General features: G+C 36.5%; 2 protein-coding genes across 4 annotated transcripts; both read left to right on the top strand.

Moving 5' to 3' along the window:
* The first annotated feature begins 1,741 nt into the window (after positions 1 to 1,741).
* Positions 1,742 to 37,229, top strand: LOC121424325 (histamine N-methyltransferase-like). Of its 3 annotated transcripts, none has more exons than XM_041619967.1 (5): positions 1,742 to 1,966; positions 21,032 to 21,249; positions 31,654 to 31,846; positions 33,084 to 33,214; positions 34,521 to 37,229. In XM_041619967.1, the coding sequence occupies exons 2-5, from the start codon at positions 21,045 to 21,047 to the stop codon at positions 34,910 to 34,912; spliced, it is 921 nt and encodes a 306-aa protein (XP_041475901.1). In that variant the 5' UTR covers positions 1,742 to 1,966; positions 21,032 to 21,044; the 3' UTR covers positions 34,913 to 37,229. The 3 variants fall into 3 exon arrangements, with proteins under 3 accessions (XP_041475901.1, XP_041475919.1, XP_041475909.1); XM_041619985.1 differs by lacking the exon at positions 1,742 to 1,966 and adding an exon at positions 7,000 to 7,160; XM_041619975.1 differs by lacking the exon at positions 1,742 to 1,966 and adding an exon at positions 20,563 to 20,625.
* Positions 37,230 to 64,454: 27,225 nt separating this feature from the next.
* LOC121431928 (protein ALP1-like) lies at positions 64,455 to 66,723 on the top strand. The gene is made up of 3 exons (XM_041629708.1): positions 64,455 to 64,782; positions 65,537 to 65,752; positions 66,090 to 66,723. Exons 1-3 carry the CDS (start codon positions 64,455 to 64,457, stop codon positions 66,572 to 66,574), a joined length of 1,029 nt encoding a protein of 342 aa, XP_041485642.1. The 3' UTR covers positions 66,575 to 66,723.
* Positions 66,724 to 70,536: the final 3,813 nt, after the last annotated feature.

Genomic DNA, 70,536 nt, shown 5'->3' on the forward strand with positions numbered 1-70,536 from the left:
GAGTTGAAGAGGCTTGAGTAGTTGGATTATTGGATAAATGAGAAGATGCTATCTTGAGTCGGTGAATGGAGTGCAGAGCAGGAGTACTTATCTATCAAATACTCAATCCTCTTCTACCTTTTCTGGTTGACTGTCTTTTTCAGGACTACGCGCATTTAAACAAAAAATTACTTGACGATCAACTTTTCACTTCCTCCCCTATCAATTTCACTTCTTCTATCCACTTTTTCGAAAACTCCAATTGGTGTTCCGACAACCATATTCGCTATTGGAATGTAATTGTTTTCTTCTAATAATGTTACATAATGTACATTATGAACTGCGGAAGTTTGTTAAAGGAATGGTCCGGGCTGAAAGTATAGTTTAATAAATAGAATTCACTGAGCAAAATGTTGAAAATTTCATCAAAATCGGATAACAAATTTATTGAATTTAAACGTTTAGCAATATTTTGTGAAAACAGTCGTCATGAATATTCATTAGGTGGGCTGATGATGTCACATCTCCACTTGTTCTTTTGTATTTTATTATATGAAAATAGGTTCATTCAATTTTTTTTAAAGAATATTCATGACGACTGTTTTCACAAAATATTGCTAAATTTTAAACGTCAATAACTGTATTATTTGTTATCCGATTTTGATGAAATTTTCGGCATTTTGCTCAGTGAATTCTACTCTATGTATTAAGACATAAATATTTTCAGCCCGGACCATCCCTTTTTCATTATTATTTACAAATTAATATTTCCTGGAATTTAATAATCATCATTTCCTAGTTTATATGTAAAGAAAAAAGAAGATTTTGAAGGGGTCATCTAATAATGCTTCCCAGCCATACAAAACATGCAAAAGGAAACACATAAATCGAGTAATGAATGTTTTAAACTTAAATGATTTTCAGAAAAGTTTTAAATTGTTAGAGAATTAAGCTTGACATATTTCTTTTTCATTCAGTTACAAATTATGAAATGTATTGCCCATGCATGGATAATCAGGGACTATCTCCAATGCTGATGTCAGAAGTGATTTGCATAGAATGGGTATTTAAGTGCTTATCGACGTCTGCCACGTCAGAAGAGTATGACATTTTGAACTTGAAAAGACATTCATTAGAATTTATTTTGTTTCTGTTGTTGCGCTTCTTCTGCTTAATACACTCCTTGTTCTGACATTACTTGAAACTTATGATTGTGCTCTCTCGCGTCGTCCGTGTATGTAAATGTACATATAAATATTACTGAACAGATATTGCATGAAAAATGTAATTTCTGGTATTTTGAGTCAATATAGGAAATTTAATTGATCAGACACAAAAAACACATTCCGAAGCGATTGTTTTGCGCGTAGATTTCATAGGTTCTCATAGATTGTGAGTATAGTCTTTCGAAGTGAGTTCTGGTCTTTTGTAGTGAATTCTATGTTTGAATTTCAAGAAATTTATTTTTGAATGCTCTTATAGAAACGCAACTTTTATACTCCATTCTTACACAAAGTCCTTACCGTGGGGGGGGGGTCCACTCCCACACCCTCTCCCGCTCGATCGCTTCGGTATCTCACGCTGTCAAAAATATTGTGCCCCCTTCGGGATTTTGCCCCCCCCCCAAACTGAAAGTGTTCCGGCGCGCCTGAGGTGGTTTGAATAAAAATGAATGAAACGACCGTTTTCGATTCGCCGTACGGCCGCCGTAGAAAAAATGTGACCAAGGTATTAGGTCCCGTTCGTGTCTTCGTCCATCCGGATACACCAATGAAGTGGGTGCTTATCATCATGTGGCGTATAGTGACCTCGAACCGGCGCAGTCAAGTCTAATATCCGACGGAGCAGTCACGGGCCCCTTCTTCTCTTCGACGGGATTATGAGTCAGAACGTGAGTGAACCTGTTTCTGAGAACATCTATCAATGTTTCGGGCTGTTTATTGTGATTTACTTCTATATTCTTCGTTGTTGGAGATATTCAACAAATGTGAGTATTTTTTTAATGATGGCCCCTTATCCTGGTCTAAGTCACCAGTCCATTCACTGCCGTTTATTTCGTCAGGGCTGGTTAATTCTTTCAACTCTCATTGACTTTGTACACAACGAATGCACATACATAGCCTTGAGGATGATATTTTGAATATATTTTTACATATACTTTTACATCACGGATGTGATTTAATAATCTATGATAAATGACCTTTAATTCTAATATTTGTAGTTTGAGTAAATTAATTGAATATGCCTATATATTTGAAAGAACAATAAAATGGGTGAATTCGACACAAATTAGTAAGCGATTTGCAGCATAGGTATGAAATGAGAAAGACAGAGAAAAACAAGAAGAGTCGATAAAGGGATGTAGAGTAAAATTCACATAACAAAATGCTGGAATTTTCATTAATACGGTGAAAAGGTTCTAGGCATGTGTTCATAAATATTCATTGGTTGATGATGTCATATCTAGCCAGGAGGCTTCTAGAGAGTAAAAATCATTTACTAGATCTTTTGAAGAGAAAGTATAAATCTCGGGGGCGAAAGTTTCAGGTTTTTTGGTGGTACACGCACGTGTATAGAAAAGAAGCACTGGCTTCGTATGAGAGTAAGTTAAGTTAGTAAATGATTTTTACTCTCTAGAAGCCTCCTGGCTAGTCATATCCCCACTTGTTATTTTGTTTTTATTACATGAAACTAGGTTTATTCAACATTTTTCTACCAAGAACTAAGACAATTCGATTGACAACTGATTAAGTACATTAGTTATTTTTTGCCGCAATTTATTTCATCATAATGGAGACGCATCATTTACACATGTATGAAAAATGAAAATTTATGATTTCATGTAATAAGATATTTGATATGTATAAAATGTGACATCGTCAGTCCACCTAATGAATATTCATGACAATGTGCATATAACTAATTTCACAAAATATTGGTAAACTTTTAAATTCAATAACTTCGTTATTGGTTATCCATTTTGATGAAATTTTCAGCATTTTGCTCTGTGAATTTTACTCTTCCTATTCGGATATAAATATTTCCAGCTCTGGACCATCCCTTTAAGTGAGGTGCAGCCGACACTTCCACAAAGGCTCATCCAAGGCTTTGTATATCACAATTGCAGTTTGGAAAATCTCTGTTGAAAATTTTGGGAGAGATCAGCCTTTTGCAACATGACAAGTCTTTGAGTCTAGCAAAGTCATCGTTCGAGACAAAGCCACGCGAACCAATTCTGACTGGGAGGAAAAAATTTTTTTTTACAATTTTCCTATCGATGTCTGCGATCATTAGTGCATATTCGTTACTTTTGTAGTTGTGTGCTTTGTCAAAAACGGGACAGACAAATCTAAAATTGGCATTTTTTTCGTTGCTCACAGACAATACAAAGATCGGAATTCACACAAACCTACCTCGCAAATCAGGTCGGTTTGTGTGAACTCAGTTGATCTGCCCACTAACGTACTTACGTTACCCCCCCCCCTCGACGAGTCACAACCCATGCAAGGGACGTATCCCTGCCCCCCCCCCCCCCCGACGAGCTTGAAGTTGAAAACCTTTTGAGTTGTGTTTTTCATTTACATCCACAATAAACAACAATGCGTCCACGAACAACTGGTATTTCACAGTTTGCCCTGTATTGTGCAACATGCTATGATATGCATTCAAAGTAGGATTGCAACACATACCTTCATAAAGTGTTCAAATTTTGTGTGCTATTCTATTCACCTCATCTTGCTATGTATGGCATGCGTACGTAATATCTTGCTTTAAAATCTGTCTGTCATAATGAAAGAAATCAGGTCTTTTGACCAAATTTGTCCATGGTAACTCCGAACTTGTCTATTGAGCGAACTACGCCAGGTGCAAGTCTAGTGAAATCTGACAACACTGGCGTACCAATGGGGGGGGGGCAGGGGGCAGACTGCCCCCCCCCCCTGACGAGTCACAATCCATGCAAGGGACGTATCCCTGCCCCCCTGATGAGTCACAATCCATGCAAGGGACGTATCCCTGCTCCCCTGATAGTCCAGGATAGGCCCCAGAGAAACCTGACCAAACCTTGTTTTTTTATATATACAATATTTTTTGATGGTTTTCAATTCGAGGGTGCTGATTACGAATCTGGTGGATGCCACTCGTGTAACCTTGAGCATTTTCCGCAAATTGGCAAAATCCAATATGGCCGCCAAAATATGCAAATTACCCATGAAAATCCTAAAATTGTCCGCACATTGGCTATGGAATGCATAAAAGCGTGTGGCAGGAGTAAAATACACTCTAAAAAAATAATTGTTGACAAATATTTATTTTCCTGATATTCAAAATGGCCGCCATAGTCCATTGTATACTCTATTATGTACAATATAGGGAAAACCAATTTTCACAAAAATGAGCACTAAACCGCAAAAAATTGCGATGTATGAACGAAGTAATACTTATATGCAAATCATCATTACTAACGAGATATATCATTTATTATGTCATAAATGGGAACATTTCTGTATTTTTATATTTAAAATGGCAGCCACTGGCCCAAACAGTATTGCGTACAATGGCAATGGGGGCCGAAAAAATTCACAAGAGTGATCACAGAAATGCATATTATTAAGATTAAACGAGTGGAATATTGACTAAAAACATAATTGTTAACGAAATATATTATCAATATGTCATGTATGTGATGAATGTTGTATTTTGACATTCAAAATGGCTGCCAAAGGCCCTAAAAGTATCATCCACAATGAGAAAGTGGGGCAAATAAATCACAAGAGTAATCACTAAAATGCATTATATGTGATAAATTAATGAGATACTGTTTAAAAACATATTTTCTAACGAAATATATCATTCAGGTTTAAAGTGTGTGTTAAATACTGTATTTTTACTTTCAAAATGGCCGCCAGAAACATTAACAGTATTATGCACAATGCAAAGTGGGAAACCAATATTCACAGGAGTGAGCACCATAAATGCAGGTATTGGTGATCTATGAGTAAAATATTGTCTGAAAACATAATTTCTATTAAGCAGTTAAGAGATATCATTTATTCTGCCAGTTAGGAGATAAATACGGTAATTGGAAAGTCAAAATGGCCGCTACAGGCCCTTACGATATTATGCACAATGTGAATGGGAACAAATTATTTCAACAGAATTTGGCTTTGCTTAGCCCAGATGGTGCCAGATAAAAATGGCAGAGGTAAAAATGGCAGAAGTAAAAATGGCAGAGGTAATAATAGCAGAGGTAAAAAATGGCAGAGGTAAAAATGGCAGAGGTAAAAATGGCAGAGGTAATAATGGCAGAGGTAAAAATGGCAGAGGTAAGAACAGCAGATATAAAAAGAGCAGAGGCATAAATGACAAGAGGTAAAAATGGAAGACGTGACAATAGCAGAGGTAAAAGTGGCCGAGGTACACTATTAGAAAAAACAGTAGATTCTACAGAAGAAAAATAAAAAAAAACAGGTTTTACAGAAAAAAAACAATTTTGAAGATTATAATAAAAGGAGGGTTTTCCACAATTTTTCTTCAATTTTACAGAACAGATATGTTTTAAAAAAGGGGGAAACAGTTTTATTACAATAAATTTGTAAGGGTACATGCACAAAATACCAATTTTCTGTAAGTTTATACAAATGCATGCATGTAGGATTACACAGTGCAGTAAGATTACAGGTGTTCTCCAGACTCTGATGCAGGATTTTTTTATTTTTAAGTATAAATTTTCTAACAGTGTAAAAAATGTCGGAGTTGAAAATGGCAAAGGTAAAGATGGCATAAGCAAAAATGAAAGAGATATGGGGTGCTGGTTTGTTAAAAAGCCGAGAAGAAAAAAGTTTTCACTCTAAAATCAAAGGGGATTTGGTTAAGGGGGAAAATGACTTAAAAAATTATTTCAACTAAGTGAAGTTCTTTTGACTCAGAAAAAGAATTACAACAAAAATAATAACAATCAGATAATAAACAATGTTTTTTTAGCATACCAAGCTAATTACCAAGAGGGTGCTGCTTATGGTGTACAAAATACCCAACAGTACTTCCGCTTCCAAGGGTTATGACCATCAAGCCGTCTATATCATATTGGATGCAATGGTAAAGAAGGTTCAGGGTCTTCTTTTATGCAAAGAATCTGAACCAGACGGCCCCCCTCGATCGACCCCAAATTGGTTTACCAGTCAAGATTATTATTGATTTTCATTATCAGTTACATATTCAGTGCCAAGCCTGGGAACGCATGCTTATTGTCATTCAAATATTTAAAAAGAATAGTACAGACGACATTACAAATAAGGACATAATATTCAACAACAATCATTCGTGACAATTATTCCAAGGTCTAAGCTTTTCCACTATGTTCTTTTCCCACCCTAACCCTCTCTGTCTCTCCACCTCTCTTATGTCTACTCTTCCTCCTTTTTGTAACGGTAAACCTGGCAAAACTATAGACATAAAAAACAGCTAGACAAAAAGTAATGTTATAAAATGATGAATGGGAATAGTGCAGTTTCATCTTGCTCCTGATGAATTGAATGAAAAAAATATTTGTCGTGGTTACACGGGCCTAATCACTAGTGGCAGGCCATAGATATTCATTCGAGCCAACTCATTGCTATTTCTTTAATTTTGATATGGCTGATTGACAAAGTGTATGCATATGATTGTCCATCTAACACTGATTCTATTTTTGGTAATTACTGAACTTCCTTTTCTCAAATTGGGAAGAAATATCACCAATCTTGGACTATATTTTGACTGGCGGAAAGATTAGGGCTAGTTTGCTATTTGAGGTGATGAATCTGCTCCCCCGAAGGTGTCTTCAAACACGCCAATTTATTTTTAAAATGAGCCCGTCGAGGGACCCTTTTCTGGTCAGATATGGATTGCCAGATATATATCCTATCCACTGGTAGTAAACATTCGACCCCGAATTTCATCCTTATTTTTTATGAATTTTTTAAAGTGCCAATTTAACACATGAGTCTATGGGGAATGAATTAGGCCTGTGAAACCTGTACCTTGACCATAGCCTATTACATAGGGAATTCCCTAGTGGATGAAATACCTGCCCTAACTCTTCAGTAGCATATTGCTTTCACTAGTATACATGTTCCAATCATCAAGAGGTCCAAAAACTGAACTGCATGGCTATATACAAGGCTACATAGGGGGTATAACAGGTAACAAATTGTGATTAGTAACTCTGTCTTTGTTTGTGTACCTAGGCTAGGCTGTGCGTGTGTTTGTCTCTGGATTGCATGTCATCGTGTGTTTTCGTATACCGACGAGCGCTGCTGTAAATCGTGTATAGCACCCATCACAAGAAATAGTACACATTAGATAGGTCTTGCATCAATTGCACTTGTGAAATTGGTTCATGGGGAAGGGAATGAGAAGAGAAGCTTTAGAATTTGGCTGAAGAGTGGTGGATTCAAGAGGGAGGGGGGGGGGATTATATAGAGGAAAGCATAGTTAGTATGTTGGGGGGGGGGCTGAGAATGAGTGCTACTGCTATCTTGTTCAACTTTTACTGACTTCTAACCAGACTAGCCCCCCATCCATTTAAAATACAAGCCATCTAACCCCCCCCCCTCTCCCTGTCTCTCTCTTACACCCTGGCTTGGGCCCTTGTCATAGGAAGATGTGAATGTATAGTAAGCTTGTATGTTGATTCTCATTTCTTTTTATTGTTATCTAATTTAACTCGTGTGAATCTGGTATTTATATTGTGGGCAGAAGATATGCACACTATTCATATCTACAATTTGCATTATAGGATTTGGGCCCTACATTGCATCCATTGTTGAGTTACATATAGGCATGTAGGATGTGTGTAAATCCATAGGGCACTAGACATTAGGAGTAACATCAAAATTGGTCATTACATAACACATCTGTATATTTCATGCATTTCTTTGTGATAAAGTGAATGTACAGATGTTAAAGAAAAGCCAGGAAGGTAAATTAAAAAGAAACTTTCATGTGCCATACAATACATGTTACACGGGCCTAATCACTAGTGGCAGGCCATAGATATTCATTCGAGCCAACTCATTGCTATTTCTTTAATTTTGATATGGCTGATTGACAAAGTGTATGCATATGATTGTCCATCTAACACTGATTCTATTTTTGGTAATTACTGAACTTCCTTTTCTCAAATTGGGAAGAACTTTCACCAATCTTGGACTATATTTTGACTGGCGGAAGGATTAGGGCTATATTACTATTTGAGGTGATGAATCTGCTCCCCCCAAAGGTGTCTTCAAACACGCCAATTTATTTTTAAAATGAGCCCGTCGAGGGACCCTTTTCTGGTCAGATATGGATTGCCAGATATATATCCTATCCACTGGTAGTAAACATTCGACCCCGAATTTCATCCTTATTTTTTATGAATTTTTTAAAGTGCCAATTTAACACATGAGTCTATGGGGAATGAATTAGGCCTGTGAAACCTCGTTTGATTTCTTTTTAAAAAGCCTTCACGGTACACCTCCAACGAATTTGTAAATAGCATTGTTAGCCGATAAAGACATAATGATATGATGAAATGCCTAACCGTGACATGCACTTCTATTTTAATCTATGTACATGCGGGGGCTTTTTGACAATTCATTGTATAGGGGTTTGAGGCTGGCCATATTTTACCTAGAGCTGTCATTTTTACCTCTCCCATTATGACCTCTGCCATTTTACCTCTGCCATTATTACCTCTGCCATTTTTACTTCTGCCACTTTTACCTCTGCCATTATTACCTCTGCCATTTTTACCTCTGCCATTATTACCTCTGCCAATTTTACCTCTGCCATTTTTATCTCTGCCATTTTTACCTCTGCCATTATTACCTCTGCCATTTTTACACCGAGCCGGCCAGATGGTGATGTATGAGTAAAATATCGTCTGAAAACATGATTGATAACAAATGTAATTTAGGTGATAAATACTGCATTTCAACATTCAAAATGGCGACCAGTGGCATAAAGAGTATTATGTACAAGGGCAATGGCCGGGGAAAAAAGGTGACAAGAGTGAGCACTAAAATGCATATGATTAAGATAAACTAGTGGAATACTGACTAAAAACATCATTGTTAATATGCCATTTATGTGATAAATGCTGTATTTTGACATTCAAAATGGCCGCCATAATCCCTATATTTATTATGTACAATGCGAATGGAGAAACTAATTTTCACAAGAGTGAGAATCATAAAATGCATATGACTGTGATATACGAATAGAAATATTGTCTTAAACAGGATTTCTAACTAAATACATCACATATTGGTTATGGAGGTAATAAATGCTGTACTTTGAAATCCAAAATGGCTGCCATAGGTCCTAAAAGTATTACATTGTAACATTGGACATATAATTTTGACATAATTTGGCTTTGTTTGACTCTAAATATTGCCTATAATTGTGAATCCTGATGCAAGGGTGAAATGTTGTCTAAAACCATGGTTTCTAATAAGATATATCATAATGTCTTGTATTTATGGTGATAAACACTGCATTTTTAAATTGAAAATGGCCACCATAGGCCCTTATCGTATAATATACAACTTGAGTGTAGACAAATAATGTTCATAAAAAGGGCATATGGCAGCCATTTTGAATGTTGAAATGCAGTATTCATCATCTAAATTACATAAGAGATGATATATTTTGTTATAAATCGTGTTTTCAGGCGATATTTCACTCATACATCACCATTTGGCCAAGCAAAGCCAAATTCTGTTGAAATAATTTGTTCCCATTCACATTGTGCATAATATCATAAGGGCCTGTATCGGCCATTTTGACTTTCCAATAACAGCATTCATCACCTAAGTGGCAGAATAAATGATATCTCTTAATATAAATTATGCTTTCGGACAATATTCTACTCATAGATCACTAATACTTGCATTTATGGTGCTCATATTGGTTTCCCACTTTGCATTGTGCATAATACTGTTAATGACTATGGCGGCCATTTTGAAAGTAAAACTACAGTATTTAACACAAACTTTAAACCTGAATGATATATTTCGTTAGAAAATATGTTTTAAACAGTATCCCATTAATTTATCACATATACATGTATATGCATTTTAGTGATCACTCTTGTGATTTCTTTGCCCCTCTTTCTCATTGTGTGCATAATACTTTTAAGGCCTTTGGCAGCCATTTTGAAAATCAAAATACAACATTCATCAAAATACATGGGATATTAATGACATATTTCGTTAACAGTTGTGTTTTTAGTCAGTATTCCACTCGTGTAATCTTAATAATATGCATTTCAGTGATCACTCTTGTGAATTTTTTGGCCCCCATTGCCATTGTACGCAATACTGTTTTGGCCAGTGGCGGCCATTTTAGATATCAAAATACAGAAATCTTCCCATTTATGATATAATGAATGATATATCTCGTTAGTAATAATGATTTGCATATATCACTTTGTTCATACATCGCGATTTTTTGCAGTTTAGTGCTCACTTTTGCGAAAGCTAGTTTTCCCTCTTTATATTGTACATAATAGAGTATACAATGGACTTTGGCGGCCATTTTGAATATGAGGAAAATAAATATTTTGTCAAAAATTAATTTTTCAGAGAGTATCTCACTCCTTCCACACAATTTCATGCATTTCGTAGCAAATGTGCGGACAATTTTAGGATTTTTATGGGTAATTTGCATATTTTGGCGGCCATATTGGATTTTGCCAATTTGCGGATAATGCTCAAGGTTACACGAATGGCATCATTCAGATTCGTAATCAGCACCCTCGAATTGACAAAAAAACATTAAAAAATATTGTATATATAAAAAAACAAGGTTACGCCTCTTCTATCCTGGACTATGACGAGCCAGTGGCCCCTCCTTTGAAGTTGAAGACATTTTTTTTTCGCTTGTCAATTTTTTGGGCGAATGATTTTGCCCCCCCCCCCCCCGTGGAAAATCCCAGGTACGCTACTGTCTGACAATGATAATACATAATGAATAAAGAGTCACAATGACTACATTTAGATCATTTTCATCCCTTTCTTTTCTCCATCTACACAGGTTTACATCTATATTGAGTGTTACAAGATGCACTGAATAGGAATTTTTCAACCCGTTTTGGTAGATTATAAGCAAAACTCTTTAGTTTCCCTCCAAAACAAAGGGATACTCCAGGCCTTTATATCTAAGTAATAGAGTAAGGAGGCGCGATAGCTCAGTCGGTAGAGCGAGGATTCGTATTCCGGTGACCCGGGTTCGATTCCCACTTGGTGCACTAGTGCCCTTTGGTAAGGAATTAATCGTTAGTACCAGATCCTCGGAGAGGACCTTTAGCCGTCGGTCCTCTGGTTGCTTGGTTATACGCATTCATGCTTTCCTTGCAATCAGGTAAAAAAATCACCATCGAATCACTTTGATTGATTCACAAAGCAAAAGGCTTAAAATTTTATCTAAATTGGATAACAAATAACGGAGTTATTTAATTTTAGAAATTTGTATTATTCCGGTAAAATAGTGCTAGGCATGTCTTCATGAATATTCATTAGGTGGGCTGATGATGTCACATTCTAACTTTTCTTGTAAGTTATTCTTATGTTATTACATGAAATCATAATTGTTTCATTTTTTCATGAATTTGTGAATGATGTGTCTCCATTATGATGAAAGAAGTTGCAGCAATAAATAACTAAAGCACTTAACGGTTGTCAATCCTCTTGTTGTAGTTCTTGGAAGAATATTTTCGAATAAACCTTATTTCATATAATAAAATACAAAAGAACAAGTGGGGATATGCCTTCATCAGCTCACCCAATGAATATCCATGAAGACATGCCCTGAACTGCATTTTCACCGGAATAATGCAAATCTTTAAAATTCAGTAACTTCGTTATTTGTCACCCGATTTTGATCAAACTTTCAGCATTTAGCTCTGTGAATTTTATTCTATGTATCAAAATTTACCATTTTCAGCCTTGAGTAATAATAATAATAGTCATTTCTTTTATAGCGCTTAACACAATTATGAATACCGTCTCTATGCGCTTTCAAAGGACTTGGAAATTATAATTATCCCAGATGTAGCTCAAACAGCCTTTCCTGCGCTCGGCATTTCAAGGAATATATTCCTGCCAAGTACCCATTCACCTCACCTGGGTCGAATGCAGCACAATGTTGATAAATTTCTTGCTAAAGGATACTACGCCATGGCTGGGACCTGAACCCATGACCCTCTGTTTCAAAGTTCAGAGACTAATCCACTGGGCCACATCGAGTAGTTCTCCCTGAAATGCTATTTGTTTACGTAAAAATGTCAAAACTCGGAGATCAAGTTTTTGCATTCGTTTTGGGGTTGGCCTGCTTCTTCTGTTTGGCATGAGTCACGTTTGTGCATGTTATTGATAAGCATTTACTTTCACATCCCGAGTGATCGCATCTTCACATGGTTAAGGGTATGGCACTTGAAATTCAGATATATATGCAAGGAATATCAAGCCCCTCTGGCATGTGTATAATAGCTAAGATTGTGGGATGGGCAAGGTTTATTTTCATTTGGTCCAATGTCAATTCGTCCAATTACCAACTCGTCTACTATCATTTGGTCTAACATCAGTTTGTCCACTATCCACATGGTCTAATTGCCATTTCGTCAACTCACCATTTTGTCTAATAACCAGTTAGTCCAATAGCCATGTAGTCCATATACCATTTGGCAGTGGCGTAACTACAGGGGCATGGGGGCACGTGCCCCCCCCCCCATCGGCTGGCCAAAAAAAACAGGGAAAAGGAAGAAAAGAGGAAATGGATGAAGAGTGGGAAAGAGGAAATTATTGTTGATTATGTTATACCATTTTGCATTATGTTATATTACATAAGAAACCTTCTTTCCATATATTTATGAAACATATTTTGCACAGGGCCTATATGTCTTAATTGTTCCTGGTGCTCGTCTGTGGTATCCCGTTGTACTAAAACCTCCCGGTTGTGTATTACCACGCACTTCCTAGTTATTATGGTTTATGTAGTGACATAAATTATGCTTCTTTTTCAGGATTATTTAAAGTGATTGTCCCTTTTAATGTTTTAATATAACAAATTTCCTGTCCGTGCTTACTTTCGCGTTAGTGGATTGGTGAGATACGTCTCCTAAAATCAGTCATTAAAATGTCCCCCTTTTTCTGATCTGATTTTCGAAAATTTGATTGGTCGGTAGGTGCTAATGCTAATCCCGGATTAAGCTTCTATCGTGTAGCAGGTTCCGTAAGACCAATCGCCCCACCAAGGAATATTGGGGGGGGGCAAACATATTATTTTGTCCCCCCCATAATTCCGCACGTGTCACTAAAGATAAAATAAGAGATTGCAATGTTACACGGAAATCAGCAAGCGAGATCGAAATACCAACTAGTTCTTTATCTAAAATTGTGCTCAAAGTGCTTTTCAGATTGGAATGTAAAAATTTTCAGCTTGCGCTTTGCGCTCGCATCATTTCTGTGGCAAAAACCCGTACTTTTCATGATTTGGTAAATAGAATGTCCCGTTTTCAGTTCTAAACCTCAAAAGAAGTCCCGCTTCGATTTGCAATATTTTTTGTTGGATATATATCTTGTTCTTTATTAAAAATTGTCCATTAAATTGTCATTATTTTTCAGATGGAAATATAAAAATTTTCAGCTCGCGCTTCGCGCTCGCATCTATTGTTCTTCTAGATACCCATCTTAATTATTGGTACCAAAATGCTTAGAATATCAAGCTTTCAGGTCACAATATAAAGAAATTTAAGCTCGCTCTCGGCTCTCACATTATCTGTGTAGTGAGATACATGTATCTACCCCCTCATGAGTTACTACAAGCAGTCCTAAACAGGTACCTTTTTCATGTTTTTATGTCAGTATACTAGAAATTTCAGCTCGCACTAAGCGCTCGCATTAATTTGTTGGTGAGGTTGAGATATATTTATGCCTCTTTCTCATGAGTCACATAGGCCTATGTGTGGGGGTGTAGGTGTGTGTGTGGGTGAGTTTGTTAGTTTTGTGTGTGATCGAGCGCCTTTGGAACGTTGATTTTTTTTTTTTGCAGGAGTTTCTGCATTTTATTCATAAATCAATGATAAATTAACATGTTCACACAATTGAATGAATACAATTAAATGTGACAATTAAAAAGATACATTGTAAATAATACAGAAAACACTGTTAATTAAATCATACCTAAGCATGTGATATAGTTCGGTAAAAATACAGGGGCCAGCTATTATAAGCACATAGGTGCTTAAAGCAATAGCAGCCAGGTGAGGGGGCTCAAGAAAACCATCATAAATCATATTTGATAAACTGATCGTCACGAAATATAAGATTGAAAATATATATATATTGGTAGGAAAAAAATGGTAAAAAGAAGTGCAAGTGTGTGCATGTGGGTGAGTGCAGGTGAATCAAATTAGGGATACTTCGAAATAAGAATTTTTTTCAACAAAGCTTTAAACGAATAGAGAGATGTACATTGTTCAATATCATATGGCAATGCATTCCAAATATCTGGGCCATGGTGGCATATCGTCTTATGAGCGAGTAATATTCTTGGGTTGGTTAAGTGAAGATCTGTTGAATGCCGTGTTGGATAATTGTGAATGTCTTTATTGTAAACAAAAAATTTGCGAAATGGAATCGGGATAATTTTGGATGAAAATTTAATCATAAATATGGCCGTTTGATCAATGTTAATATCTTCAATATTCAATGTTTTTAAGTTATGCAATATTGGATCAGTATTATGTGCAATGAAATGTGAATAAGTACAAATGCGGAGTGCTTTCTTTTGGAGACGGAAAATCGTTTCTATTTTTACCTTACTACTAACCCCCAATACTAAGTTGCAGTAAGATAAGTGGGATAAAACGAACGAATTATAAAGCATAAATAATTGTTTTTTGGAGAGATAATATTTTAATCTAAATAAAATTTCTATTCCTCTGGATGCCATCATGCAAATATTGTGAATGTGACTGTTCCAGGTTAAATTTGAGTCAATCCATACACCTAAAAATTTGGTTTATTGTTTTTCAATGATGGGTATTTCATCTGGTTACACTTCGTAATTCCGAAGGTTCTTTATTCCGAAGCTTCGTAATTCCGAAACACGTAAATTGCTTATACCTCGATGTTCGTTAATCCGGAAACGAAAAAGGGTTCGTTAATCCGAACATTTGTGGCGTAATTCCGACGGTTCGTTATTCCGAAGGTTCGATAATCCGAAAACGAAATAAGGTTCGATGTTCCGAAGGTTCGATAATCCGAAAACGAAATAAGGTTCGTTGTTCCAAAGGTTCGTTAATCCGAAAACGAAATAAGGTTCGTTGATCCGAAAACGAAATAAGGTTCGTTTTTCCGAAGGTTCGATAATCCGAAAACGAAATAAGGTTCGTTGTTCCAAAGGTTCGTTAATCCGAAAACGAAATAAGGTTCGTTGTTCCGAAGGTTCGTTGATCCGAAAACGAAATAAGGTTCGTTTTTCCGAAGGTTCGTTAATCCGAAAACGAAATAAGGTTTATTAATCCGAAAACAAAATAAGGTTCGTTAATCCGAAAAATGAAAACCGGGAAAGCAGAGGCAGAGGCAAGGGGGAGGGGCGGGGACACTGTTGCCGTTCAATTGTTATGAGGATGGGAAGGCAAGCGCGGCCGAACGAATTTTCGTTTGGGGGGTAAAGCCGAAAAATGAAACTCAAACGTCAAAATGGACACTTTGGTGATATTTTCACCTTAAGATTATCATCTGCTTGAAGTCACTCTGTGTTTGATAGTGATTAAGTAGAGAAAAACCTTTTTTTTGAAGTGACTTCTTATTATGGCAAAACGTATATTTAGGCTTTATTTTTCGGGAGAGAGTATAATGAGCGAGCGGCTTGGTAAAACAAATTCAAATGTGAAGTTGTAAAACGTTTTTTGGGGTCAATTATTCTTTAAATGGCATTATTGCGAGGTGTTGTGAGCGTGAATCACAAGCTAAAACCTTAGGGTATTTCAATAAAAAATGAAAATAAGTTTTTAAAAATCCGAGCAGATTTCTGCTGTCATTAAAAAGATGTGCATCTAACTAAAAAATTAACACGAGCGCAAAACGCGAGCTTTAAACATACTGACCAGAATGGAACCTGTTAAAGAAAGCATATAGTGACCTCTTTAGGATGCATATTTCACCAATCGAATGAGAGTGCGAAGTGCAAGCTGAAAATTTGCAATATTCCAGCCTTCATGAAAACTTAACTTAACTTGTATACTTTATAAAGAGTATTTTATTTCGAAAAAACACGAAAAACGGCATATTTATTTTTGAAAAAGGAACTTTCCCATTTTGGAAAATATTAATTTCCCAATTTTTTATTTCATTTTTGGGGTGCAAGTGCCCCCTGCCTCCCTCCCGGCGGATCCAACTTTCGTCAAATAGGGGGGGGGGCAAATTTTTTTCAGCCATATTTTCCTCGATCGGCAGCTTAGAGTTGATTTTTGTTTGTTTCTTTGAAAGGGTAGTTCTAACAATCAATAATTAGGTTTATACTTATAAAATAAAGTAAATATGTAATAACATGATAAACCCCTTTTAAATAATGCGAGCGCGAGCTATATATTTTTTTTAATATGATGGGCAATATGTTTGTGATCTTCAAAACGAGATGCCTATGTAACTAAAGTTAGATAATAACTGCGAGCAAGAAGCGCGAATAGAAATTTTAAATATATTAGCTCTGACCTGATCTAAAGGAGACATTTTAAGAACTTTTTGCAGTTAGCCATGAAGACGATGCGTGTTTCAACCAGTGGCGGCGGAACGTATTTTCCTTTTTTTGGGGGGGAGGGAAAAAAAAGGGGCCAATAGGGGCAAATCAAATCTAAAGATGTAAAATTCGCCTTTTAGGTCAATTACTGTTAAAAGGGCAGCTTGTGAGATATTGCGAGCGAATCACGTTCTCAAACTTTTGGAAATTTCATGTAGGCCTAGAACGATAATAATGATATAGATATTATTTACCCAGGGAAGCCACTTCAGTTCTGAAAATTGTTCTCCCAGCTATATTATTTTTTTTTACAAGAATGCTTAGAATGTCCAGTTTTCAGGTTGGAAAATCGGAAAGATTTGGCTCACGTTTCTCGCTCGCATTAAGTATTGTTTATTGAGGAACTCATTCTATTCCTGGTTACAAAAAAAGTATAAAATGTCCAGTTTTCAGGTGGAATATCACAAATTTTTAGCTTGCGGTTCGCGCTCTCATTATTTAGTTCGTGACATTATATTCTATTCATGAGTCACGAAATGCGGTCCTTAAAAGATTACTTAGAAGCCTGTTGCATAAATTTTTTTACCTGAGAAAACTCTGGTAATAACTGAAAACTAAGGTTAGTCTGATTTCCGCCATTGACTTTAGCACAGGGCAAAGACTCCGGTAAAAACAACCTGAGTTTTCTCAGGTAAAAAGTTTTGTGCAGCGGGCCCCAGGTCAGTATATAAACAAATTACAGCTCTCCCTCGAGTTAATTCTTTAGAAAGATAGATATCTTTCTCACGATTACAAAAAATGCTCAGAATATTTAAGTTCACGTCTTGTTACATGAAATGTCTACTAGTTTGAGCTTGCGATCAAGGGCGCCGGAAGGGGGGGGGGGGGGGGGCAGGGGGGCACTTGCCCCCCCAGATAAAATTTTGGGGGGCAAAACGAGATTTTGCCCCCCCCCCCCAATGTGCCCCCCTAAAGAAAAAAAGATAAATTATTCAAGGATAAATGTAAACGATGAAGGCATTTTTCTGTCTAAAAATTGTCATTTCCATCGTCAAAAATGAAAAAATTTCGGCCCTGACGGGGCAATTACATAATAATAGTAAGCCTCGCGTCTTTTGACGAACATGTCCCTCTGTGAAACATACTTTTGATAAGCCCCTTTTCCATCTTACTACAGTGTGATAACGTTTAACCTTTTAATGAATACATTTCAGACTAAAACCGAATGGCAAATTGAATGTGGTTCACAAATGCAGTGCTGGATGTGTCGGCTAACAAACGCGCGGTCGCCCAGAAACGCTCAGATCGGACCCGATATCACTAACGCGCGTGAACGCTAGCTACTCGAGCAACATATGGAATCTGAAAATGACTGTAAACAGAAAAGGTTAAAGAGTTAAAGAGGCTTGAGTAGTTGGATTATCGGATAAATGAGAAGATGCTAGCCTGAGTCGGTGAATGTAGTGCAGAGCAGGAGTACTCATCTATGAACTACTCAATCCTCTTCTACCTTTTCTGGTTTACTGTCTTTTTCAAGACTACGCGCATTTAAACAAAAAATTACTCGACTATCAACTGTTCACTTCCTCCCCTATCAATTTCATTTCTTCCTCTATCCACTTTTTCGAAAACTCCACATGGTGTACCGACAACCATATCCGCTATTGGAATGTAAATGTTTTCTTCTAATAATGTTACATAATGTACATTATGAACTGCGGTAGTTTGTTAAAGGGATGGTCCGGGCTGAAATTATTTATAGTTTATAGAGTAGAATTCACTGAGCAAAATGTTGAAAATTTCATCAAAATCGGATAACAAATAGCAACGTTATTGAATTTAAAAGTTTACCAATATTTGTAAAAAAAAACAGTCATCATGAATATTCATTAGGTGGGCTGCATGATGTCACATCTCCACTTGTTCTTTTGTATTTCATTAGGTTTATTCAATTCCTCCAAGAACTAGAAAAATTGGACTGACATCCGATTTAGTGCATTAGATATATATTGCTGCAACTTATGTCATTATAAGGGAGACATATTGTTCACACAAGTATGAGATAATGAAAAAATATGATTTTATGTAATAACATAAGAAAACAGAAAGTGGAGATGTGACATCATCAGCCCACCTAATAAATATTCATGACGACTGTTTTCACAAAATATTGCTAAATTTTAAACGTCAATAACTTTATTATTTGTTATCCGATTTTGATGAAATTTTCGGCATTTTTGCTCAATGAATTCTACCCTATGTATTAAGATATATTTTCAGCCCGGACCATCCCTTTAATCAGTTCATGATTATTTACAAATGAATATTTCCTGGAATTCGATAATCATCATTTCGTAGTTATGGTCACATTTTCCCCCAAAAAAGAAGATTTTGAAGGGGTCATCTAAAAGTGCTTCCCAGCCATACAAAACATGCAAAAGGAAACACATTAATCGAGTAATGAATGTTTTAAACTTGATTTTAAAATGATTTTCAGAAAAGTTTTAAATTGTTAGACAATTAAGCTTGACATATTTCTTTTTCCTTCAGTTATAAAATATGAAATGTATTGCCCATGCATGCATGGATAATCAGGGACTATCTCCTATGCTGATTTCAGAAGTGATTTGCATAGAATGGGAATTTCAGTGCTTATCGACGTCTGCCACGTCAGAACAGTATGACATTTTGAACTTGAAAAGACATTCATTAGAATTTATTTTGTTTTTGTTGTCGCGCTTCTTCTGCTTAATACACTCCTTGTTCTGACAGGAATTACTTGAAAACTATGATGATTGTGCTCTCTCGTGTCGTCCGTGTATGTAAATATACATATAATATTACTGAAAGGATATTGCATGAAAAATGTAATTTCTGATATTTTGAGTCAATCAGACACAAAAACACATTCCGAAGCGATCGTTTTGCGCGTAGATTTCATAGGTTCTCATAGATTGTGAGTATAGTCTTTCGTAGTGAATTCTATGTTTGAATTTCAAGAACTTTATTTTTGAATGCTCTTAGAAACGCAACTTTTATACTCCATTTTTACACAAAATCCTTACCGTGGGGGGGGGGGGTCCTACACCCTCTCCCGCTCGATCGCTTCGGTATCTCACGCTGTCAAAAATATTGTGCCCCCTTCGGGATTTTGCCCCCCCCAAAACTGAAAGTGTTCCGGCGCGCCTGCTTGCGATTCGCGCTTTCAACATCTCACAAGGATCATTATTAGTATTATTTTTATTACCAGCAGAAGCTGTTATTAAAAATGACATCCCCTCCAAAACAAATCCTATTATCTAGAGGTTACACGCACACGACCAACACACTTGATCCCCTGCATCTTTAAACCATTTGCGTAGGCAGCAATTGCTCAGATAAAATCGAAATTAGCCTATGCAGGGCGCCTATTCTTAATGAAATACACATGCTTTTGGCCACAACACACGCATGTATCATCGATCGTTATTACTATCATTGCATAATATCGTGTAATCTTGTAATGACAACACCGTTTTTTTTTTGTTACCAAAATGAATAATTTTCATTTTAGGAAAAACGAACCTTATTTAATTTTCGGATTGACGAACCTTCGGAATTACGAACCTTATTTCGTTTTCGGATTGACGAATCTTCGGAATTACGAACCTTCGGAATAACCGATCCTTCGGAATTACGAATGTATGCGCTAAGAAGCCTACATTGGTTACCAATACGGCAGAGAATAACATTCAAAATCTTACTAATTATATACAAAACACTTCTTGGTCAAGCCCCCTTGCTACATTGGATCCTATCTGCTTCTACAGATCCCATCCTTCCAACCAAAAGTAACGCTAGGTCATCGAGCATTTGCTTGTGTAGCTCGGCCAAGCTCTGGTATAGCTTATCCTGGAAGTTAGGGAAAGCACCATCCGTAAACAACTTTAAATAAAAACTTAAAACACCGAGGAGTCCTAAGAAGCGCAGAAGAATATATATTTTACTATATAGTTTCTGCTTACAATAAATTTATATGTTATGTAATTTTGGATGATGCGATGCTAGTTTTTCCAAGCTTATTGAGAAATATATACTTCTATTAAATTGTTTTGTTTTTAGGTTTAGCTCAAAGAATGGCATTTGAGGAGCATGCAATGTAATGACCCTGCCAAAAAAGGGTGCTATTACGTTTACTAAATTACTCTCTCGACAAAACAGAAGCTGTATATGTTCCTGGGAGCGTTTCATGAAAGGGCTCTGATGTGCCACTGACCCTTTGTTTTCATTCTCTCATTTCCCACAGATATTGCCGCAAAATGAAGTTCTTGATGCAAGACGAGGATCGGTACAATGAAGGCTATAAGATATTGTTAGAAAGGTTGGAACGAAGAAGATGGTCCGAGGAGTGGGCCAACAACGTGTTTCCAGGCGCCATAGTACAGAAGTTAGCATCGAAGCCTAACCAATCCCAAGGGGCTGATGATGGCGCTATTTGTTCACTAGGTATAGGCACAGGGAATGGTAAGTAATTAGGAAATTCGTTAATTGTGATATCAATCTTTGTTGTACGTCGCGACGTGACAATTCTCGTTTCATATGTGACTCGCTTAATGGTTTTCATGATCGTATTCAGACAACGTGGCGTTGATTCGACAAACTTTGCAAGGCAGTCTTGTTGCTACGGGAACTCTCAATTGGGTGACATGTTTCCTAGACCAAAAGCTTCAGTCTCTGTATTTTGGTTGTTCCGCTGAACTGCGTTGGCTCACTCACAATACATAGACTGAAAAGCTTGGAGGCCCGTACGTACAGACAATGTATTTTAGCAGTAACGTTAGATCTAACAGCGGAAACCCGATTTTCCGATCGTTTTTTTGTACATAAAATGTCATATTATGAAAAATAAATCACGTCCATATTTACGAAAAAATGTTTAAAATTCAGAAATATCGTACCTTAGACCTCAGTTACCGCTAATTCTCTTGAAATGATGATCGAAACATCGTCATCTTCGATCCTTTCGTTGGTTAACGTAAGTTGCCATCTTGGATGACGTCATCATCATTACAGACGTATTTACCAGTCGCTACCTATCGCGATTTGTGCCGCTGCTTTGCGCTTGGACATATTGATGTGCGTGCGTTCGGAACTTGTCGCTCGCATTGATTGGCCAAGATATCGAAAATTTAATCGGAAAGCCTTGATACAAGCACAACTCGTTGACGGCTGCCATATTTTCCTCTCCGGTAGAAAGTCAAAAATAAGGAATAACCGGGGAATAACTCATCGGTAACGTATATTTTCGAAATAATAAATAATGTATATAGTATCAATAGAAAGATTAGAGTCTAACGAAAATAGTGGACCTCCGTCCAAGATAATATAATGTCATTTAGAATCTAAAAGAAGTAAAAAATCTGGACAAAACCCGTCCGCCGAATTGTCGGACCAGATTACACATGAAGGCTCGTACTGACACATTGCCGTCGGTAAATGGGGATTACAGTAAAATGTCAGAAATTGTTGAATAAATCCCCAGAAACGACGGTTATTCCTGTCTACATGTTTCCCTGCATGTTTCGCGCGAAATTTGTAACAGCGCAGCGTAGACAGGGGCCGATTGCACGAAAGGGTCTTTCCAAGGACCGTCTTTCGTGTCGCCCATCTTTTATGATACGCTATGGGCGGGGTGTTTCTGATATTTATGACAAAGAATAAGATTCGTTAGTTTGCTTTTAAATAAAATTTTCTACAATTTCATGATATATCACATCATTTATAAACAAATATTTTGTTTAAAATAACGGACGAATGAAATATGTTTGCAGATGATTTATTTAAAATGCGTTTCACATGGCGCATCATAAAAGATGGGCGACACGAAAGACGGTCCTTGGAAAGACCCTTTCGTGCAATCGGCCCCAGGTAGACCTAAGCCTCGTTTACTTCACTAGTTGGCTGACGTGCTTTCAGTTCCTCTAGCTCTGGATGTTTATATTACAGACAAGCTTATAGAGAGAGGTAAATTACCATAAGATTGGATGATCTGCAATTGTTACCCCCATTTTTACGAAGGGGAATACAAATCATAGTAAGATTTATCGGCCAGTCAGCTTGGTTTGTAATGTACTTCAAACTTTGAAAAAAAAAAGTTTTCATGGAACATTTCTGTAGAAATGCATTTCTTATTTCTCCTCATTAACATGATATTGTTCTGGGTAAATCATTTACCATACATTTGTTAGAAGTCATTGATGAATGGATTCTGGTATTAAATGATGGTGCCACAATTGATGCCATCTACATGGATTTTATGAAGGCTTTGATACTGTGCCACTGCCACATAGTAGATTACTGACCAGGCTAGAGGCATATGGTATCCGAGGACATTTGCATGCGTGGATGAAGGCCTTCCTTCTTGGGCGAAGGCAATGTGCCTATGTGAAAGGTCAGGATTCAAACTAGTGTGAAGTCTCAAGTGGTATCCCCAGGTTAGTGTGCTCGGTCCCTGTCTGTTCTTGGCACATATTAATGATTTTCCCAATACAGTGCAATCATATATGAAGCTTTTTTTAGGATGATGAATAAAGCTTTTTCTTGGCTCAGATTTACCTTGGTCATGTCAGCAACTTCAAAATGACCCATCACTATGAGAAAACTTGGCTCAGAAATGGCATCTTCGCTTTCTCCTAGACATCAGTAGGGGAAGGCGGGGTAAGTTGTGACAGTTTTTGCTTTTTGCATGTTAGAATTGATATGATTAATAAATTTGTCGAAATAAGTACCTTGCCTTGAAATTTAATTCTTCTGAAATATTTTCCACCTATATATAACTTTCTATCCCCACACTGAAAGTCATCGTGACCTTTGAAAAAAACGATGTCAAGTGGCTCAACTTGCCCCATATATGGGGTAAGTTTGAGCCACCTTCTGGGGTAAGTTGAGCCACAAAAACTATGTACAAAATGTATGAGGGAGAACCAGCATGTCAATTTTTTGTTTAAAGTCTTTTCACTTGCTAATTCTCTATAAATACTAACATCCTTTAAAAGGAAAAGAGCAGTCATGTAAATTTGCTCCTTTCAGCCAGCATTTCAATCGATTTTTATGGTTTGTTTGTTTTTTAAGATACATTACCATAGGAATTACCATGGCTCAACTTGCCCCATGCTGTTTGGCTCAACTTACCCCAGTCCGAACTTAGTGCGATAATTTTGTATCCACACATTTATTATGCATCCATCATATAAAAGACTATGACAAGAATGAAGATCCATACCTGGACTAATAATGTAGTTATCATGTCTTTATTATATTTAAAGACGTGTGTGTTTATAAAGCACTTATCTATTTCACACTCTTTTTTACTTTTTTGGCTGAAATTCATCTTTTTCCCTCTAAAAAAACTACTTTTTGTTTCAAAGTTGAAAACAATGTGGTGGGGTTAGGGGTTATGCTATGGGTCATCAATACATGACACCACCACAATGTCTGACTCATTCATTATTGGCCTGGGGCTGGTGGCTCAACTTGCCCCTATGCTCAACTTACCCCGCCTTCCCCTACTGTTCTAAAAGTTGGTCATATGCAGTCTACCCAACAGTCTGCATTTGAATGTCATATGGATAAAGAAGATGACTGTGTAATTCTTAGTGAAAGTCGGAAGAGGGAACTATAGAGGCCATTCACAGAATAGAGAAGCAGTAATCAAGGCAAGGGAGTCCGTTTTTTAATAGAGTAAGATAAGTTTCTTGGAATAGTCTACCAGAAAATGTGTTTGAGCATCTTCTGTAAATTCTTTTAAGAATCGGCTTCATAATCACTGGAAGGATAATGCTTTTGTGTACGACTTTGAGTAATGGATTTTCGGTGTTGCCACATGCGCATACATTCGTAATTCCGAAGCTTCGTAATTCCGAAGGTTCGGTTTTCCGAAGGTTCGTATTTCCGAAGGTCCGTAATTCCGAAGGTTCGTCAATCCGAAAACGAAATAAGGTTCGTAATTCCGAAGGTTCGTCAATCCGAAAACGAAATAAGGTTCGTAATTCCGAAGGTTCGTTAATCCGAAAACAAAATAAGGTTCGTAATTCCGAAGGTTCGTTAATCCGAAAACAAAATGAGGTTCGTAATTCCGAAGGTTCGTTAATCCGAAAACAAAATAAGGTTCGTTAATCCGAAAACGAAATAAGGTTCGTTAATCCGAAAACGAAATAAGGTTCGTTAATCCGAAAACGAAATAAGGTTCGTAATTCCGAAGGTTCGTTAATCCGAAAATTAAATAAGGTTCGTATTTCCGAAAATGAAAATTATTCATTTTGGTAACAAAAAACGGTGTTGTCATTACAAAATTACACGATATTATGTAATGATAGTAATAACAATCGATGATACATGCGTGTGTTGTGGCCAAAAGCATGTATTTCATTGAGAATAAGCGCCCTGATCAAGCATAGGCTAATATCGATTTTATCTGAGCAATTGCTGCCTAAGCAAATGGTTTTAAGATGCAGGGGATCAAGTGTGTTGGTCGCGTGCGTGTAACCTCTTGATAATAGGATTTGTATTGGAGGGGATGTCATTTTTAATAACAGCTACTGCTGGTAATAAAAATAAAAATAATACTAATGATCCTTGAGAGATGTTGAAAGCGCGAATCGCAAGCTCAAACTAGTAGACATTTCATGTAACAAGACATGAACTTAAATATTCTGAGCATTTTTTTGTAATCGTGAGAAAGATGTGTATCTTTCTAAAGAATTTACTCGAGGGAAAGCTGTAGTTTGTTTATATACTGACCTGGGGCCCGTTGCATAAAACTTTTTACCTGAGAAAACTCAGGTTGTTTTTACCGGAGTTTTTGCTCTGTGCTAAAGGCAATGGCGGAAATCAGACTAACCTTAGTTTTCATTCTTTACCAGAGTTTTCTCAGGTAAAAGGTTTTATGCAACAGGCTTCTAAGTAATCTATTAAGGACTGCATTTAGTGACTCATGAATAGAATATATATCTCACGAACTAAATAATGAGAGCGCGAACCGCAAGCTTAAAATTTGTGACATTCCACCTGAAAACTGGACATTTTATATTTTTTGTAACCAGGAATAGAATGAGTTCCTCAATAAACAATACTTGATGCGAGCGAGAAACGTGAGCCAAAATTTTCCGATTTTCCAACCTGAAAACTGGATATTCTAAGCATTCATGTAAAAAATAAGAATAGCTGGGAGAACAGTTTTCATAACTGAAGTGGCTTCCCTGGGTAAATAATATCTGTATCATTATTATCATTATTATCATTCTAGGCCTACATGAAATTTCCAAAAGTTTGAGCACGTGATTCGCTCGCAACATCTCATAAGGATGCCCTTTTAACAGTAATTGACCAAAAAAGGAGAATTTTACATCTTCAGATTTGATTTCTTTCCCCCCAGACCACTTGCTCGCTACGCTCGCAGAAATGAAACGTAAATATATAATTTATCAATCAGTGATCACTTAAATTTTTTTGCTCAATTCAATTACTACAAAACACACAACCTCTTTACACAGATGATAATCTCATGGTGAAAATGTATGTTTGCACCAAATTGCCCCTATTGGCCCCTTTTTGGCTTTGCCCCCCCCCAGGAAAATATGTTCCGCCGCCACTGGTTGAAAGACGCATCGTCTTCATGGCTAACTGCAAAAATTTCTTAAAATGTCCCCTTTAGATCAGGTCAGAGATTATATTTAAAATTTCTGTTTGCGCTTCTTGTTCGCAGTTAGTATCTAAATTTATTTACATAGGCATCTCGTTTTGAAGATCACAAACATAATTGCCCATCATATTAAAAAAAATAATATAGCTCGCGCTCGCATTATTCAAAACGGGTTTATCATGTTATTACATATTTCCTTTATTTTATAAGTATGTTAGGACTACCCTTTCAAAGAAACAAACAAAAATCAACTTTAAGCTGCCGATCGAGGAAAATATGGCTGAAAAAAATTTGCCCCCCCCCCTATTTGACGAAAGTTGGATCCGCCGGGAGGGAGGCAGGGTGCACTTGCACCCCAAAAATGAAATAAAAAACAGGGAAATGAATATTTTCCAAAATGGGAAAGTTCCTTTTTAAAAAATAACTATGCCCTTTTTTCTGTTTTTTCGAAATAAAATACTCTTTTTAAAGTATACAAGTGTCCATTTTGACGTATGAGTTTCATTTTTTGGCTTTACCCCCCAACGAAAATTCGTTCGGCCGCCCTTGCCTTCCCATCCTCATAACAATTGAACGACAACAGTGTCCCCCGCCCCCTCCCCCTTGCCTCTGCCTCTGCTTTCCCGGTTTTCATTTTTCGGATTAACGAACCTTATTTTGTTTTCGGATTAACGAACCTTATTTTGTTTTCGGATTAACGAACCTTATTTCGTTTTCGGATTAACGAACCTTATTTCGTTTTCGGATTAACGAACCTTCGGAAAAACGAACCTTAATTCGTTTTCGGATTAACGAACCTTCGGAACAACGAACCTTATTTCGTTTTCGGATTAACGAACCTTCGGAACAACGAACCTTATTTCGTTTTCGGATTAACGAACCTTCGGAACAACGAACCTTATTTCGTTTTCGGAGTATCGAACCTTCGGAACAACGAACCTTATTTCGTTTTCGGATTATCGAACCTTCGGAATAACGAACCGTCGGAATAACGCCACAAATGCTCGGATTAACGAACCCTTTTTCGTTTTCGGATTAACGAACATTGAGGTATAGGCAATTTACGTGTTTCGGAATTACGAACCTTCGGAATAAAGAACCTTCGGAATTACGAAGCTTCGGAATTACGAAGTGTAACCGCCACATGCAACTAATTGAAAGAGATGGAGCATACAGTGTATTCCTTTTGACCGATGAATAGGCATAGTCCTTCAATGATCGTTGGATTGAAGTAAATCATGGACCTATTACGATAGGTCCATGAGTAAATTAAGTAAAGTATAGACATTCTACACACAGTGTGTGGAGATGCGTTCTGAAAATGTGCAAACATCGCTTCCTGAAGAACGATTGTGTGTGTCCTCACTTTCGCTTTAACCAGTTTAGCGTGGCAAAGCGATCTTGAAACATGCATCGTGGGGTGTTTTTCCGAACCAGTTTGGATGATCGTTTCCAAGACCACTACGAGCGTTCTCATTACACATTTCCACTAAACTAGTTTCCAGTAGTTTTATGAAACCGTAATGAAAACAGTTTTTTACATATCCTGCAATGGCGTGCAACAGTCATAAAATTTTTGTACTGACTCATGATGGTATATAGATGGCGGGATAGATGGAATATATATATATATGCAATTTCGAAATCATAGGACCGTAACCCTTACATAATAGGCATTGTACGATCAGCGCAGGGACATCGTACGATTAACGAAAGGGCACGATACGGTTCATCCTATATACATGTATGCTCAATGCAGGGACATCATATGATGGCTTGTGATGAAAGTCTGCGTTTTCGGAGCGGGATGGAGTAGGGGGGGGGGGGGTGCCGGGAGCTCTTCTCGAAAATGTGGTTTGAGGGAGAGGAGTCAAATTAACGCAACCTTTCGAGACAACGGAGTGGGGTAGAGCTTTAACTAAAGGCTTTGTCAAGTTTTCTGAACCACTCATTTGTATGAAAATTCATCAAATGATGATTTAAAGGGAGAAGTTTTTTTTTTTTTTTTTTTTTTGGGGGGTGAATAAATCTGCATAATGGATGAAGTTCAAAATAATAATTGGGCATTGTTATAGCACTTGCATATCCACCTTCTTAGGTGCTCAAGGTACTCCTGTATTATCCCGGCTAAGCTATACCAATACCGGGGCTCAGAGATTTTGAGGATTATTTTCCTGCCGGTACCGACTTCCGTCACCTGGGTTGAGTGCAACACATGGATCAATAAAGATCACAAATTTCTGGGATTCGAACCCAGGACCTGTTGTTTCATAGTCTGGAATCTAAACCACTAAGCCATAACGTTCCATCTAGACCCCCCCCAAAAAAAAATAAATAAATAAATAAACAGATAAACAGATTGTACAGGACTACTCATAACTGTCTTTCGCGAAACTCCCGGGTATTTGCAACCATAGGATTGTTTATAGGCTGCACAGATTCCGTGTCATGGGTTAGGTTGTTATTTTTTTATTTATTTATTTATTGATATATTCATATTCCACAATCATCAAAGTACATTTCGTAATCATGTTTACAATGAAAAAAAAAATGCATAACATGCAGGATTGAAACGTAGCAATGAAATGAAAAAAAGTGGAGGGGCCTACTAAAAAGCAGAGCTTGTAAAATGTAGACCCCCTATCAAAACTTTATACAAGGGTAATATGATACAAATAGAGTAAAATAATCAGCAAAATTCTATAAAATTATATAGATATAAACACTGTAACACAAATGTATTTACACTATATACAAAATTAAATATTGACTTAAAAAAATAATCAATACTACCGTGGATAAGTATGAAGTTCACAAATATTAGATTGAATCAATAAGAATTCAGGAGAAATTTTTTTGATGAGTAATTTAAATCGTATAAGATTAGCTGCCTCTTTCATTTCTCTGTCCAGAGAATTCCAGAGTTTTGGTCCTGTGAAAAATACAGTTTTGCTAGAAAATACTGTTTTACTTTTAGGTAAGTGATAGTCATTTGATTGTCTCGTATTATATGAATGTAAAGTATTGTTTCTCATAAATTTCTTTGTAGGACATTAGGTACACTATTTCTATCCAGCTGATACATGAATTGGAATAGTTGCAAGCGGTACAGGTCATTGATTTTAAGGATACGTTTCTGACGAAACAATTCATCCGTATGAGCTCTAAAGGACATATTGCATATTATTCACAGTAGTTTTTTCTGAAGTAGCAAGACTTTATTTAGTCTCGTTTGAGAGGCATTACCCCATGCCAGAATTCCATAATTAAGATATGGTAGAATTAATGCACAATACAACATGGATAGCGCCTGTGCTGGTAGAACGTATTTAAGCTTATTGATGACTCCAATATTTCTTGACACAGTTTTGCAAGTATTGTTGATATGAGCATTCCACGTAAGCTTGTTATCAATAGTAAGACCTAAAAATTTTGTTGTTTGCACTTCTTTGATTTCAGTATTATCTAAAAGTATTTGATGCGGTAGATGTTTCAATGAATGACTAAAAAGCATATAATTAGTTTTTTGCAGATTCAGTGACAATTTGTTGGCTTTAATCCAGTTTGTTACTTTTTTAAATTCTGTATTCATAGTGCTCACAAGTACATGTGGATCATGGTGTGTATAGAAAATATTGGAATCATCAGCAAAGAGAATGAATGAGAGAACATGAGATGAATTTTTCATATCATTAACATAAAGTATAAATAACAAGGGGCCAAGAATACTACCTTGTGGAATTCCACAGGAAACTGGCCTTGTTGGAGATTCTGATTCATTTACTGTAACAAACTGAATTCTATCAGTAAGATAACTCCTAAACCATTGTAAAGCTGTCCCTCTGATACCGTAATTTGATAGCTTACATAACAGTATTTCATGATCTATTGTGTCAAACGCTTTTGAGAAGTCAAGGAATAATCCTACAGTATGATCAGAATTATCAAAAGAAGTAGATATTTTATTTATTAATGTCAATATAGCATGAGTTGTATTATGTTTTTCTCTAAAACCAAATTGGTTATCACATATAATACTATATTTCTTAAGGAAAGCAACTGTCCTTTTATAAATGATCCTTTCAAGAATTTTTGAGAACGAAGTTAACAAAGATATTGGGCGATAATTACTAGTAATTAATTGGTCCCCCTTCTTGAAAATGGGTATAACTTTAGCTATTTTCATCTTCTTTGGGACCTGGCCAAGCTGCAATGATAAATTAAATATATGAAGCAGGGGATCAGCAAGAGAATGTATAATGTTTTTCAATACTTTATTTGTAATGCCATCATATCCGGGTGTCTTTCCTGCTTTCAAATTAAATACAATCTCAAGTAATTCTTCTCTATGAACTGGAGTAAGAAATATTGAATTATCATTTTGTTTGTCCAAAAAGTCCTTAAACGAATTTTCTACGGGATAATATTTCCAGCTAACTTTGGTCCAATTTGAGAGAAATATGAATTAAATTCAATTGCTATAGAATGAGTATCTTCAACCATATTTCCATCTACACATAATTTATTAACAGCACTAGATTTGTTAATTTTGTTTAGAGCCCCATTTATTGTTTTCCATGTATTTTTAAGGTCGTTTTTATATAAATGTAATTTTTCTGAATAAAACCTCTTTTTTGCTATTCGGAGAGTAGTTGTTAAGGTATTTTTATAAGACGTGTATCTATTCCGTGAAACATCATTTGGATTTGATATATAAGAAACATACAGATTATTTTTCCGATTGATAGACCTTAATATCATTTTTGAAACCCATGGTAGCTTTGGAACACGTTTATAGTCGTAATTTCGATATTTCTTTAAAGGAACACAAGAATCTAAGCAATCATTGAAATATTTCAAAAATATGTCAAATGAGTCATCGACATTCTCTTTCGAGTTATAAACGTCAGACCAATCAACAGAGCTTAAATCTTCTTGGAGGCGTTCAATATTTTTGTCACTAAAGTTGCGACAGATCCTATATTTCTTTTCCATTTTTGCGAGTGATTGCATTGTTTGGATATGGGTAAAAATAAGAAAATGATCGGATATGTCTGTCGTTACAATGCCAGCTTTCGGAAGAGGATGAGAGTTACAGAATATATTATCTATAAGCGTAGCAGAATGATCAGTAATACGGGTTGGTCTAGAAATAATCGGCAAAAAAGCTAAAGCTCTCTGTTTTTGGTTCTCTTTCAACAATACCACAATCTGATACACTCATGCAGGGGAGTATGAACTGCACCTTCTGAAGCAGCTTTCATCCAGGTTTCCTCGAATCAAGCATGTAGTCATCGAGCCATCTCATGATTTCATCCAGGAATACCAGACCGAAGCAGCAAATGTTCCTTTCACTGGTTCTATTGAGTTTGAATGGTATGAGGGGACATTTCAGGGGTACAAAGAAAAGACACTTGATAGGTGAGAATTGAGAGATATATTATATCAGTAAAATAATGTACATTCATTATGCTTTCGAATCCTATAAATCAGTAGATTTAATTGTACCGCAGTTGACCCAGATCGGGTATGGCTACACTAGAAGGCTCCTTTAAACCGGTCCTTTGAACCCGGGGGAGTCAAATATATTGATGTACACACGCGTGACCAAGGAATTTCCAAACACCCCTTAAACGAGTTTATCTCTGTGTGTAAAATAACCCCCTAAACAATTTTTCGTGGGCCTTATTTACACATTTTGGCCCCTAAACAAGTTGTCGCCAAAATATGACCTCGGGGAAAAAGCTTGGGGGAAAAAACATACCCTAAATACGTGTTGACCCCGCGATTGGCCGTTGACCAGTTTTTCAAACCCACCCCTTTTCTTAAAAATCGGTGTTTATGATACCCTTAAGGAGTCCACGCGCGGACCGCGTCCAAAACTGAAAAACACCCCTTTAAACGCGTTTTTTTTTGGTCACGCGTGTTTACATCATTATATTTGACTGCCCCCCCCCCCCCCCGGGCCTTTGAATTGGCTTGATGAGCTAAAAGCCCGGAGAAAGTCTTGGTACTAAAATTGGTAGTACCAAGATTTTGAAAGTATGTCTATTAGGAAATATTAATGGAGCAAAAATTACTAACCTACGTGCTATATTTTGTTTTCACCAAGTCCAGAAATTTCCGACATTAGGTGTGCTCCTAGTTTCTTGCCTGACTAATTTGACACTCTAGGGCTGAAATGTGTATGCGAGAATCAGATATTTCTACACCAGGTTTTAAGAGATTCTCAGTTCAGAAAAACAAAATGAATTATTACTTGTAATTTTTTCTTTAATAGGAGCTTGTTGCATGATTCATTTTAACAACATTAAGAGAAAAAAATCATACGTAAGTCCATAACGCTTACTGATGATATCTAAAATAAAGATACATTTTATTTTAAGAGTTGCATTTTATTTCAGTCGTTTTTTCAACATGCCACCTGTATCGAATTCCAAGAAATCAATTATTTTAATACCCCTGGGATGTTTCATAAAGTTGTTCGTAAGATACGAATTACTTGACGCACGACTGGTGATCCTTTCTTGTGCTAGTTCATATTCCTATGTAATTGAGTTTTGACCTAAGAACGTGTTCCAGTCGTTCGTAAAGTCGTTCGTAACTTTACGAACAGCTTTATGAAACACCCTCCTGTTCTTTTATCCCCTTATGACAGTGCCGATGGTAGATTCGACTTTATCAGCGCCATACACAGTTTGTATTACGCTGACAACGCAAGAGAGACAGTGAAATTACTCTACGACTGTCTTGCCCCTGGAGGTATGATGATGATTGACATGACTGACGGTAAGATTATATCAACAACTTTCTTATTACATTCGTTTTGATCAATGATGGCTTCTGTGAACTGAACTGATCAATCGGGGGCGTCGATCAATTTTTCAGATGGGGGGGGGGGGCAAAATCATGAATCAACGTTCATAAGGCGCTCGATCGTACAAAACATCCACACACACACACACCCTCACACAGGCACACACACACACACATATATATATATATATATATATATATATGTGACTCATGAGATACAGACACGTATTTCACCAACAAATTAATGCGAGCGCGAAGCGCGAGCTGAAATTTTTATAGTATACTGACCTAAAAACAGGAAAAGCTTACCTGTTTAGGACTGTTTGTAGTAACTCATGAGGATACATATCTCACTAAACAGATAATGCGAGTGCCGAGAGCAAGCTGAAATTTCTTTACATTCTAACCTGAAATCTTGATATTGTAAGCATTTTTGTTAGCAATTATTAAGATCGGTATCTTAAATAACAATAGATGCGAGCGCGAAGCGCGAGCTGAAAAATTTGAAATTCGATCTGAAAAAAAATGACAGTTTAATGGACGCTTTTTATAAAAACAAGATATATATCCAACAAAGATTATTGCAAATCGAAGCGGGAGTTCTTTTGAGGTTTAGAACTGAAAACGGGACATTCTATTCACCTATTTAATCATGAAAAGCATGGGTTTTTGCTACAGAAATGAGGCGAGCGCGAAGCGCGAGCTGAAAATTTGTATATTCCAATATGAAAAGCGGACATCTTGAGCACGATTTGTGTATCTCAATCTCGCTTGCTGTACTTTTCAATCTTGTTTTGTTTTTGCACATCCGGAATTATTGGGGGGGGGGCAAAACGATATGTCTGCCCCCCAATATTTTCATTGGTGGGGCGATCGCCCTTCCCCCCCCCAGGATCGACGCCTCTGTAATATAGGTCAAATTAGCTTGTCTCTCCATCCATCTGTTACACTGCATGCATGTAAAACAACAGTCTTGGATATTTCTTCACACTTCTAGTTTTCCTTCTACTTCTTCAATTTCATACTGGCTGATCTCGAGTCATTTTTATGATTCTTAAAATCATCACAATGTAACGCATAGTTAGGCACAATGTCTTGAATAAAGATCGGGGCGGCGCCAAGGGTGGCATGATATTATTTCTCAGAGTCTGACACCCCAAACCTCTCTGAGAATATTTTGTTTTCTGTTCTTCTGATTTCCATACTGTTGCAGCCATTATACTTTATCGTATTCTAAAGTACACTCCTAGCCATTCGGCACTTTTTTGTCATTCTGCAGACGTGTCTTGTGGACAGGGGATGTGGACAGATTTCCCAGAATTGCAACAAATGTTCACCTCCAAAAAATGGATCTCCAACTCCGATGTGACTGCCGCACTTCAGGACATGAACATACCATTCTCTCGTCTTGTGAACCCAATTTTCTTTGACATCACTGACGTCTTCGATGAAACTTCATGGGAGGGAGGCCTTCTGCTTGATTTTTTCACACAAGTTTCCAACTTTCGCCAGACTGATAGTGACCTGGTCAAGAGGGTTTTACAATTTTTAAGGATGAAGTCCAAGGAGCACATGGCCACGGTCGAGGGAGCGGATAGCGGAGATAGCGATCGACTCAAACTCAAAAGAGTATGGGAAACCTTGATCATTGAAAAGCCATCTAAAAACTAGGACACCTCATCAGTAATTTTGTTACGATACTATAGTCTAGTCTTGCAAAAATGTCAAATGAATGTTTAAAAAGGCCAAAGATGGGGAGAAAATTAGAAACCCTGTGACTACGGAACACAGACATGGTATCATTAGCGGCATCTTTCTGCCGGCCATTCGCAAGTTTGTAAGCCTGGGTCATGTGTCACAAAGCTGTTCGTAAATTGGGCAATTCCATTTAGCTTTTTACAAATTGTACAATATAGTCAGGATGGATTCTTCGTTCACATGATTTTATACAGATATCTTCGATTTATCTCAATTATCAAGCTTATGCAAGTGAATTGCGATTCATATTACATTACATTGATTTAAACTCTCACACAAGCTCAAGTATATTTCTAAAGGAAATCGATGTGATCAAACATGTGTAAGTATATACATTAAATAGTGGTACGCGAATGAGGAAATCTTTAGGCCTACTTTATCTCAAAGTCACAATTTCTTTTGTGTTTTATCATGATATTCCAAAAAGATTATTTCTATTCTGGTTCCAAAACTTCTCTTGGAACGTATAAAACTTTTTGTAGATTCATTGTAGTTTCTGTATTATACTTTTTTATATTTGACTTTTCATACATTGGTGTGTGGTGTGTGACTTATCCTGCTCCCTATTAGCATTCTAGTTTATATATACTGACAATGTTATGGTGGTCTTCTGAAAATGTGCATGATTATCTCAAAATGTTGTAAACACTTCCATTTATATCCGTGTTGCAATGTTGAAACTTTTTTTTTCTTTATATCTTCAAATCATCTTGATAACCATGTTTCGGGGTACTTGGCATTGATATAGTGGATTCCATATTAATCTTCAGCTTTAAGTATGTTATTTTTACACTCTTTTTCTTATATCAGGATTGAACTTGGCCTTTAAACCTCTATGTAGTTCTGTGTGGTAAAAGAAAGCCGAAGGATGAAACGATGCTGTCTACTTTGTAAAGAATTGAAAAGAAAATGTATTTTACTGTGTCTTTTTTTAAATCAAATACAATATATGTTGTTAACATATTTTTTAAAGTAAAGTCAAAAATTTAAATGTAGGGTTACTATGGTACGAGCAGGACGAGATATATTTCATCATTTATTTACAAGTCATAATTTTTTTCAAGGTAGAACGCTTAAACCATAATCGAGATAATTATATATCTCATCTACCATTAGTTTGTCAAGTTTATAAAGATCACAGTAGTAGTATTGTCGTTGTTGTTGTTTTAGCTTATACGGTGCTTATCAGTAGCGTATATTTGCGCCAGATAGTAGTACTGTTAGTAGTTTCCTTTTCCATGCTCAGTTATTTTGTGGTGGTAAGGGTAGGGGTACGGAAAAGACTCGATGAAATAATGTATTCTTCTTAATACAAAGAGCATACTTGCAGAGATACTGTTGCTCTCAAAGAACATCTTACAATCATTTATATACAATTAAAACTGCACTCTTAAAAATGTTGGGTAACATACTGTCCACCCAACAATTGGTTAACACTTTATCCAATTTGGGTATAGTTTTAAACCAATAATGTGTGCTTTGGGTGAAAACTACACAGTATTGGTTGAAAACTACCCAAAATAGGATTTTTTAACCAATCGTTGTGTGGACAGCATGTTGTCCAACATTAGATGTACAAGATGCATTCATTACCCTTTTAACTTACATGGCTGAGATAAGATGAAGTTATTATTCTCACAAAGAATGTACTTTTAAAGATATGGTATATTGATTGCTTCAACAAAGAGTATGACAATAGGATTACTGAAGGGGAATTTGAACTTGGATTTTTCTAAACCTTTATTCAATAAATACAATATACATAACTATCGAAAAAACAACTATCACTGATGTACAAAGAGAGAAATATGAACAACTTGTACAGGGCTACATGAAAATGCACTGTTTGGAAGGAGTATATAGAGTAGAGTAAAAGTATAATACAAATATTCAAAGTGATACTCATAAATACATTTTGAAACAAAACAGCAGAGGTCGTACCAAGATCAAAAGGAAAGCTTGTATTACTGAAGTCCCAATACATGCGGGAATCATGCATATCATAACATTTAGGGTTTTTTTAAAGATGAACTTTAAGGTCCGTATTCTGAACTCGGGTTTAAATAAACCCTGGTTTAAAGTTGTGGTTTAACTGTGGATAGCCTATTATTAAACGTTCAGTTTATTTACTCACATGACACTAACATTATAACTGCTGTGAATGATAGCTGAAGTAGTTTTATTCATTATGAAATCTAATTGAAACGAAATATTAAACATAAATATACGATGTAACAGATTTTTTCTTTCTTTTTTATTTTTGACTCTCCATAATGTTAGCGCATAGTTTCATGACTTCAGAATACAGGCATTAGTCTCCAAAACGAAACCCCTATGACGCTATCCCATGCAAATTTCGCACACTCTAAACATAAATCAGTCAAATATGACTACTTATAATAGGATCAGCTGTGTGCAACTGTTTTTCTAGTCACATTTAATTATTTTCTAGTCGTATTACTAGAACAGAGTTATTTCTGACTAGAATATTTGTCACAAAAGTGACTATGAGTGATTGCCATAATCAGTTGCAGCCAGTCATAATAAAGGTTTCCAAGGTAGTTGCCATAATGGCAAAGTTACAACAGTTGCAAGTCCTTTACGAAACGGGCCCCTGGTCTGGTCAATTTGACTTATTTGTTTTAAGAGTGCAGAATCAGCCGGAATGAAATGACTGTTGCTCGAGAGACAACCTGCAGGTCAAGCCCACTCCCCTTATTCAGCTCTCTAAATGAGTTCAATATGTTTCAAATGCTGCTGGATTGTTGTAAGAATAGTATTTAGAATACCTATCATGGAAGAACCACAGAGGTCGTGCGTCCACCGCCCCTCCCCCCCAAAAAAAAACAGAGAAGGGAGGGAGAAGAAAAGGAAAAGGAAGGGAGCTAAAGAGAAAGAAAAGAATGGATTAAGGGGAGAGAGGAAAGCAAAGGAAGGGAGAGGGGGGAGAGAGAGAGAGAGAAAAGGAAAAGGGTAAAAGAAAAGGATCGAGCAAAGAGAGAGGGGAGAAGAAAGGAAATAGAGAGGGCAAATACAGAGAGAGATAGAAAGAAGGGAAAGGGAGAGGGATCGAAAGAAATGAAGGAGAAGAAAGCCGGAAACGAGAGGGGAGAGAGAGGTAGGGAAAAAAGAGGAGAGGAAAAAGCAAATAGAGGGGCAAAGAGAGGGAGAGGGGTTGGCAAGCGGCGGGTCTCCGCGGAACATAGAGACCCCACCCCCAGTTACGCACCTTTTCTATTATAAGCCAGTTCGTAGTTCCTTTCTGCGCATGATCAAAAGATTCTACGCATGATCAGAAGAAGGTCATTTGTACTAAAGTGACATGGTGCTTTAAAATCTAATGAGATAAGCACCAACTTTGATGTCTTGATTATTCATATATTCTTTTGAATTGTCGTTTTCATTTACATCCACAAAAAACAACAATGCTTCCACGAACGACTGGTATTTCACAGTTTGTCAAGTACATTGTGCAACATGCTAATTAGGCTAAGATATGCATTCAAAGTAGGAATGCAACAAATACCTTCATTAAGTGTTCATTGGTGTGCTATTCTAGTCACCTGGTCTATTCAATTTCTTCATCCTGCTATGTAAGGCAAGCTTACGTAATATCTTGCTTTGAAATCTGCCTATCATGATGAAAGAAATGAAAGGTCATTTGACCAAAATTGCCCATGAAGTAACTACGAACTGGTCTATTATGAGTAACGACCCTCCTCTCTTCTGACTAGCGACACTCTTTTGCATTAATGAATAGTGATCCATGTGATTAATTAACCATTTTTCTTTTTGTGACTAGCAACCCTAGTATTATGACTAGCGACCCACTTTGTTGATTACGACTAGCAATTCTTATGAGTAAGCCTCATGACCATTATTAATAACGACCCTCATCATGCATTATGAATATCGAACCTTATGACTCAGTGGTGGATCCAGGTAGGGACCCCCCCCCCCCTCTTGAGAGACATAAACAATATTTTGTAGGGGAATATGTGGTGCATAAGCAAGGGAGGATTTTTTTTTTTTGGGGGGGGGGGGCATGTCATTTTTTTCCTGATATAAATCAACACTAATTAGGAATGAGAACCTTTTTGGAGGGAGCTTGTTACGTTTTTCTGGACAAAAGTGCCCCCCCCCCTTGGGAAATCCTGGATCTGCCCCTGTTATGACTTATAGTTATGACTAGTGACCCCCTTCCCTTCATTGACGAGTGAACTTATACGTTATCGGTCCTTGACTAGCGATATGACTAGCGGACTTACCCCTCTCTATTACCCCTGCCAACTTGGAAAACGTTACCTGAAGGTCGCCTTGCCCCCATTCTGGCGCCGCTCATGGGCAAAGATATCATAAGCTTTAAAAATAAGGAATCACTTTAATATCAATTTGTGCATATTTTTCTATGTATAGCCAGGCGCCTTAGACCACTCGGCAACTCCGTATTGTGTGATCGATCGATCGCCTTTTGAACGTTGATTCATGATTTTGCCCCCCCCCCATATCTGAAAAATGGATTGACGCCCCTGCCTCATTGTCATGTGAAAGAAAAGTACATTCATCCCTGAATACGTGGAGTTACCATCGTTATAACATCTTGTGGTTCATCCGAGTCGTTCATTATTGTGGAATCTGTAAAAATTGAAATAATGTTTAATGCAAACAATAAAAAAAAAGAAATAATGAGGGTCATCACATTGCATATCACCTAATTGTGCGAATATCTGTACTACTACTTTACCATTACTACTACTACTACTACTACTACTACTACTACTACTACTACTATACTACTACTACTACTACTACTACTACTACTACTACTACTACTACTATACTACTACTACTACTACTACTACTACTACTACTACTACTACTACTTTTTCCTTCTCCCCTATTCCTTTTTTCGATGAATTTAAATTTGTTTGCTTGTATTGTAATCAGTTATCACAGAAAAAGTAAGATTGTGGGTAGGCTAGCCGACAAGTAATTGTTAGATTTTTTTGTGACCATATAGAGATATACTATCTCTATGTTTGTGACTGATCAGAACGATCTCTTTGAACAGCGCCATCTAGAGATTCAGTAAATGTGCATTGATGGCTGAACAGTGTTATTGATGGTAATCGCTGTTTCAGTTTCTCTAGCGAAGATGATCGTCTGGAAATCTTGATTTGGGATGTATTTATGGACTAAAATCATTACATTATGAGTTCGGATGATGCAGCTAGCTCTATCACTAGTGGAGGCGACTCGACATCTTCTGGAGCTATAGGTAAGTGTGTGATATTGATTGTGATTTACGAGTAATTTTGGTCTTTGTCTCGCTCGCTCTTGCTCAGAATTTGTAGGGTACCGGAAGGCCCCTCATCACTCCCCCGTGTGTACTCGCCTACCAATAGCTGAGATGGGTAGTGTGGCGCCATATTCGCCTGCTTTTAGCAGCCGGCAGTCATAAAGGACCATTTATGGCATTCTCGTGATCGAAGCCACTAGTGGACTCTTTCCCCCGGACACTTTTGGTATTCAAATCATGTCCTACCTTTCGAAATTGAAAGTCTTTTTTTCAGCAAACTAGCCGTCCATCCAGAGATATCGTGCGCTCACATTGTACGTCGTCGCGTCGCATCTGCGCTCGAGCTCTGCATGCCCAATTCGTGTGCAACTGTCATGCGCAGACACAAGTCGTACACAATACGGTACACACTACTAGTGATCACCCGATGCATTTGATGACGATTGGGAGGCGGAGCGGAGGCGGAGTTTGGAAAATCTGTGACTTTGGGGGTGAAATATACCACGCGCATCAATTTCTTTCAAATTCTGTGGTTTATTTCGTTTTCCAACAGGTGGCTTGGATGTAATCTACTATGGGCTCAATCTATTTGGTCTCCTTCGAGGCCACTACTGTGTATAAACCTATGGTGTATTTTCCATAGACTTCTACACAATAGTGGCCTGGAAGGAGACCAAGTATAGTGAGCCGATATTTCCAAAAAGTTATTGTTCAAGCTATACTTGGTATCCTTCGAGGCCACTACTATGTATAAACCTATGGTATATATTTTCCATAAACTTGTACACAATAGTGGCTGGAAGGAGACCAAGTATAGTGAGCTGAAATTTCTTTAAAAAATTATTGTTCAAGCTATACTTGGTCTCCTTCGAGGCCACTACTGTGTATAAACCTATGGTGTATTTTCCATAGACTTCTAGACAATAGTGGCCTGGAAGGAGACCAAGTATAGTGAGCCGATATTTCTAAAATCTTATTATTCAATCTATTCTTGGTCTCCTTCGAGGCCACTACTGTGTATAGTTTAACGGTGTATCTTCCATAGACTTGTACACGATAGTGGCCTCGAAGGAGACCAAATAAAGACAGATTTATATTGTATTTCATCAAATATTTTTTATATTAAAGCGTTCTTTTAAAAAAAAGATAAGTTGTATAATTGTGTTTATTTTTATTTTCAGGAATAGGTAACTGTCTGAAAGTGGCAGAGTGGTCTTGAAGAGGAGGGAAATGAGGGGTAGATGGAATATACAGGTTAATTACCTTAATTCCCCTGTATTAGCAGTGGACAGTGCGAACAGTCCACATTTATGTGGACTGTTCGCACTATCCACTGCTAATACAGGGGATCTGCATTATTTTGTGTGCACACGCTCACAATTTTTGCTGTAAACGTGATCGTGAGTGCACACGGTACTCGGTGTCATCTCGCAGCTAATTTACCCTGCATGGGAGGCGGAGTCTGGAAATCCGTGCCTGCGCATTGGTGATCATAAGCTTATCGATTGGAAGAATGGGCCGCGGAGGCGGAGTCTAAAAATCCGTGCCGTGATGAAATTAGCGCATCTATGCCAATTTCTGTGGTTTATTTCGTTACTAAGCAACACATGTGGCTTTGATGTAATGTACTTTTAAAGTGAATCAGCTTTAAAAATAGTCTCATTCGAAGCCATATTAAACTCTTGACGTATTTTTCTTATAGACTTTTGGTTCGAACAGACAATCATCTGAATATTTTTAAGGATGCAGGAATTAACCGTCTGAAAGTGGCAGAGTGGTCTTAATTGAAGAGGAGGACTGACTAAAGTGGACCTTCCTCATTTGATAGATTTAGGTTATCGTCAGATCTACTTCATTGTTTTACCTTTTTTCTTTAATAATTATTTTAACTAAATAAACTCAAGGGTATAATGAGTAGGCCAATAAACTCAAGTGTAATGAGTAGGCCCAATCTGTCGAAATACGCAGGTGACAACTTGGTTGATTTGATTACTTTTTATAACTTAATTTTATTTTCCAAAGATCATGCAGTGCTAGAGGATTGCACTTCAAAACTGCGGACTAAATAAAGCCTACATGGCCCATGCACCTCACCAGCTGCAGCCCGTCTCGATCGAGAAAAATTACATGCTTAACGCTCGCTAGCGCTGTGCTGCAAAGTCACGGACAATGTAATAAAATTGAAGGCGGAGACTCGGGCATGAGCAAAACTTTTCGCCAATATGCACGTATACATGCACGTTGCACTGCCGAGTGTGGCGCCTCCCATGTAGTGATATCTGCAATCTCATTGGCCAAAAGTACATACATCCACGGCGACGTGCGCAGAGAATTGAAATATACATGTTTGGTTGACTGGACTATAAATTCTTGAGTACTTACGCCATGTACCAATATCTTGCGCATGCCTTCTTTCGGCCAATGACATTACAAATAGGTCACTACATGGGAGGCGCCACTCGACGGTACTCGATCATGATTGGCGAAAAGTTAGCGCACGCCCTATAGCTACAGATTCTGCCAATTGGACTGCACGCATGCTTGCAGTAAACGGCAAGCTTTTATCAATTTGAGAAGACTGGTTGTTGAGCTGCATGGGCCAGCGCCACTACGATAGGCTTTATTTCGTACGTCCGTACAATTACAATAACAAAGCAACCCAGTCGTCATTTGCGTATTTCGTATTGGGCCTAATTCGGGGCCGGCCTTAAATCAAAATCCTTGAGTTTATTTAGTCAGAATAATAATGTTCATATATCAGGGAAGACCAATGCAAATAAATTTGCGAGCTTGCTGTGACAAAGCAATTGAAAATAGCGGCCTAATTATAATAGTGAACATGGTGAACTTCCATAGATCTATAAACCAAATGAGGACGATAACGTTAGATCTATTATGTTTTGCTTTATTAAGTACATTAAGTATGTTAAAAATAGAATTGAAGTTACATGTTATATACTTTCAACGTTGTGGAATCAAATACTTTGATAACTCCCCCTTGCGGCAACTATCAAAGCTTTCAATTTGGGCAAAATGACTGTTTGAAATGTCGAGTACCCATGTTTCATTAATTTTCATTATTTTGATTACTATTAATTGTGGACAGCTCGAACTGTCCACTGTTAATACGGAGAAAATTGGAAATTAGGGTAATTAACCTGTATATTCCATCTACCCCTCATTTCCCTCCTCTTCAAGACCACTCTGCCACTTTCAGACAGTTAATACATTTCTTGAACAATCAATATAAAACACAATAAAACAAATTAATCTTTTTAAAAGAATGCTTTATATCAAAATATTTGATGAACACAAATCTGTCTTTACTTGGTCTCCTTCCAGCCACTATTATGTACAAGTTTATGGAAAATACACCGTAGATTTATTCACAGTAGTGGCCTCGAAGGAGACCAAGTATAGCTTGAACAATAACATTTTGGAAACATGAGCTCTCTATACTTGGTCTCCTTCCAGGCCACTATTGTGTAAAAAGTCTATAGGAAATACTTCATAGATTTATTCACAATAGTGGCCTCGAAGGAGACCAAGAATAGACAGCATTCATAAGAAATAATAGTTGATAATAGCATCTATTCTGTTAGTTTTGTGATAGACTTAATACTATTTTTTATACTATCATGACTATCGTTCATTCTATATTTGGTCTCCTTCCAAGCCACTACTGTGTACAAGTCTTTGCAGAGGGCTCCATAAAGTTGTACTCAATAGTGGCTTGGAAGGAGACCAAATATAGAACGACAACTAAGAGTCAAATTATTATTATATTTATTGATTTATCTTATCGAGGAGAGGGTCGGGGATTGTCGAATGAAATAACGTCCTACTCAGAAATTATTGTATCAATGGGAAAATACGTGTTGTAGCAAGGTCACTATTTCGGTTCGTCTGTGGGGAAGTTTCGCATCGAGAACAAAAGATTTCTTTTGAAAATCATTGAAGCCGTCATTTCATTGAATCGGCCTGCAAATATTGGTATGTGTTCGAAGAGGTCCTAAGTGGCTTATAACACGATATGGCCCCATTTATCTTTGCTTTTGATTCTGAAAGCTGAGCGTACTTAGTTTTGTATTTGTGTGTGATGGTGTGTGTGGCCGTGGTGGGGGGGGGGGGAGGGGGGGGGGGGGTTAAATGATGCTCATGACTTGTTGAATGAATGTAGGCCTTGGGCTTGGCCCGGCCTATGAATGAAAAATATTTAATTAAAAAATGAAAAAAAAAATATTGAGGTAGACAGAGCAGTCTAACAATAACATGAGAGAGTAACTTGTAAAACTAGATCTAGAGTCCAGGCAGGGCCCAGGCCTGAAAATGAAATTGATTTGAACAGATACTGAGATAGTATGAAATAAATCAAAACAAAATTTGATCAAACTTGGACAAAGAATATAACAAAGTTATGGCATTTTAAATACTTGCATTATGGTACATGTATAATATGGTGAAACAGTACTTTAAGTTCTAGGCATGTCTTCACAAACATTCAATGTGAAGTCCAGATGTCTAGATTCTTACTGATGATGTCATACTCCCACTTTTTCTTTTGTGCTGTATACTGTAGTCTCTAGATCTAGATGGGTATTACATGGGCAAATTTGGGGGATTACAGAAAAGTCTGGCACATGCATTTTATACATGTAAATGTAGTTTAGTTTATTTATCTGGGAATCTGGTAAGCCAAAGCTGAGAGTAGTCGATTAAAATTTTTTGAATGATGCAAAACGAGGATCCTTGGAACTAAACCTTTTTCTAAAAATTATATGATGCCCTGGAACTGCACTGTAATAAACATGAAAAAATTTGGTTTCCTGGAACTAGGCTCTGACTTTGAATGCTGCCTTTACAAAGTGCCAATATTATCATCCAAACATCCGCCCAAACTCAATCTGGAACTTATAACGTATGATGAAATAGATAAATATGTTTATTTATCATTGATTTTGAAATTGATAGAAATGCAAAAAAGGAGTGAAATAGTTGCCAATCGAATGGTGGAGTACATCTTATAGATTCATGGTAAGTTCATTTTTTTTGCATTGATCAATATAAAGTATTCATGATGAAAAATGAATTAAAAAAAGTGATTTGTGAAATACAGTCTGAAAATGAAATGTGTATCTACATAAATAGTCTACATGTAGCAGAAGACCTGCTTTAATAGTAAGAGACTTTCCTTTTTCAAAGTTTAATTTCCACTAACCCCCAAACACTGATGCACAAAGATGTGCATTTATGAGTTTACAGTACATGAGAGTACACTTAAAAAAAACCCTAGTACAATTCACCAAAAGGTATTGAATTCTTGAAGAATTTTGAGATTCTGCTTAAAATGTATAAGCCCTTGATTTGAAGTATGTTGTTGGCTGTCTTCTACACTCATATAAAACAGCAATACTGCTCAAACCAAGAATAGCATTCTGATGAAAATGTCACAGCATCATGAGGCACTACATGTATATGGTAGCCAAATAAAGTGTATATGTATGGAACACTGACAGGAGTTAAAATAAAAATATGAATGGTTGTTGCTTAAGTACCCTTGAGAGAAGTTAGGCTTGTGAGTAGGGGCTATCCAAAATAAGATATAATGAAAGAAATAAGGGCTTTCTGAACAACATGTCACCCTGACGCAGAGTGTTAATGTGTATCAATTCATGAAACCTCAGAATACATGTGTAGATCATCTAACTTTTATTTGTGATAAAACAAGACCTAGAACTTGTTCTATTGGCTCAGAGTAAAACTGCTAAATATCAGACACTTCTCAATCTTTGGCAGTTTTACTCTGGGCTAAAATGAGTCACATGTGCATTTAGGACTCTTTAGCAAATTATAATTCATTGAAAAAAAAATCAAAATACAATTTCAAACATCTTTAAAAATTTAGGTTGACAAAGACAAAGGTAAGTTTAGATCTGGGTTTAATGTGATACATGTACATGTATGATCACAACAATATGACGTCTTTGTACATTTTTTGCAATGGATCTACATTATAAAGTGAAAAGCTTGTGCCATGTTTCAGTATCAGGCAACTTTTCAGGTTGAAATCATATTGTTAGGCAACATTTCTTGAGTTCACGTAGCCTAATCTCAAAATTGCTCAAAATCATGATTTCATACAAATTCAATGAAAATTCTATTTCTCGTCATATTCCATAGTGCTTAAAAATCATTTCTTATTATGTTATATCATATTGATGAAAAAATTGGAACATTAGAAGATATTTAAATTTGTTTAATAACTTTAAAAGAATTTTACAATTTTGTGGATTAATTGTTCATTGTGCTTGATGCGCTTACTTACATGTACATGTCACAATACAGATTAATGACAGATCTGCCCTACATGTACAGTATACAATGTCCAAATAGCTTGGGCTAAACAGGGTGAAATATATGTATTCTATACTGTATTCTATACTGTATCTTACCATGGAAATTGATGTCCAAAGAAAAGAATACAGGGGGCCGTTTCATAAAGCTGTTCGTAAGTTAAGAGCGACTTTAAGAACGACTGGTGATCCTTTCTTTCGCGCTAAACCATCGCCAATGAACATTTTGGTGTACACCATTTAACACAAGAAAAGATCACCAGTTGTTCTTAAAGTCGCTCTTAACTTACGAACAGCTTTATGAAACACCCACCAGGACTAAGTAACTACCAACCCCGGACAAAAAAGGTGCTACTACTAGTGCTAGCTGGAATACATGTAGGTCTTGTTGCAAACTAATAACTATACATGCACATCTACATGTATGTTTAACTTTAAAGAGAAATTCCAGTAGTTGCAGTAAACACTGATTTCATGCGAAAGTCTATAAAACAAGGCTTGTCAGTATATCATCGAGGATCTAGATCTGGTATAAACTGAACTTTGTGAAATCTTGAAATCTACGCTGAAAAATGTTCACACCAAGGATCCCCAACGTAGATAAGCGCACATGGGACAGTGTATAATTATTGCTTTGAATGTTGGGCTCGACGCTCTACCCGAATCCTGTGCATATTTGCTGATTTCTCAGCAATTACACAATTTCTTCCAGAATTCTTTGGCACAATCGTTTTATTTATACAAACAGACACTTTGGTGGTCATTTCATTGGATTCTGTACAAACTCATTTTGATATCGTTACCAAAACTAGCATTTACCTTTAACCTTAAAATCTTGTGTAAGAATGAATTTGTTTGATCCCAATGGACCTTGTCATGCTTTACTAGAACTTTGTGGTAGCATTCACAAAATATGAAATCAATTTCAGAAATGTAGTAAAATGATTACAAAGTGCTCATCTGTACATGTACATTACAGATCAAAACTTATAAGGGCAATTCCACAGGTTGGGACAAATCTGTAACGTGAGTAACCGACACATTCCAAAGATTTGCCAGGAGCATAATAGAATTTCCCAAGTTTTGTTTTTATACAAAGGATAGTCAGACTGTGTACTTTGTTGTGATACGGAGATGTTTAGTTCCTATCAATAATAATGGAGTTACAGCTCCAAGTATGAGTCAGGTGTCTCCAAATGTAACGTGAGTAACCGTGGAATAGCCCATAACTAATTTTCATGTATGTACAGTATGCGTGGAATTAGTTTGGTGAAAAAGGTAATTACTCAGTAATTAACAGAATAAGCAAGGCATTCTACCATGACCCATCCTGTGTAGTCATTTTCCTCATGTGATGGGATGATCAGACTGCCATTAGACCATGTCAGATGAAATAAAACAAGCAATTGTTTTGGTATTGCCCAAATAGGCAATTCACCCATAATGTGCAATCATTCTTCCTCTTCAGTATGCTCTTTAACCCATTACCCTTTGGGAGTGGATGGTCCTTGTACTAGGTCAGTGGGAATCGCTGATTCCAGCAGTCACTGGGCTGGTGATATGCTTTTCACACTGTACTTTTTGTCCTAAATTTGTGGGGCTAAGACCCCCCCTTAGCCCCACCAATTTCCTTGGGTTAAGCTTAGCCCACTTCGTTTTCACACTACGTTTTAGCAAAGTGGGCTAGCACAGTAAATAGTACGGTACTATCTGGCCCTGCAAAATAACAGGGTTAGCCGGCTTATTGTGGTGCTAGCACCACAATTGCGGTGCTAAGAGATGCAGTGTGAAAACGAAACGGGGCTAAGGAAAGTGGGGCTAAGCATTACATGTAACCAATCACAGAAGTCGAATTGCACGTTAATCACGCTCTGTATGGTAAAATCATCAGTATTCATGAGCTGAGGGATAGTCCAGGGTTAAGGCATTAACCACGGTTGAGCAGATAGTATGGGGTTAAGACAGACAGTGTGAATCGAAAAAAAGATAGTATGGGGTTAAGAAAGACAGTGTGAATAAAAAAAAAGATACATGTAGTATGGGGTTAAGGATAGTCTGGGGTTAGGGATAGTATGGGGTTAAGGAAATGCAATGTGAAAAGCATATGAAGGTACATGTACATACATTTACTGGATGGGATGAGTCATTGCAAACAAAAAGAGGTTGGACATGGTCATTTATTGATGGCCTCCAAACCATTCACCATGTCCACTGTAGCCAGAAAGGGTAAACATAATTAACCATGTGATCAGAGTGACCCTACTGTCAGGTCGATGATGATGCCAGTGCTCTTAGACAGCAAAGAGTTTTAATACAAACCATACATTCACTTAAACTCTGATAAATGGATACTGTACATATGCGTGTACATCCATATCAAATTTCTTAAAGGGGAAGTTCACCCTGAAGAAAACTTTGTTGTAAAAATAGCAGAAAAAATAGTAAAAAATATCGGTGAAGGTTTGAGGAAAATCCGTTAAAGAGTAAGAAAGTTATTAGAGTTCAAAGTTTTGGATTTGTGACGTCATAAACGAGCAGCTGCCCCATGTGTTATGTAATATAAAATACATGAATTTCAAATTTTGTATGGTTCCTGATGACTTAATTTTGTTTTGTTTTCATGATCGGGTGTGAAAAGTGATTTGTCTATTGATATACAAAAGGTACAGTGAAAACCATTTTCAATTTTCTGAGAAAATGACATTTCATTGATTTTTAGCATTCGCTATGTAGGAATGCTGCTCGCATATGACGTCACAAATCAAATAATTGAAATTCTAATAACTTTTTAATCATTCAATGAATTTTTCTCAAACCTTCGGCAATATTTTTTATTATTTTTTCTGCTATTTTTACAATAAACTTTTTGTCAGAGTGAACTTCCCCTTTAAGGCCTGGTCACACCGCCTGAGCGTTGTTGGAGTGGTCGTGGAGCGGTAGGGAGAGAGGGTCAAAGTTCGCTCACAAAATTGGGGAAAAAATCGAAAACAAAAATCGGAAACAAAAAAAAAGCAATCCAAAATAAAAAATGGTGAACGGTAGCGAGCGGTGATGATTTTTTTTTCTCCGTTCCATGACCGCTCCAACAACACTCGGGCGGTGTGACCAGGCCTTTAAGTAAATCACACATGGCAGCTTTTAGTAAATAGATCCACATGTAGGCCTAGATCTGTGATTATTGTTTACAATGTACAGTTTGGCAGAGTATCAAAACATCAACTTGAATTGTTTTATCAATTGTATTTGAATTTTGAGATACCCCTGTACATTTAGTATACAGTACTGTGAGCAAGCCAATTACTTTTAATTGATGAAAAAAAAACATGGTCCTTACAGTATGCTGAAAATCACTTGGTACATGGACTGGATAAGCACAAATCCAGTATGGACATGTATACAAAGAAAGAAGACCTTATCTGGTGGGTGTTTCATGAAAGTTGTCAGCACTGACTGACAATTTCAGTGAAATCCTTGGTTTTGATTGGCTGAAAAGCACTGGCCTCCGACTGTTACTATGGTACATGTAACTGTCGGAGAAAGACTACTTGTCAGTGCTGACAACTTTCATGAAACGGTCCCCTCAATGTGCTTCATACATGTAGGCATAATAAGCAAAAAGCAAGTACTGGTATTAAAGTTTTAAATACTGTATCTTATTTTTTGTAAAATCTGTTTTCCCTCATAATGTACTACATGTACATTTATGTTTGTTCATTTTAAATGTCATTTAATTGTGATTTCAAATCAATGCTATTGTACTTTATTGCAGAATAGTAGAAAATATCAATAAGAGAATGTACAGGTACATGTATTCTAGAGCTGCTTTATACCTTTTATATGAAAAACATTTTTGTTTCAGATTGAGCATTATACTATTCCTCACCTCATATATCCATGATGTATATGGCAGGTGAATACAAATTGTTGAAGAATGTGGGATATTTCTTGTACTTCTCTCGGCTATTGTTGTGATTTTTTAAGGTGTGACCCACAAAGGATTAGAACATGAACCATTGACACAGGTCCCTATGAAAGCCAGAAATAAATTGTCTTTCTCTGTTAGTTTTCACGTTCATTCTTAAGAATTTACCATATCTTGGTTACTTTTTTCCTTTAATTCTGGCACACAACTGGGAGAAGAATGCTGTCCATTAAACATGAAACATGGGTTTATTGTCCATTACATTGTACATACATAGTACTACAGGGTAGGTATTGTAAAATATTTGTTGAAAAGGCTCAGATAGAGTCTACCATGTTTGGAGATTATCAGTGTGATATTTTATGTAGGAAATAATGAACTTGATATCAACTTTATTTGTTAGTTTTCTTTTTAAATCTTTGACTGGAAATGGTGAAAATTGCAAAGACCTCGGGATGAATCAAAGATGTAGCCATGAAGCCTTCAGGGAATGGGGTTGATTTTTCTCTTGATGAATGTGCACCCAGCTGATTACAATTTCAGTAGCTTTCAAAGAATCATCAGTATTAAAGGACAAGTCCACCCCCAAAAAGGTGAATTTAACAAAAAGAGAAAATCCATCAATCGTATTCACTGAAAATTTCTTCAAAATCGGATGTAAAGTAAGAAAGGTATGACATTTCAATTTTTTCAAAATTTCACAAAACAGTATATGCACACCCTGGGCGGTATGCAAATGAGGAGACTGATGACATCATCCACTCACTATTTCTTTTAAAGTATAATAATTGAAATATGAAATATTTTATTTTATCATCATTGTCAAGTGAAACAACAATTCCTCCCTGAACATAATGGAATTAGCATTCTTTGATACAATATGGTTCAGTCAAGTTGATCCTTATTTGTACAAAATGAAATATTAAATATATTAAAATGACATATTGTATAATTTAAACAATAAAAAACAAAAGAAATAATGAGTGAGGGACATCATCGTCCGTCTCACTCATTTGCATGTCACTGAGTTGAACATACATGTACCACAGTTTTTGTGAAAAATAAGCGCAACTTTAAAATGTCATAACTTCCTTATTTTACATTCTATTTTGATGAAATTTTCAGTGTTATGCTAGTTTGATTTTCTCTATTCGTTCAAATCAGAATTTTTCTGGGGTGGACCTGACCTTTATTAAAGGCACTGGAGAATTGCTTCACAAAATACATGTACTATGTTGCTTCATTTTCTTCTAACAGTTGGATACAAATGATAATGTTTTGTTTGGCTGCTTCTTTGCCCCTTCTCATTGGCATTGGACTTTTTGTGCCCATTTTGTCCTTTTAATTGCTAATGTGCAGGGTAGAAAAGTGGCTTTTCATTATAATACATGTAACTGGCCTTCAGAGCCTTGACAAGAGGATATGAAATTTGCTGTCTACTGTAGTTAAACATGGAGAGGCTGAGACCGAGACTAGTTTTGGTTGGATGCAATTTTCAATCATCTATGACAAGGCACATCCTCAAGGAAGTAATTGACTGTTTTCATGCTTTGAATATTTCCTCTTTTTGAAATAAGCATTAAAAATGCACATTGGCCTGTATTATCAAATACTTTAACTTTAAAGAATTATTATATAGGCCTACATGTAAAACTGTCTTTATTGGAAATAAGAGTATGCTTGTACTGTAGGAAAAAATCTATGCTGATTTAAATGTAAATTTATATTATTCTAGCTGTTCTAATTAAATTTCATATAGTTTTATGAAATAATATACTCTATATTATAGGTCTACTAAGTACTAATAATTGATAATAATAACAATTCACTTTTGATACTAATTGACAAATTACTACATAAAATGTGGTTTATTATTTCCATACAATTTTGAATTTCAATAGAATATGATTTTAATGGAAGCTGGAGAGTGAAAGGGATTGCATGGTCAGATGATGAACTTCACTAGATTATTGAATAGGATCAATTACACCACACACTTTATACAGATCATGAGGTGGTTTCAGACCGCCTCGAAGTTCGCCAGTTCCAGGTATTCTCTGATCGGGAAATTTACCCCGATCAGAAAATACCAGGTATTTTGGTAATGTGAAAGCAAACTACGCGTAATTTCCCCGAAAGAAAATACCCGCTAAATAGTGGGTACTTGGCGAAATTACGAGAACTTTCGTGGGGATTTTTCCAAGGTCGCAGGTATTTTGGCGATGTGAAAGCAAATTACCGGAACTTTTAGCCCAGCGTGTTGTTGGGCGCGGCGGCGTGGGTGGCTGCTGGGCTAGTGATTTTGAATCTCGCGCCTTTCCTGCTTATCAGACCATACTGCGCATGCTCGTAACTTCGGGAACTTATCCCGAAGGATGTGTTTCGGGGCGGTGTGAATGCAGGAATAATTAACGGGTATTTTTTAGCCTTAAAAAGTTCTCGTAATTTAACGGGGATTCTTGTGATCGAGGCGGTTTGAAACCGCCTATAGGCTATTGAGTATAGGCCAGCTTGAGTCCTGGAACAAAAGATAACCAGCTGGTCATCCCCTGTAGCATCATCATTGTAACATGTGTGACAGCACAGCTGCTTTATCTGTCATTGTCTGTCTACACTCTTCTCTATATTCATGCACACACACACTTACACAAAAACTTCCACATACCCACAGTCCCCCACACACCCTCACCCACAACCCCCTCTCTCTATTCTCGCTTTGGCTGTGTTCAATCGACATACTACATGTATACATGTACCAAAGGAATATGGTTTTCAAAGACATTTTAGTTCAAACTATGGTTGGGCTCAAACAATTTTTAGCTCATTGGCCCAAAGGGCAAGATGAGCTTATGCCGTGGCGTGGCGTCCGTCGTCCGTCCACAATTTCAGAATGCTACTTCTTCGCCATTTCAAGTCCGATTTCAATTCTGTTTGCTTTACTGTATATGATAGCACTAGGTGGGGGATTCAAAACTTTTACACAGAATTTTGAAATTCATTAAATATGCTAAATTTATGAACATTTTTCAAAATTCACAAAAAATGCTTCTTCTTCTTTATTTTTTGACCAATTTTGATTTTTTGCTTCCATCTGGTAGAGCTTCATGAGTTTCACCAAACTTCTACACAGAATTGTGAAATTTTGATTAGAACAATTTTTATGCTTATTTATGCGAAATTAATTTATTCATATTTTTAAAAATTCACATAAAATGCTTTTCTTCTTTAATTGTCGACCGATTTTTAATTATTTTCTTCCATCTGGTAGAACTTCATGAGGTTCACCATATTTTTAGACAGAATTTGGAAATTTTCAGTAAATATTATTTATGCTAATTTATTTGAAATTTATTCAGAAATCACAGGAAATGCCTCTTCTTCTTTATTTGTTGACCGATTTTGAATTATTTTCTACCATCTGGTACATGTAGAACTTCATGAGGTTCACCATATTTTTACACAGAATTTTGAAATTTTCAGTAGAAAATTATTAATACTAATTTACATGCAAAACTTATTCATAAATCACAGAAAATGCCTCTTCTTTATTTGTTGACAGATTTTGATTTTTTTCTTCCATCTGGTAGAGCTGCATGAGGTTCACCAAACTTGTACACAAAATTTTGAAATTTTGTCTGGAAACTTACTTACTTATGCTAATTTATGCAAAATTTTTTCATAAATCACAAAAATTCTTTTTCTTCTTCATGTGTTGGATCAATTTCAATTTTGTTTGCTTAATATGATAGCTCGAGGTGGTGATACAAAATTTCAACACAGAATTTTGAAATTCATTAAATATGCTAATTTATTCATATATTTTCAAAACTCCCCCAAAATGACTTATTTATTTGTGAATTGATTTTGATTATTTCTGTTCCATCTGAGAGCTACATGAGGTTTACCAAGGTTCTACACAGAGTTAAGAAATTTTGACTAGAAAGTTATTTATGCTTAATTTATATCATTTCTTCATCAATTTAATTCTAAATCCTCAATTTATGTCACCAATATAATATTCACTAGTGTCAACTGGGCTGAAATTAAAATTGTGTTAAATTTCGTTGCGAGATGCCGGATGAGCTCCACATCATTGATATGCTAGTTTAAGTCTTGATATAAATTATAGGACTTGCATATATACATGTACATGAAATGCCCTCAAATAGCATTCTGAAAAGTGATTCTGTGGAATCATGATCACTTTGAAGGTGGACGTGCATGGTCCCCGGATTCAGAGGGGGCTGTTTGACATACGTACGCACTTGTGGGTGGTGCCAGCTGCCCTATCATGGTCATTGTACATCTACGCAGATGCCATGTTCAGAATGCCCAATCCCTGAGGATTCTCAGTTGGCGCATGCTTCTTCTACTGTTCAAGATCTTTGCTGGTTGGCTCCGTCTCCTGCTGCGTGAAGTGACATCAGCAGATCTTTGGACTAATGCTGATGTACCAAAAGCAGCGAAGCATACATTGTATCTGTATCATGTACCATGAATGTGTGCCCCAAAGATCGTGCTTCTTTAATAGTAAACTACAAAACATAAATCCCAAATCTCATCTCTCTGATGGAACTTTGTGCTAGCAATTTGAAAATGCATATAATCCTAACCTGGGTTGAGTTGCTATTTGAGAATCTGTGTTGATGAAACATGGCCATTGACTACCCTTTGTGTACATGTACTTCCTACATTTAAAATAAAAAAAAAAAAATTAAATGAGGAAATCATTTTAACGCACCGTTCATCAATAGGACATAGGTGGTTCAAACCACCTCGATCACAAGAATCCCCATTAAATTACGAGAACTTTTTTAGGCTAAAAAATACCCATTAATTATTCCTGCATTCACACCGCCCTGAAACATACCCTTTCGGGATAAGTTCCAGAAGTTACGAGCATGTGCAGTATGGTCTGATAAGCAAGCAAGGCGCGAGATACAAAATCACTAGCCCAGCAGCCACCCACGCCGCCGCACCCAACGACACGCTGGGCTATAAGTTCCCGTAATTTGCTTTCACATCGCCAAAATACCTGCGACCTTGGAAAAATCCCCACGAAGTTCTCGTAATTTCGCTAAGTACCTACAATTTAGCAGGTATTTTCTTTCGGGGAAATTACGCGTACATGTAGTTTGCTTTCACATTACCAAAATACCTGGTATTTTCTGATTGGGGTAAATTTCCCGATCAGAGAATACCTGGAACTGACGAACTTCGAGGCGGTCTGAAACCACCTTATAACTCTCGTCTTGGCAACCATGAAAGAGTTTGTCATGCTAATTAGTAAAGCTTGTCTATTATCCATTGGTCTGTTACAATCAAGGCTCGTTGAAAGATTTCTCCATATGTGACAGATGCCCAACCTTTTTATCATAAATGTGGGAAGGTTTAATAGCTACATGTACATGTAGCTTGTGTAATACTCTAATCCTCGGTGATGCATTGCAAAGATACCACTTTCTACATGTACAGATGGTAGAGATGCTCAAGCTCCACACACACACACACGCGCACACACACACAAAAGAGACGAAATAATAATTAATAACAAAGAATTTTCCATTATCTAACTGTATTTTAATGCAAATGAATAGATTTCCCTGTTCATTGTTGCATGTAATCTGTAGTAGGCCGAGTCTGTGGGCTTCGTGTACTATACATGGTACAAGTAGGCAGCAGAAACACAATTGTTTGTATACATGTTTGCACATTGATCATGTTCTTGTGATTGAATATTTACAATATGCATGTATTTTCCCCAGTCATCCAGTGCATTTATTTATACATTTAATAGCCTTGGCGTATTCTACTCAAGTAGCATGATTGCTTTCTAAATCGTGTTTCTGATTGGAAGTCCTCTCTTGTAGATTCTTCTTAGATTCCTAAACGAACACCATTCTATCGTCACCTTCCCTCGTTTCAACTGTAATCCTTCTACCAATACGACTGCATGTGTCCCCTTTCTAATGTACTGTGAATATAGTGTAGACCCAGATAAGAGCCAGATATTCAATTGAAATCAATTCAGAAGTGCGATGACAGGCCAATTACAAAGGCTCTGGATCTCCAGGACTAGACACTATTTTCATTGAAAACTTTTCACGGCCTGCCTCATTGGTATCCATTAGTCTCTTCGCAAGACAAATCCAGGAATGTTATTAAAGGGAAAGTTCACCCTAATGAAAAGTTTGTGAGGAAAAAAACCCCCCGAAAAAATAAGGAAAAATAAGTAAAACTTGGTGAAGGTTTGAGGAAAAGCCATCAAAGATTAGGAAAGTTATTAAAACTTTGAATTTTGATTTGTGACTTCATAAACAGGCAGCTGCCCCTGATTATATGTACAAGTACATGAAATATAAACTGCAGAAATACAAATTTTGAATGGCTCTTGATTACTTAATTTTTGTGTTCATTCAGGAACGAGTGAAAAGCTATGTCTATTGATATACTCTGAAAGTACAATGAAATTGAGTTTCAACTTTCAATTAAAAAAAAGACATTTCATTAATCTTTTTTCAAACCTTCAGCAATATTGTTATTTTTTGGTGCTATTTTTACAATTTAAACTTTTTGTCAGGGTAATGTCTTTCAGCAAATACAAATACCGGTACATGTAGTTTTTGGTACATGTATCTGCCCCCCTCGCTGATATTGATAAAGTCAATTTTCATACACAGTTACATGAAGATAAATTCATCTTAATATAAAAAAAACAAAAAAACTTGTTGGTCAGTGAGTACGTGCATGCAAGTCTATGTAAAGTACTTTACATGGACAGACAAGCGCTGCAATGCTGAGTGGGGTATAATGGTACAAAATCATTGCTTTCTGATCATTTTTGCAGAGTGGAGATAATGCGAGATTTATAAATTCAGAAGGGGTAATAGCTATACATGTGCATGTAGTCATGTTTATCAACTTGATGTCATGCCATATGCCATAGGTATTTTGAATTTTTTTCTGTTCAACCATTTTTAGGTAAAGTTTTCAAAAAGTCTTGACTTTTTAAGATTGGCTGTTCGCTTTTAAACTTTGATTGGATAAAGAAACAAAGATATTATTATTTGAAGTTATTGTGGTTCTCTTCCATTATACAGATCTTTGTCTCATCCGTACTTCATGCACATTCCCATGTGCATACTGTATGTGTGTATTTTTGTCTTCGCAATTTTCAGCTCATTCAATATTCAGAGCTTGTAGTTTTCATTATTACTCAACATTTTGGGTGCTTTATAAACTTCCTGTACATGTACACAGACCATAAAAGGTCGATATCTCCATTTACCTTGATTTTAAAGGATTTCTGTAAGAATTATTGCTTGCATTGTCTGTAATTAAGTTTAGTTTAACTAACCTCCTTTTCACATGGAAAAGAAAGTTGTAATTTGAATGATGATTCCAGTGAAAAATAAGGCTAATGACAAATTTTTAGCACGTGTGAAACCAAACTAGAATCATGAATGCTATCACAATCATGATTTCAAATTCTACTCTGGAGGTGAATTCCAGTTAAGTTTCACTCAAATTACGCTACAAATTTTCTATGTGAAAGGTCCGATGATTCTAAAGAGAATTGCAATCAAGATTCACGTGTGAAAGGGCGGTATTAGAACTTTTGTTATGATGGTCCTTTAAATATACCGGTACATGTAATTGCTAGACTTTCAGTATGACCTTTGTGTAGGTGAATCTGACAAAGAGGTAAGCTGCTGCAGGTCTAGAGTACTTTCCTACTTTCAATGAGAGTTACTCCAAGGAATTCAAGGCATTCACTCTAAATTTCTCAGTCAAATACCACCATCTCAAGTTCGAATACTTTTCTGCACAAAATTGTTGCTAGTTTTTTCCCCTCTCTGTCATTTCCTCTACTCCTTCATATTATCGATTGGTAAATGTATCTTTCATCAGAAGAAAGAAAATTAAAGTACAGTTGATAAAATGTATTTTCAAAACATGGAAAAGGAAAAAAAAGTTTTATGAGCAAGACCTTTGAATCTTCATAGGCCATGTGGCAATGATCTTCTGAAAAACCCTACAAAATACAGTACATACGTAGAAAAGAAAATATTGCGTAGGAGATTTCTCACTGGTATTGATGACAGAAGTGAAAGATTTCATATCTCGATGATAGACAGGTAAAATATATTAAGTTTTCTTTTTTAAGGGATTACATGTAGAGGCAGGGAATGAACCAAAGTATAAAGAAAATTCCAAAAATGTGGTTGCTACTTTAGAAACTAACTTCTGTCAAATAGTGAAAAATAGCAGACATCATAATCATAGTCAAACATGCATGACTGAATGCATTTAGAGTTTACAATGTAGGCCATCAATCTTGGGTGGAAAAAGGGGAAAATACAGTAATATTCCTACCAAGTTTCAAAAAATATTTTCAAACTCTCAATAATTTTTGTCATATTTTCTCTGGAGGGGAACAAGTGGGAGTGTCTGAGTGATAGTGCTTTTCATTTCCAACATTTATTAAATATTGGATGTACATGCATCACTTGTCTGATAATTACTTTTACTGAAAGTTAAAGCTTCGATGATAAAGCAAAACCAGTGGAGATGAAAGTGGACAATGGCTTGTTATGGAAATACAATCAGAGTCCCGTAACACGAAGACTAGCGATTAATCGTACACTTGATTTTTACGATTGATTGTACATCATAGTCAATTGCAATCAGTCGTAAAAAACGTTCTAGGATGATTGCTAAGCTTTGTGTTACAGGACCCAGATTATGTTTTGTGAGTGCATGCACAATGTACATGTACATTTGTAGTAGATGGCTGGAGGCCTGCTGAAATTAAGTATTCAGTAGACTTAATTGTACTATTATTGTTTGTAAAATACCATGAACACATATTAAAAAAAAAAATTTACCATGCAGTGTACAGATGCATTGGTTTCCATCAGATAAATTAAAAACAAATGGCTATTAAATGGCTTGTTTATACATAAAAAACCCTACTAATGTATCAATTTCAGCTTGCCAATAACAAAATAATCCAAAGTGTACATGTATTATACATAATATGTTGAAAATAATCCTTTCCTTATTCTCTGTGCTGTTTTTTTAATCTATCACTTTGTAATAATGACAATAGAACTTTCTAGCTCACAATGTTATTTAATTCACAATTAGTGTATAGGGTATTTTCAAAAAATTTTTAGAGAAATTTAAAGTTCAGCTTTTGCAATCGTATGCTGATGTGTGAGTATCAAACTTTCAGAAGTACATAACAGATTTTTTTATTTAGAATTAGGTAGGCCTACCTAATATACATATTTTGATTACAAATTATTATTACTTTCACAAACTTTCCTTGAAAAACAAGTTTTTTTTTCTGACCATGCACGGTGGACTTCCATTCAAAACATGTGCACTATGAGTGTACATGTAGATTCTACTTTTCTACATATATTAGGCAGAAGAGGTTGGTTTCACAAGACCATCATCAGTTTTGAAATTGTTGGCATCCTTTAGAAAAATATTCTATAAAATTTTTGTATGTTTTATGAACTGTTCATGAACTTAGGCTTAAGATGATTTTGTGGAACTGTCCCCTGGTGAAGACACAGTAGTCTGTCCCGATCACACCTTTACTAGCTTGTAATTCAATCAAAGCACGGCATCAGACAAAATCTTAGCAATTGAATTGGTGGCTCATCATGCAAATGCGGCTGTAAAAGCAGCGGAATCTCTTTTCAGAAGTTGCACATTAATTTTTGTATTGTTGCACTCAATGATGGAAATATTAGTATTTTCACACCCGCGCCCAATCACAATTACCCATGAAATAGGAGAACTTGTGCAGAATACCTGATCATTATTTTTAAGATTTCACACCAACCTGATTAAGAAATTCTTGTACATAGTAATGAGTCTGCAGAGTGGCACTCCACCAGCATATGATGTCCAATTTTCTTGCTGCACAAAAACAAGTTTCTTGATCCACATGTAACTCTGCAAATACCACTTTGACAATGAAGTAATCATGATCTTAACATTAATTTGCAGGCATTTTTTTTGTGGGGATATTATTAAAGAGCACTTCGATTTTACACAAGTTTGCAAAATACCTGGGGGCGTATGTGTACATGTATTTTGAGTTTTTGACAGACGTGTATCAATCAGGTATGATTATTTACGTCTTGGACCGCCTTTAACGTCACCATCCGAAAGACGTGATCAGGGCCGTTTCAGAAGGCTGTTCTTAAGTACATGTAAGAGTGGCTTTAAGAACGATTGGTGAACCTTTCTTTCGCGCTAAATAATCACCAATGAACATTTAATTAAGTTACGAACAGTTTTATGAAACACCCACCTGGTATTTTGTGATCAGAATACTATTCCCAACAAGTGCATGTATTTTTTGTGATTAAATTGGTGTAAAGCATCGGGAAAGGATCTAGTTGTTTTTTTGTCTGAGGAACTGCACTGCTTCCAGTCGAGAGCTGTATGTCATACAGTGCTAATTTCACACCCAAGGGCTCTGCAGACTTTAATTTGCTTTCCGTGGTGTTAATTGGGTGATTCGATGGGCTACAAATGTGTGCCTCAGATTTCCCTCAGGGGGGCAAGAAAATGAAATTGCCCCCTTCTTGATCATTTTTTGGTATTGGAAGGCAGAGGTATTGAGAGATCAAAAACATAAATCTCTGAGGTCATACACTGGGCATGAACCTGGCCCTTTTTTGTGAAATATCCATCTTGTATGCTGAGCATGCCATCTTGACATTTTTCGAGTGTAAAATGGCTGGTGAAGGGTTTTATAGGGCAATTCAACCTTGGTATTACGATTGTAGTAGGCCTACTGGTAAAAGTAGAAAAATGAGAAAGATAATCATTGATAATGGAAGTTCTACAGATGGGCTAAGAAATTTATTGATCTTTAAAAAAAAAGTATAAACCAAAATCATGTTTATAGCGAATCTCGAAGTGCGATATGAATTTCTATAATATAAAGTTCTGCTGAAAAATGGTCATATTGTTTTCTTTCCAGTTTCTTCATGATTTCATGATGATGATAAACACATGCATTTATAAAAATTTGACATGATTTTAAGACTTCTGTCTCTTCTTTTAAACAGAATTTTTTTTTGAGCTTTATAGTGAAATTAAAAGTATACTAATATTTTTTTTGTTTGCATCAATTTTTATATAAAAACAATACATAAAATAAAGACCTACATACTGTATACATTTAGGTCCTGCATGTATTACACTGTACATGCATCCCAACACGTAGGCTTATTTACACATCTAGATTACACTGTTGATCCTTCAAATACAAGTTTATGTGTTTACTCACATAGATCTAAAGTATTGTTTATAAAGTACAATTTGCTCATTTGAGTACATCATATGCATATATTTCTAATTATAATGTGTGTGGATGAACCTACATGTAATGCATGAATTAAAATCAATTTATCAAGCTTTATCAGATATTGATACAAAAAACTAAAAAGATATTAACACTCTACAGTTTTTCTGAGTATCTGGTAGACTACAGTATTATGCATGTTTCTTTGTGGTGAGTGTGTAGGTTTCAGTTGAAAACAAAGGATTATTAGTAATAAACAGACACTGTGATTTCATGGATACATGTATATCCTTGATGTCATTTTATCTCTGCTGATTTTGATGATTTGATGAAGCAGTGGTATAATGAGCCAAATTTTTTAAAGGTAGCCAGACATGGCAAATGGGGCAAAATTCTCTTAAATGCTATATGAACAATCAAAGCGAGTGAGTGAAAATTTTGACCATTTTTATTTAAGACTTGTGTTAGATTTTGACATTTATGTTTCATCCTTTCCTTTTTTATGGGGGGGGGGGGGGAGCTGGCCCCCAAGCGCCCCCTCCCCATCTGCATGCCAGTGGTCTGAAATACCATTGATAAAGTTGGGTATAGGTGCATTTGTTTTGGATTGATTAGACTTTAATACAAACATGCCTAATGGTGTACAAGTAACAATCTTTCTGTGTCTGCTGTCATGACCAGCAGAATTACTTTGAAATTTAGCTACATGTAATATTTCAGCTTTTATTTTTTTAATTAATCAAAATTACTTTAATTTTTTTGGGGGTATGGGGATTTATTTTATTGATTTGATTATTATAATGATATATTGATGTGATTATTTATTGATTTATATATTGATTATATTTTTACAATTAGTAGGAGGGGTAGGGGTGGGGATCAAAATTTAAAATGAATATTTATATTTTTTTAAGGATTCAAGAGGGAGTAGGAATACATACATGCGGGGTGCTACATAACTCTTTGAAAGCACTTGCTCAGTCAGGAAATCTATTTCACTTGCCCGGAAAAATCCTTGAAAAAAAAGTTTTACCTCTTGAAAAGAAAGTTTTGCGGTATTATAAAAAAAACATTGATCTTTTTCTCTCTTTTGACATCTACCTTGTTATTGCATTTCTTTTTTCCAAAGTGATTTTATCTTGCCTGCCATGACCAAAATTAGGGTCAATATCATCTCATATCGACCCTAAATTCTGGTCATTCTACAGTGAGAATTTGCTTGACGAATTTGGACAAGTAGTTTTGGTCTTTACTTCAAAACACTTGCCAGACTCTAACTTTTACTTGCCCCGGGCAATCGGGCAAGTGGGCAAGTGCTTATGTAGCACCCTGATACATGTATAAAGAAGCAAATTAAGAAAAAGAAAGTTGCATCATAAATTAGGATAGAATCAGGGAGTTGGAATTGAAATTTAAATGATCTCAGATTTTATCCATCCATCAAATATACATGTAGGGGTTTACTTTATACCATATAATTCAGGTCAGTGTCACTGAACTTTTGTGCTGTTCCAAGTTGACACAGTTTCAAAACATTCTGTTTTCCATGTTTGCTGTAGGCAAATATTTTGAGGAATTTCATGCCGAAAATGGAATTGTCAGGACTTGAGAAAGGCTTGTATCCTTGAGAATGGGTCACAAGAGGTGTACATGTATATGTGTGTACTTCATGTACATGTATCCTACATCTGACTGAATGTATGCATTTTTTTCTGAGATGGTGTAATTCCAAAATATTCTACATTATTTGAACTTCAATAAAAAAGGGGGGAAATATATTAAACTTTAAGGTACATGCACACTAAATGTCTTACAGTATCTTACAAATTCACTTGTATTTGTACTTGTATGTATACCTATGCATTGACATTTGTAAGGGAAGGGGCAAGGGGCACTTGCTCCTGGTGCCTCTCGGAAACACATATACATTATGTAATACCCCTTTCACGCTGCCCTCTTCATTTTTCACCGGCGAACTTCACCGGCGAACTTCTCCGCCTCGCATTCCTCACTTCACCGGCGAAAAAAAAAAAGTACCCTTTCGCACTGACATTTTTTCACCGGCGAAAGTTCAATGGGCGATTGGCCCGGGCGGAAGTCCGGGGTCAATGAAGGCGCGCGCTTTTTTAATTTTCTGATACCGCGCACAGTCGTACTCGTATTCTGATTCTGGACATCGCCTAGCTCAAGTGAGCTTATTCCGAAACAACAACATGGATCTCAGAATTTTGTTTTCATGCTTGCCATTGCTCTTGACTTTGCTACGCACTTACACATTATTATTCACCCAGTTATCGTTATTAGAGCGATTATATCAAGAGAAATTAAGAAGGAGGAGGTTGCTTTCTTCACGATCTCGGATACGGCGTTATCATAAGCACTTGAGTGATGCAGAAATTCACATGTTCGAACTATTGACGATGACCATTGTAAGAGGTTGTAACTCTGAAAAAATAATCTGGCGCCATTATCGACCACAAGGCCCAGTATTTTGGGAGCAGATTGACCAAGGCTTTACTCCGAATGAATGGAGACAACATTTCCGCATGTCCAAAACAACATTTGAATATTTAGCTGCAGTGCTCCGGCCAGTGTTGGAGAAAGAGAAAACGAATTTCGGAACACCGATCAACTACAGAAGGAGACTAGCGGCAGCGAACTGGTGGCTTGCCACTCCTTGTGAGTACAGAACTGTGTCTACATTATTTGGAATGGGGATATCAACTATCTGCTATATTATCAGAGACGTGTGTCATGGAGTAAATTCACTTCTCTTCCAGAGGTACATTTCATTGCCGTCAGGGGCAAGACTTGACGAGACCATTGAGGGCTTCGAAGTTAGAGGTTTCCCTCAATGTGCCGGTGCTATCGATGGTACCAACTTATCAGTCATTGCACCCCGCGAAAACGCAGCAGATTATCACAACAGGAAAAGATGGTATTCAATAATTCTTCAAGCCATTGTCGACCACAAATACTGGTAATGATTATTGGATGCACCTATTTTTTTTTTATTTATTTAATGGTATTTTTATTATTATTATTTTTTTTTTGGGGGGGTGTATTTGATCTGAGTTTTGTCAGACGTGTATCAATCAGATATGATTATTTACGTCTGGGACAGACCTTTAACGTCACCATCCGAAAGACGTAACCAAGGCTCGAACCTCTGCATCAATTTCTAATTTCCCCATATAACTTGGATTACACTACAGGCGCACGTCACAACGCCCAGGGGGACTTAGTACTTTAGTTTATACCTAGACTCGTTTGAAATCAGGAGTTTATCCATGATTCCGGATTAATTCCGGGGGGGGGTTCGACCTGGGTCACCAGCAAAAAAGGGGCCAATGGACAAAAGAGAGAAAAAATACCTACATGGCTGTGCTGTCCCCCTTTGACAGGCACAATTCATATTTGTAATGTAGTAATGCCGTTAAAACAGCATTGTGCCCCCCCCCCCTTGGTAAGTGAAGACTTTTTTTAAAGTCAATTTTTTTTCCTCGGGGATAGTGTCCCCTCCCCCCTTTCAAAAAATCCTGGATCCGCCCCTGGCCTGGATCAGTGATTACCCATCTGGTTACTTTGAAATAGGAAAATGCAATTATAAATTTTATGATTTTTAAAGTCATTTATCTATTCATTAGAGCATATCCTAATAAATCGCAATATTTATGTTGTTGTTGCAGCTTTACCGACATCTACATTGGATGGCCTGGTCGTACTCATGATGCTCGAGTTCTGTCCCATTCTGATGTTTTTTTGAAGGCCGAAGATGATCAAGGTGGCTATTTGTTTCCTCACGAGGTAAATATTTCATCAACATATCTCTTTTCACAAAAAAGTATGAATTTGTCATGCAAGTTTGTATAATTATTCTGTACCTAACCTTTTTTTTCTATCAAGGCAAACTGGGAAACCTGTATTTTGTATTTGATTCTGAAATCACAATTAATTTTAAGTAACTGCCACTATTCATTTAGTGATCATTAGTAGGACTATTGTTTGGGGGGTATCCTACACTATCAACCTTGAATGAACATCTTTTCGGCATCATAAGCAATGTGGGGATGAAACATGAATTCAGTGTACTTAGATGTTGCTTTTCTTTTTTTTTTAAATCAGGATATATGTATTATAAAGGAAAGGGCCTTGTGAAATTAAAATAATCTCATTATAAGCTCTTAACTTTTTGTTGCATAAATTGATATATTTTTTCTTTACAGAAAAGCCGTATGATCAACGAAGTGGAAATCCCAGTTTGCATAATTGGAGATCCTGCCTACACATGTATCCATTTAAGAACTGGTTGATGAAAGCATTCACCAATAACCATCAGCTCACTCGGCAGCAAGCTCATTTCAACTTCAGGCTCAGTTCAGCTCGTATGGTTGTGGAAAACGCTTTTGGAAGACTTAAAGGACGTTGGAGACGGTTGCTGAAAAGACTTGATGTCGAAACAGGTTTTGCCTCAGATGTTGTCACTACGTGCTGTGTGCTTCACAGTATATGTGAAATTCACAAAGATCAATATGACGAAGCATGGGACAGGGAATGGGCAGAACAAGAGGCCGCCGATAGACTTCAACAACCACAAGGAATCCAAGATATTGGAGGAAATGTACCAGCTGGTCAAATACGGAATACCATCATGAATATGTTATAAGCCAACCATGTTTTCATTTGAAGAACCTGGATGTTTAAGTTAAGCGAAGGAATCAATGTATCAGCAGGTCAAATCTGGAAAACCATCATGAATATGCTCTTATTTGAAGAACTTGGACATATGTTAAAGAATCAACCCATGGATTGTAATATACAGTATTGCTCGGAATAAAGTTGACACCCTCCCGAGGGGTCACGCACCTACCGCGAGACAGGCGTGAACCAAAAAATTACCGCCAGCCAATTTCACGTGTGAAATTCCCGCGGTAATTCCCGCAGGCCGCTGGCTGAAGAGAGGCCCAATTATCACGTCAAACACGAGATTTTAGTCAGATCTGATCACCATTTGTCCATGTACTTTTCGCCTCAACACTAGACACTTTTTGGTAAAAACAAGACGCAATCTCAAGCGATCCCGTCAGTTTACTGACGGATGTTCTATTGTCACTTGGTCTATTTATCAGATGGGCTAACAACATTATGGCTAAACCCACTTTGTTCAATTCTCTTTTAATCTACCATCCAGTCATTTGCACTTCAAAATATCAACCCGATAGACAGTAGGTTGAAAAACTGCCTCGAGCGCGCGCATCAGAAAAATTCCCGCTAAAAATCCATGTGCCCAGTTCCTGACCGAGTGACCCAGTTATTGTGACATCTTTGGCTTAAAGGACGAGTAGATTCCCTTTCCACTGTTTATTTATGAAGCTAGCTAAAGGTTTATTTTTCAGTGTATATGTTATCAATGACGTCTTCCGTTTAAAAGGAGTAGATAATAATTTATGTCTTTTATTTTTATCTCCTGTTCTTCAATTCTGTAATTTTAATCAGGTACGTATTTCATTCAAAGAACGAACATTTTCATCATTTTTCTATTCATCATTCAAAGAAGAAGATTCGCTTCCCATCATAGGCGGCGGAAGCCAACAAAAATAGGAGGGGTCCACCTGAAATCTTGTGATGGACGCAGTTAAAAAAATTTGACAAGAAAAAAAAAAGGTTATCAACTAAAATTTTAGAGGGGAACCATCCTCCCACCTCAAATTTAGGGGGATCTGTCCCCCTCCCGCCGCCTATGCTCATCGTTTTCTGTTCATTGTTTTTTTTTTTTTTTAATCAGTAATACGTCGTTTATTTAAAGGACGAGTAGATTTGCTAACCATCATATTCTGTTTATCAATTCTGTGTTTTTTGTTTTTAATTTCATCACTTACGTTTTTATTCAAAGTAGATTCGCTTTCCATCATTTTTCTGTTCATGAATTCTGTATTTGTATTTTTCTGTTACGTCGTTCATTTAAAGGACGATTAGATTACCATTATTTTTCTGTTCATTGATTGACTTTTTTTCATGTAATCGTTACGAAGTCAATTCAAAGGACGAGTTTAATTCAGATTTGAGTTTTATTATGAAGTTATGAAATAGAGATTTAGAATTAAGTCAGAATAATCATACATTTAAATAAACAAAACAACCTATGAGATACGAGATCTACTCAGAATGGAACAGAGATTACTAGATTTGCTAACTATCATTTTCTGTTCATCAATATTTTTGTGTTTTTCCATTACTGACGACTTTTATTCAAAGAAGATTCGATTTCAATCATTTTCTGTTCATTTATTCTGTGTTTTTTTTTCATTCAATCACTTGCGTCTTTTATTCAAAGAACATTCGCTTTCAATCATTTTTCTGTTCAATTCTGTATAGTTTAATTGCATCGTTCACTGCAAGAACGAGTTGATTACCTTCATATCATTTTTTAGTTCCATCAATTCTTTTCATTGTTTCATCAGTTAAGTCTTTTATTTAAAGAAAAAAAAAACGCTTTCCCTCATTTTTCTATTCAACGATTCTGTATTTTTATTTTATCTGTTACATCGTTCATTCCAAGAACAAGTAGATTCACTTTCCATCATTCCGACGTTCAGAGGACGAGTATATTTGCTTTCCATTTTCCTGTTCATCAGTTCTGTGTTTTAATTAGTTGTTTATTCGAAGAACTAGTAAATTTGATTTCCATCATTTTCTGTAAAATTCTGTACGTTTATCGGTTACGTCTTTTATTCAAAGATGATTCACTTCCCATCATATTTCATTTTATCGCTATCGATAACACATGATTTTATACCCCAAAAAGATTACTTTTCAATATCATCATTCGTATATTATTTATTCTCATTCAATTCTTATGTCTTTCACTTTGTTTTCTTCCTGTTCTTCTTCTTTCTTTACCTTTATCACCTTCATTCGTTCATTCAACATATCATCCGTTGCTTCTCTTGTATCCTTATCTTCTTTATCCTTCATTCCTTCTCCTCGCCGTCGTCTTCTTCCTCCTACTTCTCCCTCTTTTCTCTTCGATCGGCCATCTTGAACCCCCCTTCCCGGAAAAAGAAAACCCGCAAGTGGCCCTGCTTTAAATGCCTAGCATCAGCACTTTCTGAAAAATCTTATTCAGTCCCCCCCCCCTTGCATCTTCCTTAAATATTTTATATGCCTGTTAGTGTTACTCTGTTCCCTTTCTCCCCGTTCATCATTCCAGCAACAGCCTGCCCCTGTAGGCTATATCGTCTTTTTACGCCCGCCCGTATGAAGGACACACTCGGTGTCCGTCTGTCCGTCCATTCGTTAACTTTTCCTTCTCAACATGATAACTCCAGTTCAACTTACCCGAGGCTTATATTATTGGTGTGTATATGATCCGGGAATTCTATTCCTTTTGAGGTCAATTAAGTCACTACCTTCCAGTTTTCTTGCTTTACCAATATACTCCATTTTCCGTGGCACAAAACATTGACAAAATATCATAAAAATGTTTATGGGAAATGTTAAAATCATATAAAAATGGTTTTCTCATTACTATAAAACATTTCACTTACGTTATAGCTGTAACGTAAAAAAACATTTAAAACATAATTCCCTATAAATGTATTTCAGTAATATTAATAAAATGTTGCAATGGTATCTTTTTATGAATTGACTCGTTTTAATCCATGTGCATATCAATTATCTCTTGCTAATATGTTTATGTATATTCATTTTAATGTTGCCCTGTGTATTGTTCGTCTATATAGAACAGACAACCAGGAATTATTGCAATTGTTTCTCTTTTTATCGACAACAGGTGATTTTTATCCAAAATATATGATAGATTTTCAATATCATCCTCATGACCATCATCGTCACCCTCATCAACACTCCGGGCCCCAAAATGCCAACTATATTGGACAATTATTTGGGGGTGGGTATTCATGGACTGTCTAAATACATGTTCTTTTCAAACAGTTACACAAAAGATCAGATGTGTAACTTACAGCCTTCTCATTGTTTGCTGTTCTATAATCTTCACACCTCTATTCATTGTCCACAAAAAGCGCGAGACGGTGTAATTAATTGACCCCAGTTAAGTTCACATACAGCTAGGGTTGTTCAATTCAACCACGTTTCAAGAGTAATTAATATACATGTACGAGGACATCATTCCTGATCTTATCTTTCTGTCTATATAAATAATGTACACGTTCGATAGGGAAGATTGATACTGAAGAAATAAAACAATGTAAGAGTCTTGTACCGTCATATTATAAACCCCTCAAAAAAGTTCCGCAGCTCAAGTTTGAGTGCTAATAAATTTCTTAGTGTGCCATCATCATATGTAAAAGTGGTATCATTGGAAAGTATGATTATTCCTCTTTACGATCATGTGTCATTTGTAATGCCAGAATTATCATGAAATACACAGACATGATATTAATATGCAGCAATGTAAAAAATGAAATGTTGCAAAATTCGTTGCCATGTCATGTTTGAGTTCTGCAACTCATACTGCAAGTTTTAGTGCTAATAAATTTCTTAATGTGCCATCATCATGTGTAAAAGTGATATCTTTAGAAAGCATGATTATTCTTCTTTACAATCATGTGTCATTTGTCATGCTAGTGTTATCATGAAATACACAGA

This window comes from Lytechinus variegatus, chromosome 1, assembly GCF_018143015.1.
Source record: "Lytechinus variegatus isolate NC3 chromosome 1, Lvar_3.0, whole genome shotgun sequence".
Lineage (NCBI taxonomy): Eukaryota > Metazoa > Echinodermata > Echinoidea > Temnopleuroida > Toxopneustidae > Lytechinus > Lytechinus variegatus.

What these genes read in the sequence shown, in the direction of transcription:
- LOC121424325 (XM_041619967.1), top strand. Translation starts at nt 21,045, where the DNA reads ATGAAGTTCTTGATGCAAGACGAGGATCGGTACAATGAAGGCTATAAG. An exon ending in AGGTATAGGCACAGGGAATG is followed by an intron (nt 21,250 to 31,653) that starts GTAAGTAATTAG and finishes ACACTCATGCAG; the next exon opens with GGGAGTATGAACTGCACCTT. An exon ending in AAAGAAAAGACACTTGATAG is followed by an intron (nt 31,847 to 33,083) that starts GTGAGAATTGAG and finishes CCCTTATGACAG; the next exon opens with TGCCGATGGTAGATTCGACT.
- LOC121431928 (XM_041629708.1), top strand. Translation starts at nt 64,455, where the DNA reads ATGTCCAAAACAACATTTGAATATTTAGCTGCAGTGCTCCGGCCAGTG. An exon ending in ATGTGCCGGTGCTATCGATG is followed by an intron (nt 64,783 to 65,536) that starts GTACCAACTTAT and finishes TGATTTTTAAAG; the next exon opens with TCATTTATCTATTCATTAGA. An exon ending in ATATCTCTTTTCACAAAAAA is followed by an intron (nt 65,753 to 66,089) that starts GTATGAATTTGT and finishes TCTCATTATAAG; the next exon opens with CTCTTAACTTTTTGTTGCAT.